Here is a 72,089-nt window from a genome sequence, read left to right on the forward strand (position 1 = left end):
GTTCTTGCAAGGTAGATTTTTATTGGCAAGATGAAGTACTGTAAAGAATATCTCAAGGAGGAGATTAAGGATTAACAGGACTAGTCTTGAGGTTTTAGCTCCATAAGCATAGGTTGTCTGGGTAACTACCAAGATTCATTATGATGTGGAACTATCTTAGGTAGAAACTGGTCAAAGAGAAGTAATAATGTTTGGAAGAGTAGGGATAAGAAAAAGAGGAATGGATGAAGAGACAGAGGGACGGAAGTTTTGCTTTTGGTTATTGTTATGGAGACATTTTTCCAGTAAGATAAGGCATCATGCATTCCCAGGAAACAACATGGAAGGAGAGGTTGGTACCTGACAGATCCAAATCCAGTCAGCCTTAAAATGCTTACTGAAACAACATATTGACTGCAGTCATATATACATAATAATAATAATAAAAGACATACTACAACATTGTCTCTGTCTTCTTTTCCCCACATTTATTTTCTCGTGGGTCAACCAAATCAGCGACATGGAATGATTTTTTTTCTTCTCTTCTTCTTCTTTTTAATGAGCGTGTACGTGTCAAATATCACAAGTGGAAAACACCGTCCTGCAACTCTGAATGGAGGTCACACTGCAACCAGGGAGATGCTGTCATGTCATTTCAGTCTTCGCTAATGACGATCGATCACTCATTTCGTTTGCGATCCATGGCATGCGCAGCGAGGGAAGCGATGGCGGAGAGAAAGGGGAGATCAAGACAAGTACAGGCAACTGAGCGAAGCCATGGACTGCCTGCAGCACATATGCACCGAAGGCTGCACCGACGTCGGGCCGCACAACAGCCGTCCCCCGGCCTACCCATGCACCAGTTTTAGTACGTGCGAAGGGCTTCAGCTCCTCATCCGCCACTTCGCTGCCTGCGGCCGGAAGCTGTCTCCGAAGGGCTGCACGCACTGCAAGAGAATGTGGCAGCTCCTCCGCCTCCACTCCTCCCTCTGCGATCAGCCTGACTCCTGCAGGGTTCCTCTCTGCGAGTAAGCCATGCATGCATGCCCCTCTATCCAGCTAAATACCTTCTTGTTTCCTCAAGTTGCTTACCTGTGTTGTGTTATTACCACAGGCAGTTCAAGAAGAAGGTGCAGGAGGAGAAGGTGGACAGGACATGGAGACTTCTAGTGAAGAAGGTTGCTACTGCTAGGGTGATGTCTTCTTTGGCCAACAGGAAGGTACCAGAAATAGTGCAGAAATCAAGGATGAGATATAGAGGAACAAGATAGATTTATGCTGGCCACGTACAATTTTCGCTTTTTGTTTTGGTTGAGATGTACGTTACATATATACAAAGAGTAATATGATTCTTTTATCACCACCTTGTTTTCTTTAATGACAATGTACCTTCTTAATTTTAATCTCTCTCTCTCTCTCTCTCTCTCTCAAGGTTGCATCATATATTAAGCGACATTATCAATTGTAAAGGATGGAATCATGTTAAATATTAGCTAATATATTTTTTAAAAAATATTATATAATTTTTTTATAATACTAGGCTTTAAATAATAGTATATGTTAGTGAATAAAAGTACCGTAACTGATGAGTCAGCATGGTTAGACCCACGTGCCGATGTCGGGAACTTCTGGTAGAACATGAGGGTTGAAACGGCAGGACTGGGCTAATCCTCTCTAGCGGCTGAGGGGTGGCTCTCCAAGGTCCACCGATCCCGAGCTCTGTTTGAGGGAAGAAGCGCTCTCTCGTCGCTTGGATAGATGGCGATCTTCCTCACCACGCGGGCTCCTCCAGGAGACGGGACTAGCATCAGTCGGGGTCTGAGCCACTGGACTGCCCTCCTCTGCATGTTGGGAGACGACTTCGGGGTGAAGGCACTTGCGGCTCGATGATGATCTCCTCCCTGCAAAACGGTCTTCGTCGGGTGGATCCCGACTTTGGCCCCTCCGACGATCAAGCTTGATGGGTGTGGATTCCTCTCCCTTTTTGGAATCGGCCGGAGATATATATATATACCTATGTGCGATAGTCGGTCGCGCCCTGGTTCCCCTTGGCCGTTGACCCTCGCGGGGGTGGGATATCCCCTCTAACGAGATGACGTCTCTTGGGGGGGGTGCCTCTGCGACGTCAGATGGCCCCGTCACAAAGCAGACGACACCGCCCCAGGCTCTCGCGGTGGTCAAGTCACATAGTTGTACAGTTGGAACTTGACGTGGCGTGCACCCCATGGTTGCGGTACTGTGCACCTCATGGTTCTGGTAGCATATGGCGTTGCATTTATGATTGCTAGTTTGTGATGTTCGCGGTTGAGTCATCTAGGGCCAAAATATGCCCTATCAGTATATATTAGTGATAATTGTAGTTTAAGCTAACAATATTATACGCAGTTGATAGGTAGCTGAAGGAGACTGTACATAACGTTATAAATGCAAGTTTTGAGATTTTAGAAGAATATATATGATAAACTTAAGTTTAGAGAGATAAATATGATAAGATAATTTCTTGAGAAAAGAAAATCTTTTTTTAGGTTGTCCCTTTTGCATATTTTGCAAAGAACACCCTTATTATTTGTAATCCATGAATATCTTCTTCCAAAAGAAATATTCATAAGTTTTTTCATCTCGTATTTGAGAAGGGAATGTCAAGGGCTCATAGTCAAGGTGCACGAATTTGTGTCCTCTTTCTAGCGCCAATCTAATAAGGGACCATTTGGTTGGTCAGCCATTGGTGTGGCCCGTAGGCTCTAAAAAGCACCTTTGAGGGTAAGGGAGACCTGGTTGACTTATGAGCCCTTGGTTCCCATACTCCTCAATCAATGTGGGACAAAATGACCTTATCAGTACTCCCTCATAGGGGAGCCAAAGGATCATAGCGAAGGTGCACGGCTCGGGAGCAAGTTTGCTCAGTCGAGGTGCAGGTCTTGAGCCCTCCATCTAGCACAAATTTGATAATGGACCATTTGGTCGATCGGCCATTGGTGCATAGGCTCACAAGGAATTATCTGTTTTGGGCGATAGACGTACCCACACGATTTTACCTTTTTAGAGCATGTGAGCTCTAAAAGGCACCTCTAAGGGTAAGGGAGACCTGATGGTGGCATCCCGAGCCATGTAGTCTCCGTTGATATGGCCGACTACTAGCTAAGAGTCAGTAAAAACTTGGACGTCTTTGACTTGTAGTTCGAGGGCCAACTTGAGACCCGACAAGAGCGCTTCGTATTCGGCTTCGTTGTTGTGGCTTTGAACTCGAAGCAGAGTGCATGCCTGAATGTCCGACCATCGGGGTTTTCAAGGACGAGACCAGCCCTGCCTCCCTTTGCGTTCGTCGAGCCGTCAATGTGCAAGTTCCACCCTTGCTCTGTATGCTCACTATCGCTGTTGCCCGGGGGGGTCAATTCTGAGATGAAGTTGGCTACGACTTGAGCCTTGATGGCTATTCTCGAGACATATTGCACGTCGAATTCCTCGAGCTCGACCAACCACTTGAGCATTCGTCCAGACACGTCAAACTTGGACAATATCTCCGGCCCGCCGAGGATGTAGCTCAGGTAGTAGATTGATTGTTGTACTCCGGAATTGTCTCGGGTTAGGACAGAACTGATGGCATGCTCAGAAGCTGCCAGGTAGAGGCTGAGTGATTCTCTCGGAGAGACCGTAGCAAGTCGGGGGTAGGCGCGCCAGGTGCTCCTTTAGTCGGCAAAAGGCCTCTTGACATTCTGAGGTCCATTCGAAGATATTTGGGTTTTTCAGAATTTGGAAGAAGGGGAGGCACTTATCCCCTGACCGAGACAGGAACCAAGCCTCCCCGTTAAACGTTGGACCTCCTTTACTGACCGGGGGGGGGTTTCCATGTTAATGATAGCTTGAACCTTTTTCGAGTTGGCGTCAATTCCCCTTTGGTGGATTTTGAATCCGAGGAACTTTCCCGAGCTGACTCCGAAGACACATTTGGTGGGGTTTAGGCGCATGCCGCATTTTTGCAACATCCTGAGCATCTTGGTGAGATCCGTTAGGTGGGTCCTGGTGGATTTGCTTTTGACGATCATGTCGTCGATATATACTTCCATATTCCTACCGATCTGGTGGGTGAATATCTTGTTTATCATCCTTTGGTAAGTTGCCTCTGCGTTCTTCAACCCGAATGGCATGACCTTGTAGAAGTACACTCCTCGGTTTGTGATGAATGTCGTATGTTCCTAGTCTACGGGGGTCATCTTGATTTGGTTGTACACCGAGAATGCATCTAGGAACGTGAGGAGCTCGTGCCCAGAAGTTGAGTCAACTAGTTGGTCGATCCTCGGTAGTGGGTAGCAGTCATTCGGGCACGCCCGATTTAGGTCGGTGTAGTTAACGCACATCCTCCAACTTTCATTTTGGCTTTTTAACGAGGACTACATTCGATAGCCACCGTGGGTATTTTGCTTCCACGATGAATCCCACTGTTAGGGGTCACTCTATTTCATCGTCAATAGCCTTTTGATGGTCAAACGCTAGCTTTCAAGGTCATTGCTCCACGGGCCGCACTTGGGGACTGATATTCAAGTGGTGTTGTGCGACCGTCCGGTTGATCCGGGGCATGTCCATTGGCGACCAAGCGAAGACGTCGACGTTTTCAACTACTAGGTTGACGAGCTTTTCTCTTTCCTCCTCTAGTAATCCCGACCCGACCCTGATGACCCTATCGGGTCGGTCGTGGTGCAATGGGATTTCCCGGGTGTGTTCGGTTGGTTTGAGTCGCTGCTGTTGGGAAATCATGGGAGCGACATCACATGCGCAGCGGAAGAACAAGAAAACAAAATCCCCGATTCCCAAAGAGATGTTCGTCGTCGTATGAAGATTGGTGCGCAAAATCCGTGAAACTTAAAACTGCGTACAGAGTAGGTTGTGTTACCTAGGGAGATCGTATATCCCTGTTTCCTTGCAGATCCTTAGGAGAGGGTGAAGGAGGTCAAGCGTCCTCCTCTCTAGCGGTGATCCACACAGCAGGGTTGCGACGACGCTCCTCAAGACTCCAGGCCTGCTCTGAGGTGAAGAGGAAGAGGAGAATAGGAAAGGCAAGCAAAGGCTCTAGCCTATGAGGCTCTGAATCCCTCCTATTTATAGAGGTCTCCTGTCAAACCCTAATGGGTCCTCCCCTAGTAGGTATTGGATCTGCATCCAATAAGACAAAGGGCTCCGTCGGATATCTCATATCTGAACCTCTACTCATCGCAATGCCTACCATATGTGTGTGACCCTCTAGGCCCAATATCGAGCTGGCCATGAGTCATACCTGTCAGAACTCCTTCTAACTCAGTGAATTATTATCTCTGTAATAATTCACTCGACTCATCGACTACGGACGTACTAGGCCACAGGGGAATCCAATCCATTGGACCTGTCTGTCCTCAGTTACCATGTATCTATAGTCTCTCATCCATCTAATATCCCAGAGACCGTATATCGAGCATGGTGCTGTCAGACCCATACGGTTTCTACTCGAGTCTCGCTCTAATCGGATTCTCCCGGAGAACTCTTTCTCTCTCAACCCGAATGACCCTAGCTAGGGATTTTTCCGAGCAAGAACACATGGGATATTCCTCTCATGACGCCGAGAGTGGATGATCCTCTATCGACACTCAATAGCCCTCGTAAGGTCGACTACCACTCCCAATGACCAGCTGTACTAGATCTGGGACAGCCAAACCTATAAGTCTGGTATCAAAGAGTGGAGCACTCATACAGGACATCCTTGGTGTCTCAAGTCTAAGGACCAGATACACCACTAGGACTACGGAATCGTTGTCTGACAATAAGGCATTATCAACCATCCAGCATTCCGTAAGCGGATCAATCAGTGAACTCATTCTCCAATGAGCACCTGTACTGTATCCCTAGTGTCCCTACACGAGCAACTATGAGACCAGCTGCATCCATCATATGGACGAGTATACAGCACACCAGTCTATCCGGTTATCACGATGTCCCTCTCGAGTAACCTATGACCGGGATTATTTAGGATATGTGTTTAAAGGTGAATCGATCTCATTATCGTGATCTCATCACGATCCGATTCCCATTGCATAAATCCAAGGACATCACAATATATATATGCACATATGCAATAGTTATAAAGTGATATACACCAAAATATAATAAGCAAAAAGATTCTGTATCAAGTCACACGTGCCATCACTCACGTGATTGGCTTGCTGGGCACCTATGACTAGCAATCTCCCACTTGACCTAAAGCCAATCACCTATGTGTCTGATCCCCATCAGACCCCTGTGACGCTCAAAGACAAAATGAGACAACGGCTTTGTCAGTGGATCTGCAATGTTATCTTCGGATGGAACTCTTTCCACTGCTACATATCCTCGGGTTACGATCTCTCTGATAAGTTGGAACCTCCTCAGAACACTTCTGATGAGACCCGGGTTCCCTTATTCGAGTAATCGCCCCATAGTTGTCGCAATATAAGGAGATCGGCTCCTCGCTACCCGGCACGACTCCCAAATCTGTGATGAACTTCTTCACCCAGACTCCCTCCTTTGCTACATCTAATGCAGCAATGTACTCCGCCTCTGTGGTCGAGTCAGCAGTGGTATCTTGCTTGGAACTCTTCCAGCACACTGCTCCTCCATTCAAGGTGTACATATACACTGAATTCGACTTGCTATCATCGACATCAGACTGAAAACTTGAGTCAGTGTAGCCTTCAACCTTAAGGCTATTACCTCCATATATTAGTAAAAGATCCTTAGTCCTTCTCAAGTACATAAGGATACACTTTACTGCTTTCCAGTGCTCCAAGCCTGGATCCGCCTGATACCTGCTCGTGACACTCAGAGCATGCGCTATATCAGGCCCAGTACATAGCATGGCATACATGATAGACCCTATTGCTGAGGCATAAGGTATCATATCCATGTTCACCCTTTCTTGGAATTTTTCATGCCAAAACTTTTGACAATGGTTTCTATGTACCTGGACCGGGACAAGCCAAGCATCCTCTTGGATCTATCTCTATAGATTCTAATCCCCAAGATATAGGATGCTTCCCCTAAGTCCTTCATGGAGAAGTGTCTAGATAACCAAGCCTTTACCGTGGATAGCATTCCTACGTCATTCCCAATGATCAGGATGTCATCCACATATAACACCAAAAAGGTGATAGCGCTCCCACTTACCTTTCTGTATACACAAGGCTCATCTTCATTCTTAACGAAGTCATAAGATCTGATTGCCTCATCAAATCTTATGTTCCAACTTCGGGAAGCTTGCTTTAGTCCATAAATGGATCTAAGCAACCTACACACCTTATCTGGGTAGTTCTTGGACACGAATCCCTCAGGTTGCATCATATACACCTCCTCCTCGAGGTTCCCATTGAGGAATACGGTTTTCACATCCATCTGCCAGATCTCATAATCATAGTGTGCTGCAATAGCCAATAGAATTCTGATGGATTTTAGCATTGCTATGGGTGAGAAGGTTTCGTTGTAGTCAACACCTTGCCTTTGACGATACCCCTTGGCCACTAGCCTTGCTTTATAGGTCTCTACCTTTCCATCTACTCCGATCTTTTTCTTAAAGATTCACTTGCAATCAATGGGTACAATACCTTCGGGCGCATCAACTAGGTTCCAAACCTTATTAGAGTACATAGAATCCATCTCAGAATTCATGGCTTCTTGCCACTTCCCGGAGTCTATACTCATAATAGCCTCCTCGTAGGTCTGAGGATCAATATCATCAACATCCTCTCCTCTACTATGTCCCACATATCTCTCAAGAGGATGTGATATCAGACCTGCGTAAAGTTGAAACTTGTGTATTAGGTACCTGAACAGACTCGGGCTATAGAGTGGTGCTTGAGCTTGGTTCTCCAACTTCGCTCAACTCTATCATTCTCCCACGGTCTCCGCCAAGAATGTGTTCCTTCTCAAGGAACACTACTCTCTTAGCTACAAAGACCTTTTGGTCCTCGAGATGATAGAAATAATACTCACAAGTTTCCTTGGGGTGTCCCACAAATTTGCATCGCTCTGTCCTTGATTCTAACTTATCGGGGTTGTGTCTTTTAATGTGGGCAGGGCAGCCCCAAATCTTAACAACCTTAAGATCAGGCTTCTTCCCTTTCCATATCTCATATGGTGTAGACACTACCGACTTAGTTGGAACTCTGTTCAGAAGGTAAGCTGCGGTCTCTAGGGCATATCCCTAGAATAAGATGGGTAGGTCAGCGAAACTCATCATGGACCGTACCATATCTAATAGCGTACGATTCCTCCTTCCAAAGACACCATTGAGCTGAGGTGTATAAGGAGGTGTCCATTGGGATAATATCCCATGGTCCTTGAGGAACTGAGTAAACTCTGTACTTAAGTACTCACCTCCTCGATCTGATCGAAGAGTTTTGATACTTTTTCCAGTCTGGTTCTCCACCTCATTCTTATACTCTCTGAATTTCTCAAAGGCCTCGGACTTGTACTTCATTAAGTACACATATCCATACCTTGAGAAATCATCAGTAAATGTAATGAAGTAGGAGTAACCTCCAATGGCATGAGTTGACATGGGTCCACATACATCACTATGTATGAGTTCCAAAAACTCAGTGGTTCTCTCTCCAGTTCCACTAAATGGAGAGTTGGTCAGTTTTCCACGAATGCAAGGCTCACAAGTTGCATATGACACATAGTCGAATGGATCTAGATATCCATCATTTAGCAACTTTTGAATCCTTCTTTCATGGATGTGACCTAGCCTACAATACCACAGGTATGCACTGTTCACCTCATCTCGTTTCCTCTTAGACACATTTACATTCATGATATGTGGAGTAGTGTCTAACATAAATAAACCATTATGCAATGTTCCTTTCGTGATGATCTTATCATCTAATAACATGCATCTAATGCAATAAAAGCTCCACTAGGTAGATGTAGGGCGACCTCGCCAACAGCTACTACAGCAACTTTTGCTCCATTACCCATCTTGAGGTCCATCTCACCTCTCTTTAGTCTCCTAGGCCTTGCTAGAACCTGCAACGAATTGCATATATGATAAGCACTACCGACATCCAATACCCATGTGTTATCATAAGAGTCTGATAAATGGAGACTGATCATGAATGTACTTGAAGCTTCATCAAGCTTTTGTTTCGCCCTTTCTGCAAGGTACTCTTTGCAGTTCCTCTTCCAGTGCCCATCTTTACCACAGTGGAAGCATTGGCCTTTGTCCTTTACTGGGTCTTTCTTAGCAACCTTTACTTTACCTGGTCTGCCCTTGCCCTTTCCCTTCTTAAGGGACCTTTCTGCTTTCCTTTTCTTTCTGGTCTCACCAGTGTAGAGAACTGGCTTCTCTTTCTTAATAGTACTCTCTGCCTCCCTCAACATATTGAGGAGCTCTGGGAGAGTCACCTCAAGCTTGTTCATATTAAAATTCATTATTAACTGTGAAAAGGAATCTGGTAGGGACTGAAGCACAATGTCCACACACAAGTTATCCTCTAGGACCATTCCTAGACCTGTGAGTTTCTCTATCCACTCAATCATCTTTAGGACATGGTTCTGAACCGGTGTCCCCTCAGTCATCCTAGCGTGGAAGAGGCTCTTAAATATCTCATATCGTTAAGTCCTTTCCTGTTCCTCAAACAATTTGCGGACAAGTAGGAGAATGGATCTGGCATCCATCTTTTCATGTTGTCTCTGTAACTCAGGAGTCATAGAGCCCAACATATAGCACTGAGCAAGAGTGGAGTCATCAATGTACTTCACATAGCGAGCGATCTCATCCTCGCTTGCCCCTTCTTCGAGCGTAGGCATCACTGTATCAAGGACGTACACGATTTTCTTCGCTATGAGAACAATTCTCAAGTTACGGAGCCAATCCGTATAATTTGGACCAGTGAGGCGGTTGACATCAAGTATGTCACATAAGGGATTTGAAAGCGACATTTTCTGAAAATAAAGATGCAGCAAAAATGAATAACATGCAGATTTTGCAAGAAATAAACTATCAAGATATGGACTTCTATCTTAATATGCTCCCACTATTTTACTAACGAGTCACGCGACACCCTCAGCACGTGAAACGGAAGTCTCCGGCAGACTTCTAGTGGGGATCAGGATCCAATCAGCGTCTTAGTGTAACCTCGAGGGACTCGACCAATTACACTAAGCCTAAAAGGTAGGCAACTCTTGCCGATCACAACTCCTTGTGATTCCCGTCCTGTTCGACCTCCGAATCACCATGGCCTCGAGGGACTCGACCAACCATGATGCTCGGTTAAGTCAACACCTTCGTTACAAGATGAGTCTGATTTGATGATATACCCTCGAGGGACTCGACCAAGTATACCATGCCCTCAGGTCACCGGTGACATCTCTATGTCGTAAGCAAGATAGCGAATCGCGATATAGGTGAGTCTCGAGGGACTCGACCAACTCAACCTACACCGGGAATCGGTTCCTACTCATAACGATGGAAGGCCACGTGGGTCAATCTAATTGCCTCACGTTTACCGACTTAATATTATCGAGAGATGTTTCTATGATTTTGTCTCCTAATATGACATGTCACACATATACATATTTAATATATATCTACATCGCATGCAAATATATATACATATCTAGTATGTGTATAAGCAATCACACCAGATGATCATGGACCACAACCTAATGTGATTAGGCCCGAGCCAGTAGGCCTAATCACTCACATCAAGATCTATGTGTGCAACGATGCATCTCCATGCCCTGTGATCGTCCATCTCGTTTTCGTCGGTTCCGTCGACATCTTGATGCATCTCCATGCATCACGATCGTCCGTCTCGTGGGTCCCGCTATCGCATCCACGCTCCCGCTGCGCCTCCTCATGTGATTACAACTTAATCATAGGCATGCAGGCCTGACAATAAACGAGAAATATAATGGAGGCTCGCAGACCTTAATAATAATAATCACAAGTACACACATCACACGGTCCATGATCATCCGTCCACACATCATACATCACATGTATAAATAATCATAATGTAGGATTACTAGATAATAATAAAAATAATAATCAACTAAACCTTTTAATTAATTAATATTTTCTGAAATCAGGGACATGTAGGGAATTTCTTTATTTATAGGGGTATTTTCGTAATTTGGACAAAAGACAGAAACTGGAATTTCTCAAATTCCAAGGGGCAAAACTGTCTTTTGCCCAGAAAACCCTAATGCCCTTTCCCCCTTTCGCTGCTGCGACGGCCTGTGCGGCGGGGCGAGGGCACTGCCCCCTTCGGGCGGCGATGCCGCTGCGTGTGGGCGCCCCCTTCGGGCGCCGCTGCCTCCGTAGGGGGTGCTGTCCCGCCGGGCGGCCGCCCCTGTGGGGGGGGGGGGGGGGGGGGGGGGTTTCGCCCGCGGGAGCAGCGGCGGCAGGCGCTGCTTCCTTGCGGCGGCTCGCGCCGCTGCCCTGCGGCGGCAGGCGCCGCTGTCCTGCGGTGCCTCTGCACGTGGGCTGCCAGCCCCGCCGGCAGCAAGCCTGCTGCAAGCAGGCCGCCGGCCGGCTGCTACAAACGCAGCCCCTGTGCTGCCCGCCTTCGGTTGCGCTTCACGCACGCAGATCGAGGGCAGCAACTGTTGCTGCCCTTTCTCGCTTTTGCGTCAACGATTTTGACTTCAAAATTCTTCCTAAACACAACACACGCGGCTCTGATACCACTGTTGGGAAATCATGGGAGCGACATCACATGCGCAGCGGAAGAACAAGAAAACAAAATCCCCGATTCCCAAAGAGATGTTCATCGTCGTACGAAGATTGGTGTGCAAAATCCGCGAAACTTAAAACTGCGTACAGAGTAGGTTGTGTTACCTAGGGAGATCGTATATCCCTGTTTCCTTGCAGATCCTTAGGAGAGGGTGAAGGAGGTCAAGCGTCCTCCTCTCTAGCGGTGATCCACACAGCAGGGTTGCGACGACGCTCCTCAAGACTCCAGGCCTGCTCTGAGGTGGAGAGGAAGAGGAGAATAGGAAATGCAAGCAAAGGCTCTAGCCTATGAGGCTCTGAATCCCTCCTATTTATAGAGGTCCCCTATCAAACCCTAATGGGTTCTCCCCTAGTGGGTATTGGATCTGCATCCAATAAGACAAAGGGCTCCGTCGGATATCTCATATCCGAATATCTACTCATCGCAATGCCTACCATATGTGTGTGACCCTCTAGGCCCAATATCGAGCTGGCCATGAGTCATACCTGTCAGAACTCCTTCTAACTCAGTGAATTATTATCTCTGTAATAATTCACTCGACTCATCGACTACGGACGTACTAGGCCACTACGCCGTAGTCCCCGGACGATACAGGGGAATCCAATCCATTGGACCTGTCTGTCCTCAGTTACCATGTATCTATAGTCTCTCATCCATCTAATATCCCAGAGACCGTATATCGAGCATGGTGCTATCAGACCCATACGATTTCTACTCGAGTCTCGCTCTAATCGGATTCTCCCGGAGAACTCTTTCTCTCTCAACCCGAATGACCCTGGCCAGGGATTTGTCTGAGCAAGAACACATGGGATATTCCTCTCATGACGCCGAGAGTGGATGATCCTCTATCGACACTCAATAGCCCTCGTAAGGTCGACTACCACTCCCAATGACCAGCTGTACTAGATCTGGGACAACCAAACCTATAAGTCTGGTATCAAAGAGTGGAGCACTCATACAGGACATCCTTGGTGTCTCAAGTCTAAGGACCAGATACACCACTAGGACTACGGAATCGCTGTCTGACAATAAGGCATCATCAACCATCCAGCATTCCGTAAGCGGATCAATCAGTGAACTCATTCTCCAATGAGCACCTGTACTGTATCCCTAGTATCCCTACACGAGCAACTATGAGACCAGCTGCATCCATCATATGGACGGGTATACAGCACACCAGTCCATCCGGTTATCACGATGTCCCTCTCGAGTAACCTATGACCGGGATTATTTAGGATATGTGTTTAAAGGTGAATCGATCTCATTATCGTGATCTCATCACGATCCGATTCCCATTGCACAAATCCAAGGACATCACAATATATATATACACATATGCAATAGTTATAAAGTGATATACGCCAAAATATAATAAGCAAAAAGATTCTGTATCAAGTCACACGTGTCATCACTCACGTGATTGGCTTGCTGGGCACCTATGACTAGCAGCTGCATGGGCTTAGCATCGTTACAAGGATCAACGATAAGATGTTCTTGTCTTGGCCTTTTTGGGAATGCGACGACCGCCAGGTATCATTGTCAGGACTCCCGAGGGTCGCTCCTTGCTTCCCCGACTCCTTCTCGTGTCGGGAATTTTATCGCTCGGTGATATGTGGAGATGACAACTCTGAATTTGTTGAGGGTTGGGTAGCCTAGGATAACGTTGTACGCCAAGGGGAGTTCCACCACTATAAAGGTTACCATGACTGTCTTGACCTGTGGGCCTTCGCCCAGGGTGACTGGTAAGGTGGTAATATCGAGGGCGAGACGGAATCCCATGTAAATCCGATGAGTGCCGATTGACTTGGGGCGAGGTCTTCCTTGGTTAGGCCGAGTTTTTGGAAGGCATCGAAGCATAGGATATCGGCAGAGCTCCCGGTATCCACGATAATCCTTTTAACCCGAGCGTTAGCGATCCTGGCCGAGATGACCAACGCATCGTCATGCACCAGGTATTCGGTTTCTCCCGTTGGGAAGGTGATCTCGGGGGCCTAGGGCTGCCTCGGGCGCTTCTCTATAGTCACTGGGCATAAGCTTTCCGTCCTGTCATGCTATCTCCCCCAGCCGTCGGACCGCTGTTGATCACGTCAATCTGTTTTTCGACCAGCCTGGAGGGGCAGGGAGACGTTTCGCGTGGCCTTCCAATGTAGTACCCCAGGTGCCCCTGGCATATGAGTTATTCGATTTGGTTCTTGAGGTCGCGACATTCCTTGGTGTCATGGCCATGATCACGATGGAACCGACAATACTTCAAACGGTTCCTGAGCTCGCGGGGTGCCTTCATCGGGTTCAGGGCTTTTAGGAGTCCTCTCTCCCTGATATGTAGGAATATCTCGGTCCTGGAGGCGTTCAAAGGCAGGAGCTGTTAGGTCTCCTTCTTGGCGGCGCCGAGAGCTACCCTCAGGTTGGTTCAGGTCGTGGCCTTTTGTTCTCCTCCCGTTTTCCCGCCACCAATGCCTCGACAGCTACATATTGGTTGGCCCATTGAGCATTTTGGGAATGGTTGTAGGGGGTCGTTCGACCAGCGACTAGAAGAACCTGGAGGGTCAGAGTCCCATTAGAAAAGCCTGCATTATCAAGGAAGGGTGAGCGTCAGGCAGCCCCCGGATTTCAGTAGCAAAATGTGTTACAAAATGAGCAAGTGACTCGTCGTCCTTTTGGTTGAGACCGAGGAGGAAGGCCGCGGATGGCCTCGGTTGCACACTGGCTATGATGTTGAGCTTGAACTCTTTGGCAAGTCGGGCTTAGGATTGCCGACGTGGGGGCATCGAAGGCTTCGTGCGTCGTGCACAAGTATCGGCCTCAGGCTTAGGGACCATTTGGTCGGCGACCATTAGTGCGGCCCGTAGGCTCATGAAGAATTGTCCGCTTTGGGCGATGGGCGTACCCACATAATTTTGCCCTTTCGGAGCATGTGAGCTCTAAAAGGTGCCTCTGAGAGTAAGGGAGACCTAGCGGACTTATGAGCCCTTGGTTCCCATACTCCTCAACCAATGTAGGACTAAATGGCCTTATCAGTGCTCCCTCTCATAGGGGAGCCAAGGGATCATAGCCAAGGTGCACGGCTCGGGAGCAAGTTTGCTCGATCGAGGTGCAGGCCTTGGGCCCTCCTTCTGGTGCCAATCTGATAAGGGACCATTTGGTCGGCCGGCCATTGGTGCGGCTCGTAGGCTCGTAAGGAATTATCCGCTTTGGGTGATGGGCATACCCACACGGTTTTATCCTTTCGGAGCATGTGAGCTCTAAAAGGCATCTCTATCGATATCCTCCACTACAAAAGAGACGGACGCTGCCAGCCGACATAACGGCCTATTGGGATCTCTACCGATATCCTCCACTACAAAAGAGATGGGATGCTGCCAGCCGACATAATGACCTCCTGACGACTCCGTCGCACACAGGCATGGTATTGCGAGATGAACGACTAGCTTTATCGGAGGTCATTCACCTAGCCGCTCCTACATTGTTTAAACCCCACGGAAGCCCAGACTGTGTTAGCTGAGGTTCACGAAGGAATCTGCGGTGAGCATATTGGTGGTCGGAACCTAGCCTTTAAAATCCTCCGACAAGGATACTACTAGCCGACCATGCGTCAGGATGCTATGGCCTATGTACAGCGGTGCGTGCAGTATAAAAAGCATGCGCGGGCACATCATCAGCCCGTGGTTCCCCTGACCTCCCTAGACAGCGCTTGGCTCTTCGCGCAATGGGGAATGGACCTCCTCGGCCCCTTCCCACCGGCCTTGGGACAGAGAAAATTCCTTATCGTCAGAGTGGATTACTTTACCAAGTGGTTGGAGGCCAAGCCGCCAGCATCCATCACCAAGAAGCAAGCAGAAGGATTCGTATGGAGAAACATCATTACTCGTTTCAACATCCCTAAAGCCATCATCACCGACAACGACACTCAATTCAACAATGAAAGATTCAAAAGATTTTGCTTGGACTATGGAATACAGCTGAGGTTCAGCTCGGCGGTCCACCCACAGACCAACAGCTTGGCCGAGGTAACTAACCGGGCAATAGTGGATGGCCTAAAGAAGAGGGTTACAGGAGATCGAGGCACCTGGGTTGACGAGCTTCCGAGCATACTATGGCCCTCCCGAACAACACCAAAGGCCACCACGGGAGAGTCACCTTTTAGCTTGTCATTTGACGTCGAGGCAGTGCTTCCACCCGAGATGGTCTTCCCTACCCCTTGGGTCGAGAACTTCGATGGTACCACTTCAGAAAGTGAAGCCAGCTTGGATCTCGTCGAGGAACGGAGAGCCGACACGCATCTTCGCGCCCTCTCTTATAAAAGTGTCATTGCAAGACTCTACAACCGAAGAGTGCACCCTCGGCTGATCAGACTTGGTGACTTGGTCTTGCGAAAGGCCGAGGTCAGTGACCCCACGCACTCCCAAGGCAATTTAGCTCAAAGCTGAGAAGGTCCCTACCGAGTAACTACGGTAATCCGAGACGACACTTATCGCTTGATGACACAAGAAGGGCGGTCGGTACTTAGGATGTGGCACATATCGAATCTAAAGAAGTTTTACGTCTGAAAGGATTGTCGTGCAAGAGCCCTGCCAATGGTCAAAGAAGAAAAGACGCGCGAGAATAGCAAGTAAAATTTTCATTGATAAAAAGGACCTTTGACATCAGCCAGTCGGTTGCAGAATACAAAATGAAATAGCTGCGAGTGACCACCAAAAAAAAAAAAAAAAGAAGGGAGACGTCGCTCAGGCCCCAGGGGAATCCACGGAGTCATCAAAAGGAACCACCACAGGCATCTTGACGTCTTCATCCTCAGGGTGACACGAGAAAGGATCAACGTCGAAGTAGAGGTTGGGAAACTGAGCCCGAAACCGTGACACCGCGACATAGTATCCGTACTCATATGACACCTGCCCCGATCGTTGCAGCCCGAGCTGAAACCCGAGGGACTCCTTGTACTCTTCGATCGCCTTTTGGTCTTTGCAGGAGCCACTTAGGTTTCCTCCGCCAAAGCCTCCTCGGCCTTCATCGCCCACAAACGGACCTCTTCCAGGGTCCGGGGCAAGCCCAACAGCTCGGTCTCCATCGAGCAGACCCGACCACGGGACTCCTTCGGCTGTTCTCGGAGACTTGCTTGTTGCTGCCCGGTGCCCTCAAGCTCCGACCTTAGCCATGCAACCTTGCCCTCCAGGTCGACGGCCCACTGCTCGGCGGACGCCATCGCCTCCGGCCCTGCCCTGGCCTTCAACTCCTCGACCTGGCCACGGAGCTCGGCATTCCTGTCCCCCAGGTTGCTGATTATCTGACCAGCATCCTGAACGTGGTCCATTAGTACCGTGAAGTAGTGCAGGTTCTGCACAGAGAAATGACCAGGCGTCAGCAAAGGAGGCCGAGCAAGGGCCGAAGCAACAAAAAAAAAAAAATGTTGTCATACCCAGACTAGAGACTTGGCAGCCTTCTCGATCAGCATTTCGGAAGGTGAACCATATAATTGCCTGGCGATGTCTGGAATGAGAGCACCTCGGGCATAAGTCGCGGATGCCGCGCCATCCGTCCAGACTCGATTGCAGAGGGTGAGACCCTGCCACCGTGCCACCAGAGGGTTGGACGCCTCGCCCTTGGGCAGCCCACCCATGGAGAGAGCTTGGAAGGGCTCATCCTTGAAGCAAGCTCGGGTGCAGCAAAGATCACGCACCAGGGTCGGACGCGCCCCTTTGCTCGACTCCGACTTCCCGGCTCGCTCCTTGCCCTACGAGCTCCCAGCGGCCTCCTTCGGCGCAGGATCCTGGGGCCGCCCCCTGGGCTACTGCGAGCATGGCCAATGGCTTCCCGAGCCGTGACAGATGCAGACATCTTTGGCGTGGTGGTCTTCGGCCTCTTGCGCAGGCGACTGGGCTCCGAACCCCCCGATAGGCTCGGATCTCTTACGGGTTGTGTAGCGGGAGGATCAGATTGGGGAGCTGCAGAAGCACGAGGCATCCCCTGCAATTTCTTGCGGTCCATCGTATCTGCCCAAAATAGGGGGATTAGTAACGTACGACGATGCTGAGGCGACTAGTAGAAGGTGACGAGGGTAATAATTGCGATAAGACTCGCGTGACATCAGCTGCTCCAGGTAACGCATCACAGCTCTGTTGACCTGATGAGACACTTGGTCAACGTGGATTGGAACGTCTACCAAGGCGCATTAACGCCCTGTTCAGGTTCGATCTCTCACGCCACGCCAACGGCAACATCAGACGCTACCAGAAGTACGGTCCTGCTCCCTGCGGACCAACACATCAGGCAACGATAATTCTCACTATAAAAACCCTCGCACCAGGGGAGACAGGGAGGAGAAAAAGAGAAACCCCCGCAACTACCCTCTAACTTGATCGTCGGAGGGGTTGGGTCGAGCTCCCCGACCCGACCTTGGTGCAGGTGCGAGGTCGGAGGTCGTCCACCAAAGGCATAGGCGGGAGTTCTCTCTCGGCGGAAACGACGACCTTCTCCCAATCGGAATACCGTGATCGGCCACCTCAGCAGTCGGGAGGAGCGTCCCAATAAGATCCCCATCATCCGGACCCGAACCAAGCCGCGTCGGTCCCGAGGCCACGGCTTAAAGTTGTTTACACCAACAGAAGGGGATTGGCCCGAGCCGTACCTCGGAGCACCGGACTAAGGCCGACCTAGACCAACCACTCCTCAGTCATGTCCCTAATTGCTCACTAGGTGGCGAGAATCCCCTTCAGCCGCTCTAGCTACTCACGTTCATCATTAGACAACCCAGGACAACGGTTGTTGATTACGCGAGCCGACCATCTGAGGCTAAACCCCCACCCCTGATTGCAACTAACAAAGAAAAAGTGGCTCTTCCACCCTTTGTTGTTAGAAGGCACCCCGCTCACCCTAAAGCCCCTGCGAGAGGCCAAAACATAGTCACCCAGTCCCTTTGACAAGCGGAAGCAGGATAGAAAAGAGAGCAGGTCGGGGTGATAGTCGCCCCCCGACACTCCCCAAGGAAGGCCACCATGTACCTCCAAGAGTTGGGAGCCATCTGCGATGGCGAGATATGCTACCAGGAGAGGCAGGCCTCGATCACCGGGTGCAAAGGGAACCTAAGCCCAGCCTCGAGGGCATCAAGGATCAATCCGAACTCCCTTAGAAACAAGTCGTAGACCCTTTGCTCGGGCCGAGGAGCATGCAGCTCATGCTCACTCGAGATACTGTAGCGATCCCTAACGCGACCCAGCCACTCCGCGATCACAACTGAGTCGGAATCATGCTGGGACTTCATGACCTCTAGAGCTTGAACCGCTCTCTCACTCACAGGGGACGTCCCCGATGAGGGACCACTACTTGAAGTCAACATTACTGCCTCAGACATCAACCTAACAGAGGAAGAGGAAGAAGAGGAGGAAGAGGAAGAGGAAGAGGAGGTGGACATCTCGACCGACCTGAGGTGTCTATCGACCAAGGAAAAGATGAGGAGCGAGAACCCGGGGCACAAGAATGAACTCAGCCAAAAGTAAGAGAAACAAGCAAACAGATAAGAAGAGAGGGAGGGGAATTTATAGGGTGAAGTCCCACCAACCGAGGCAAACCTTCGCCTCCCCCAGAAGGTCAGTAGTCGCTTCCCTCGCCTTAAAAGACTGGAGTCGTGCAACTTCCGAGATAAGCAACAATATTCCCTCGCCTCCCCCGGCGGGAAATTTCCCGCCAAACTATCACGGACTTAGCTGGTTTTTCCTAAGTCGTGTAGCACCCTTTTGTGTCCGTCCGCAAAGTTCAGCCTCCCCGAAGCCTCCCATGGTCCCTTAGAACCCACAAAAGAGAGAACGGGATAGAGAAATGCCTCACTCAGGATCCACAAGCAAACATTCCAGGAAACACTTCATAGACAATGCAAATTACAAACAGACTTTACAAGCTCTGAATAGTTGCACAACAAAGGGTCAAAATGGTCCACTATAGATCGAAAATCTCTCACAAGTGTCCACATGACATAACCTTTATTTATAAGCCTAAAGCTGCCATCAAACCTAACTAAAATGGGACTATTAAGCCTTCGGCCATCCCTCTACATGCTGTGCAAAGCATGAACATACCAAAAGACATGAACATACATAAGCATTACATCAAACATCATGTTTCGAAGTTTGTCTGTGACATTCTCCCCCACTTATTCCTTTGACGTCCTCGTCGAAGCCTTTGTGAACACTGCAACTCCTCGCCTTTGCTAAGTCTTCAATCTTTTGCTCCAGCTGCAATGTGCCTCTTGGCTCCCAGCTGCTCTCCGCTGTTGTTTTTTGAGTAGTCAAACCTTTGATCCGCCATGCTACTTCAACTCACCAATGACTTTGACTCTGGTGTGGAGTTGGCTGAGTTGTGTTGATCCTTGTTGATTCCTGCGGATCCTCCAGATGAAGGAAAAGACCATCCTTACTATGCGCCAGTCTCTCAGATGCCTCATACTGCTTGAACTGGGTGGATGCTTGTTAGAGCTTTAACGAGCATCGCCTCGTAAACTTTCAAAGTTTTTGGTCCTTCCTCCACAAAATTTGCTCATCAACTCTTCTTTTACTTAGTTGTCACTTCCAAGTATATTCGTATCACTTCCGCTTTCGATTGGCATTCGTTGGGAAATGAAGCGGATACTCTACTCTCAGTAGCACTGATCACCAATGGTGAGGATTTGACAACTATTGTCTTCTAATATCTTCGAAGGGTCTTTGAACCTGTGCAGAGCTCCTCTACTGGATAGAAAAGAGAATTAGGGTACTCAGTTTCGTCCATTCTCTTAAGGGTTGAGAAGACAAAGGTTACTTGACTTCGCCCGCCTCCTCAAGGTTGTACTCTATGCATCAAGCTGGTTACTGGCCTTCGCCTGCTCTTTGCTTACACTTCTGAAACACTTGAAGTGTTTGCACTCCTTGCGTCGAGTTAGTTACTGTGATTCACCTTCTCAATGCCATCGAACTTCTGGAATGCAAGAAGTTTTCACTCCAACTTAGAGTAATTCTCTAATAGATTTGGTCGCCTTTGGGATTGTACCATCTTCTCCATCAACCCTGCTGCCTACTCCACTAAGTAGCAAAGGTACAACACTACGTACTGCTTGCTTCGTTCCTTGGTCGTGCACTCTTGCATGACCCGAAGTCCTTCACTTTCTGCTATCTTGATGAGAAGCTCGTTGACACCGGTCTTACGAAGTTCCTTGGCCTCTGCCCTTCAACCTTGTCTCGGTACTCGGAGTTTGCCTCTGCATGCTCCACCTCCTCGGCCCCTTTCACGACCAAGCGCTCTCCCTCCATGAGAGCAAGGGATCAATGACTTTTACAGAAGTCCCGCCTCTACGGTACCATGGTGCTGCCATGCCCATGGCCCTACTATCCGTCGCCTCGCATCTGCATCCCTTTTCTTCATGATCAGTAGATATGTCTCTATGGCACTCCTTCGAGTCCACCTCCATTCTAACTGATGCTTGATTTTGGGTAGCTAAGTCCCTTTGGACTCGTCGTCACTTCCTCGCCTCTTTCGATCCCCTGCTTCAACACCTCTGTGTTCTCCAAGCAGCTCCTTTTGGTCGATGGAAAGACAGACTGCAACTCCCATGCATGGCCTTTGCCATCACGTTGTAGGGTTTGCACCGATTTTGTTCTCCTTAGCTTCCTTGGTAGCATCATTTGCTTACTCGACCTTATCCTCTGACTTGCCGAGCTCCCTTAAGCGAATATGGGCTCTGGAGCAGTCCAACTCTCCAGTTGCTTTGATCATACCTCTACATGATCAAGTCCCTCCCTTGGGACTCATTGATACTTGCATTCGAACATTTCCCTTGGTGGAACACAGCCCCTATATGCTGATGACCAAGGCTTTCATCCGATGCAAAATTCGATACACGCACGGAAGACCCGCCTCTACGATACTATAGCCTTTACTCCTTGAATCCATAGCCCTTCTTGCCATCATGTTGTTCACCGAAGTGGAGCTTCTAGTAGCTCCCGATCATACCTCCGTATGATCTAGTCCCTCACGGGACTCATTCATGTGTATCGCATTCCCACGAACTGTTCCACCATGATTTGCTGCACCATGTTGCCTCCTGGTGATATCTCTATTGCATTCTAATCCTTGTGGGATGAACTCGAATTGTGATCCCTCTATATGTGGCCTCTGCCAATACATCGCAGGGTCTCTTCCACCTTCGATTTTGTTCGCTCCTTTGGCAATCGACCTTCATCCGCACACTCTTGGGTCACACCTAGATGAAGCACTACTCTAGGATAGTCTGTCGCCTAGTAGCTCCCGAAGCCCCCTGACTTCGCTGCAATTAGTGCACCATTGTTTGGATCCTAGGCCTCTGCCCCTACCAACACAATTTTCGCTGCACACCGCTTCCTTCATGGCAACTTGAATGACAACACTGTGGTATATTCTTCGAGAGTACTCGCCTCCGCATCCTCTTGCCCCTTGCCAAGGCCTTCTAAACCCAACTTTGCCTCCGCAAATTGAGTCACCTTAGTTCCTCCATCAAATGCTTTTCCGAGATAAGGTGCATGTGCCTAGAAGCTCCCTTCGTCATTGGCACTATGCAAGATGAGTTTGCTCAGTCAGAATGAAGGACCCATGGAACAACATGATCCTGCTCTTGTCTCTGCAAGAGTTCATGTCCTTGACCTCTGTCCAAGGAAAGCACTGTGCCTCCGCTCCATGTTCCATCTTCTATGCTGGCTCCCTTCATACGACTTGTACTTCGCCAAGTTACACCCAAGTTGCTCCGCTCCTCGTTTTTGCATTGAGTTGATGGTGGCCCTCGCGCCCACCATTCCACGGGTCAACCCTCCCTTGAATCCGATCTCCATATCGACTCTAAGTGTGCCTTCATTTTTGTTGCTTTAGGTCGCTCCCCCACTTGATCTCACAATGCATCCGCCAATGTATTCTCTTGAGCGAGATCATGCGATGACTCCTCACCGCTTGCTCAGTCCATTGAGCTTCGTGGAGTTGTTGTTTGTTGAGGTACTCCTCCTCAACATGTGAGGTCCGTCCCACACGATTCTCCCTCTGGAGAGTTGGGACTTATCCCTCCTGGATAACTATCCCGTTGGAGCAATATCTCTCTTCGTTTCGGAGACCACCATCCCCTTGGACTACTCCGATTTGCTGAACAAACTGTGCATTATTCTGCCTCCTGCAAACGCACTTGCTAGATTGCGACTCCACGTCAATACAGCCCCCGCTGCACCACTCAAGGCCTAGCAACATGCTGAACTCGTTGCACACTTCAACCTCATACGGACGTATCCTTCACATGCCGAAAAGAAAGTTTCAATGCTCCATGGCACCGAGTTTCGGTCGCCTTGGGATGGCCGCGAACATTCCATTGTCCGCATACAAGCCCATGTATGAGTACCGAATTCTTTGAGTTATCAATTCCTCTCATCTCTATGAGCTTTGCACAACTCTTTCGGTCGCTGAGCAACTCATTCCACCTTGCATGGTCTCATCCTTTACTAAGCGTCTCGCTTGCCTTGAGCACCATCAAGTATAGTTGTCAACGTTGAGCCGTAGCTCAAACTCAACCATCACAACCTTTGTGCACTCTACATTCCTCCAAGCTTGCCTGTTCTCGTGGTGCCTCTTGTGTAAAGGGTTGGCTATTCCTCTGAATGCCAATCTCAGATGCCCGCTCCTCTGAGCAACTCCTTTTCCCTACATCTCCATGCATGTTTTCCCCCAAATGGTCGCACGTGTGCTGACTGCCCTCAATGCAGCCCCGTTAGGTCCCCCACGTTTGCATGCTAAGTGTTTCTATGAGTGCTTGTCCCGCTCCGATACCATCTCACGGACTTAGCTAGTTTTGCCTAAGTCGTGCGGCACCCTTGCATGTTTGTCCGCAAAGGTCACCCTCCCTGAAGCCTCCCATGGTCCCTTAGAACCCACAAAAGAGAGAACAAGATAGAGAAAACGCCTCACTCGGGATCCACAAGCAAACATTCCAAGAAACACTTCATAGACAATGCAAATTATAAACAGACTTTACAATCTCTGAACAGTTGCTCATCAAAGGGTCAAAATGGTCCACTACAGATCAAAAATCTCTCACAAGTGTCCACATGACACAACCTTTATTTACAAGCCTAAAGCCGCCACCAAACCCAACTAAAATAGGACTATTAAGCCTTCGGTCATCCCTCTACATGCTGTGCAAAACATGAACATACCAAAAGATATGAACATACATAAGCATTACATCAAACATCCTGTTTCAAAGTTTGTCCGTGACAAAATGCAGGAAACTTCCCGCCAAAATGCAGAAACTTCCCGCTAAATGCAAAGACTACTCGTCAAGGTAGGAGCCATCGAAGGACAATGATTTCCCGCACAAATTGACGTGGCAAGTCACGCCACTCGGCTGCATCAATCATACAGCGCCCGAGTCACGCCACTCAGCCGCATCAGTAATATAGTTCCCGAGTCATGCAACTTAGCCGCATCAATCATGCTACGCTCGAGTTGTGCCACTCGACCGCATCAGTCATGCTACGTTCGAGTCGTGCCACTCGACCGCATCAGTCATATAGTGATTGAGTCACGTCGCTCGGCCGCATCAGTCATGTTGCGCCCGAGTCACGCCGCTCGGTCGCATCAGTCATGTTGCGCTTGAGTCGTGCCACTCGGCTGCATCAGTCATGCTGTGCCTGAATCGTGCCACTCGGCCACATCAGTCTTATAGTGCCCGAGTCACGCCACTTGGCCGCATCAGTCATGCTACGCCCGAATCATGTCACTTGGCCGCATCAATCATATAGTGCCCGAGTCACGCCGCTCGGCCGCATCAGTCATACAATCCCCGAGTCCTGCCGGCCGCATTAGTCCTATAGTGTCTGAGTCACGCCACTCGGCCGCATCAGTCATTGTAACATCCCCTATCTTTAAAAATTTAGTAAATGCTTGTTGGTAAATATGAGGATTATTTAATAATTTTTTATATTAAATGATATTATATTAGAAGTTTATGGCTAGGGACCTAAATGTGAATATTAAAATTTTGATATGATTTATGAAAGATTCAGATTTAAGTTAAAGAAAAGAAAATAGTGGACATGTGTACTAGCTAACCTAATGGTGCCACCTATGTTTATTCTATGGATGATGGAATATATGGAAATGACTTGAACATTTTTTCAATGACACATCTTAGGAACCTACCATTATTCATGACCACATCAGCACCTAGGACAACACGCCTCAGTCAACACAAATCCTGCAAAGGTCGGGCAGCGCTGACTAAGCATAGCATCGTCCCTAAGAGGTCGGGATGGCACCGAGTGAGTACCGCGCCGACTCGCAAAGGCCGGGTTGGCACAGCGCCGTCCCACAAAGGTCGGGACGGCATCGACCGTGCATAGTGCCGTCCCGCAAAAGCCAGGACGACGCCAATCGAGTACAATGCCGCCCAACAAAAGGCCGAGATGGCACCGACCGTGCACAACGTCATCCCGCAAAAGTCAGGACGACGTCGATCGAATACAGCGCCGCCCAATAAGAGGTCGGGATGGTGCCCGCCAAATACCACGCCGTCCCGCAAAGGCCAGGACGGCGTCGGTCGCTCCCAACGCAATTCCGAAATGCTGGAATGGCACCCGCAGAGTGCTCCCCGACCCGCAAAGACCGGGATGATGCTAAACCGAGTACAACATCGACGGTAATAAACAACCCAAGTACGATCGATCCCCTTGAGGGGAAGATAAAAACCCCTAGAGGGATCAGACAACAGAGGTTCATCTCTGGTCATCATAGAGACGCCTTTTAGAGCTCACATGCTCCGAAAGGGTAAAACCATACGGGTATGCCCATCGCCCAAAGCGAATAATTCCTCACGAGCCTATGAGCTCAATGACCGACTGACCAAATGATCCCTTATCAAATGTCAAGATATATTAGAAAGAAATACAATGGTGAATAATATAAATTGTCTTGGTATGTGTTCCAACATCACAGCTGTTTTTTCCCGACAATTGGAGCAATTAATTTCCAAATAAATATATAAGAGCTATTTTTTCAACAATTCAAAATATTGATCTCGAGAAAATGCAGAAAATTTAGGGGGAAAAAGTTCATACAGAAGTGAAAACCTCGAATGAATACAAATTTAATTATTACTGATGCGGTCTGCACCTATTTAAGCCGCAGCCCCGGAGACGGTGCGGCTCGGTTCAGGGGTACGGATGTCAAGGATCACAGGTGGCGCTTCTGGACTTCTCTTGGGGTGGCGCTCGTGTTGGTCCGGGCGGGGCGTTGCCTGGAGAGATGACTAGTCGCCGCGCCGAGGTAGAGTGGTCGCCGTGTACCTGCACAAAGGTCGGACCGTATCCTCAGCCCGACCCCTCCGACGGTCCAATTAGTGGGTGTAGAGGGGATTTCTCCCACCAGGACCTGTCCTCCGGCGCTTTGGGCCTTTGGACGTTTTATAGTTTTGGTCTGATATTACCTGATGTTCCTGACTGTCAGAGCAGGGTCGTGCCTCTGACTGGATTTGACATCGCCATTAGGGTCGCGTGGCGGACCATCCTATCGCAGGGCATGGGCGGCCTCGGTCGTCGCCCTCTGTGTTTGGGTGAACGTGCAGGGTATGTGCGACGGAGCTGTTGACTGAGAGCGGGTGACGTTGGCGTCGTGGGGTCGGCGTTAATGCCCGCTCGCTCGGGCAGAGCGTGGGCCACGCTCGGGTGGCGTCATGGCACGTTGCATCGCCATTACTCCCTGAGGGAAGTCACTTCGGTTGACCACCCACGGGATGGCTTGCGTCAGTGCTCGTATCCCATTGACTCTGCAGTGACTCCCCTATCACTTCCCCCCCTCCCCCCCCCCCCCTCCCTCCCCCTTTGCGAAGGGGTGTTGCATCGGTTTATCAGAGTTCCGTGGATGATGGACGTCCTTGTGTAACGTATGGGCAGCCGAATCGCAAGTCGAGGAACAAACGGGAGCGACTCGCACTATGACTGGATTGCCGAGCCGCGAGTCGGGAGGTGAACTGGAGTGACTCGTGATATGACTGGATTGCCGAGCCGCGAGTCGGGAGGTGAACTGGAGTGACTCGTGATATGACCGGATTGCCGAGCTACGAGTCGGGAGATGAACTGGAGTGACTCGTGATATGACTGGATTGCCGAGCCGCGAGTCGGGAGGTGAACTGGAGTGACTCATGATATGACTGGATTGCCGAGCGGCGAGTCGGGAGATGAACTGGAGTGACTCGTGATATGACTGGATTGCCGAGCGGCGAGTCGGGAGATGAACTGGAGTGACTTGTGATATGACTGGATTGCCGAGCCGCGGGTGGCCTCATGTTGGTGTCGCGCTTAGGACGCGGGTCTCCATTGTACCTGGGAGACACTCTGCTTTGTCGTTTTCCGAGGGCAGGAGCGCGGACGTCTTAAGTTGCGGCAGTGGGTGTGCGGCGCCGCGCGCCACGTGGTGCTCCGAGGGGGGCGGCGTGACTCTTGGGGATCAGGCGCTCCTGGGCGGGATCCCCGAAATCAGTCAATCTGGGGTTGTGAGGCGCGCTGCTGGCTTCAAGGGCTACGATTTGCTTTCCCTTCCTCGGGAAGCTCGACCGTCGCCCTCGGCTTATTATACATAAACTCTCCCCAGAGGGGTTTCCCTCGCTATCGCTTGATTGCCGTCGTTCTGTCTAGCCGTCGCTGCTCCTTGTTCGCTTTGTTCCTCGACTCAGGCCTTTTCCCGTCGTCTTGAGGTTAGGATGTCTTCGTCTTCCTCCTCCTCTTCTTCATCTTCTACCTCTTCTTCTGAGGGCCCCGGGGTTAGGCGTTTGTCTCCGGGGGACGTACCCCTGGAAGTGGGGGGGTGTTCTGCCCTGCTTGCGAGCCTCAAGCAGTGGCATGACATAGAGTCAGTGGTGACAGAGGAACTTTTGGGGGAGCTTCGGGTTCGCTACTGCATCCCGGAGAGTTATGTCCTGTCAGCCCCTCGTCCGGATCAACGGCCGTATGATCAGTTCCCCCTGGGGTTCGGACTGACAGTGGGTGCTCTTGAGGCGGGGTTGCGGTTCCCACTCCATCCTGTGATCGAGGACTGCCTCCACACCTGGGGCATATCGCCGTCTCAGATGGCGCCAAATTCCTGGCGTTATTTGGTCGTCTTCGTCGGGGAGTGTTGTATGGCCGGGATAGAATCGTCTAGGGCTCTATTTCTGGCTTGCTTTCGGTTGTGTAGGGGTCGGGGTGGGTATTACCTGGTCGCTCGTAGTGGGTTCAAGATCAATGGCGCCCCCTCCAATAATAAAGGCTGGAAGAGTCGCTTCTTCTTCGTCAGTTGCGGTCGGGGGTGGGGTTTCAGCACCGGATGGACTTCCCGCACGGTCGACAATGTCCTGCCGCTGCTTTCAGGCAGGGAGTCGGCGGATGTGGATCGTTTGAGGGGCATCCTGTCCTCCTCTCGGGCGATTAAAAAGATGACCGAGGAGTGGCTGGCCGACGTAGGGTTGAGCCCGGTTACTGGGGGTATGGTTGTCTTCATGTCGTACGCCCTTTCGTCTCAAGCTATCTGACCAATCGGGTCTCCTTTTGCAGGGATGGTGAACTTTCAGTCTGTGAAGAAGGCGCCGCACTCCCGACCTGCTGCGGCTCAACCTCAGGGCGGCGCTGGCTCCGGGGATGTCCTGAAGAGGGGTACATCCGAGGGTGCGCTGTCTTCACTGAATGCGAGTCGACCGTCGAAGAAGCTGAAGACTGCGGTCAGGAAGGTGTCCGCGCGTTCGGCCGCTCGTGCGCGTGGCTCAGCAGGGTTGACGGGGACCGCTCCATCGGGAGGGGCTTCGGGAAGCGCCAAAGGCAAGGAGGTGGTTGAGGCAGCTGGTGGTGACCCAGCCCAAGGGGCATCGGTGCGCCCGAAGTCGATGCGGGACCTGTGCCGTGTTAGCCGGTTGGGAGATGAGGAGTATCAGACCCCGATCATGACCAGCCTCCCCATCGGTGCAGCGGGAGCCTCCTGTGTCCCTTGGTGGCCCAACCTTAAGGTAGACAGTCGTGTCTGGGCCGATGGGTCGACGGCCCAAGAGTTTATCCGGGGGTCGCTCCACCCGCTGTTGGCTAAAGAACTTTATGGTTCCACCTCGGAGGTGTTGGCAGATCGGGCGGCGAAATCCTTGGTTTGGGTACGTGGTAACCTTGCTTCTTTCGCTTGCTCGCTACCTTAGGTGGGTGTTGACATTGACCTGGGTGTAGGGCCAACACTACGTCATGGCGCTGATCGACCGAGTCCTTGATGCCGGGCGGGTGATCGAACGACAATCGAGCACCTATGCCGCGCTTCGTCTCGAGAATCAAGAGCTGAGGCAGTCGTTCGGCCCGGAAGTTGTGGCAGTGGCTGAACAGCGTGCCACGGCTTTGGACGAGGAGGTGAAGCGCCTAAAGGGCGAGTTGGAGGAGAGCCGGGCTCGCGCCCGAACGCTGGACGATGAACTTCAAACACTCTCCAATGACGTGGGGTCCGCCCGGTCTGCTGCTTGGGCGGCCGAGGAAGCTTTGAAAGAGGCACAAAGGGCGCTGCCTGAGCGGATAGAGAAGGCGGTCGCCGCGTACAAGGCGTCGGAAGGGTTCGAGCGCGGCCTGGTGAGGTCGGGGCGGGCGACATATGAGTTTGGGTATTGGGTGGCCTGTGCTCGCGCCCGCTCGAGTCATCCGAAGTGGGAGTTGGAGTCGGACCCCTTCGTCGACCATCCAGCGGATGAGACGGTGGATATGCCGGCGAGCGTTCCGTTTGATGACGGGCCCGAGACACCTCCTCCATGTTGACCTGTATTTTACCTTTTTGCTTTTGGTCGGGTCGGCCCTTGGTCTTTGTATCGCCTACCCATTGTATGTACAGGTCTTTTATATTGGAGATGTTTCATTTTGACAATTGTCGCGTGAGTCTCTCGTGATACATGTCCTTGTTTGAGTTTTCTTTACGGGTAGAACTTCTTCAGATTTGCTGCATTCCAGGTCCTCGGTAGGTGGTTTCCCCCCATAGTCTCGAGTCGGTAGGTCCCCTCTCGGACCATATCGTAGACTCTGTATGGGCCTTCCCAGTTGGGTGCGAGCTTGCCTCTCGCCCGGGTCGGGTCGGTGATCTCTGCCTTGCGGAGGACGAGGTCCTTGATCTTGATTGGACGGGGACGGACTCTCTGATTGTACATTCGCGCCACGGCCTTTTTATAGGCTAGGGCACGCAGGTGGGCCTCGGCCCTCCTTTCCTCGAGGAGGTCTAAGTGCGCTCTCAGGCCTTCCTCAGAGTCATCTTGTTTGTAACCCGTGGTGCGAAAGGTTGGGAACACCATTTCGGGCGAGAGGACCGCCTCGGTCCCGAATGCAAGGCTGAATGGGGATTCGCCTGAGGTCGTCTTCGGGGTTGTCCGCATCGGCTATAGAACGCTCGGCAGCTCGTCTACCCATGTTCCGTATGCGTCCGAGATTCTCCTCCTAAGGCCCTCTAGAATTGCCTGATTCATTACCTCGGTTTGTCTGTTGGTCTGGGGGTGCGCTACCGAGCTGAATTTCAATTGTATTCCATACGATGAGCAGTAAGCTTTGAACTTGGCATTGTTGAATTGGGCCCCATTGTCGGTGATGATGGCCCTCGGGATCCCGAACCGAGTGATGATGTTCTTCCACGTAAAGTTTTGAACTTGCTTCTCGGTGATAGAGGCCAAGGATTCGGCTTCAACCCATTTTGTGAAATAATCAACTCCGACAATGAGGAAACGTCGTTGCGCTGAAGCCAGAGGAAAAGGGCCGAGGAGGTCGAGTCCCCACTGGGCGAAGGGCCAAGCAATTTCCATCGGGGTGAGAGGGACCGCCGGTTGGTGTTGCAGCCGGGTGTGCTTTTGGCACTGTTGGCATTGTTGCACGTATGATGCGGCGTCTCGGCGCATCGTTGGCCAGTAGTATCCCTGTCGGAGGGTCTTGAAGGCCAAGGTTCGACCTCCGATGTGTTCCCCGCAAATTCCCTCGTGAAGCTCGGCGAGGACAGTGTTGGCCTCGGGTGGCGTGAGGCAAAGTAAGAGGGGCTGTGAGAAACCTTTGCGGTACAGCTTTCCGCCGACTAAGCTATACCAGGCTTGCGCTCGCCTTAGTCGTCTTGCTGCCGTCGGGTTGTCGGGCTCCGTCCCATCTTTCTTGAAGCAGAGTATCTCCTCCATCCAGTTGGGCGGGGTTGGAGTCTCGACGACGCCGCAGGATGGTATGGTTGGCGCCGCTACGGACTCGGTCACGGAGGTTTCTTCTAAGGCCCGTGCGGAGGCTGCTTTCGCCAGGGCGTCGGCCGACGCGTTCTGGGCCCAGGGTACTTGAGTGATTAAGAACCGGTTGAAGAGACGGGCGAGCCGTTGCGTTTCTGCCAGGTATGACGCCATTGTGGGGTCTCGGGCCTCGTAGCTCCCATTCACGTGTCCTGTCACCAGCTGAGAGTCGTTGAATACCTCGAGGTTGTCTACCTGCATCTCCCGGGCGAGGCGTAGGCCATGTAGTAGTGCCTCGTACTCGGCTTCGTTGTTAGTGGCTTGGAATTTCAACCGGATGGACCTCTTGTAGGTTTCCCCGGTAGGGCTTCTGAGGACAAGTTCGACTCCGGCTGCGCCGGTGATGGCCGAGCCGTCGACGTGCAGGGTCCACGTGCGGTCGATATCCTTCCGTCCATCTGCACAATCCTCGGGTGTTAGTTCAGAGATGAAGTCAGCCAGTACCTGGGCTTTAATGGCGCTCCGAGGAGAGTACTGGATGTCGAACTCGCCGAGCTCGACCGACCACCGTAACATTCGACTTGACACATCGAACTTGGATAGGATTTGTTGCAGCGGCTGGTCGGTGACGACTTTGATTATGTGGGACTGGAAGTATGGGCGCAGCATTCGCACTGTCTTTACCAACGCCAGAACCAGTCGTTCGATTGGGGGGTACCGCGCCTCGGCTCCGGCGAGGACGTGGCTGATGTAATAGATAGGCTGCTGCTTCGGTGGTGCTTCTCGGACCAGTACCGAGCTGACTGCTTGCATTGACGCCGCTAGGTAAAGGCCCAGGGTTTCTCCCGGCTCAGGGGAAGCGAGTCGGGGCAGGCAAGTAAGGTACGCCTTTAGGTCCTCAAAAGCTCTTTCGCACTCGAGGGTCCAGGCGAAGTTGTTGGCTCGTTGCAGGGCCTGGAAGAAGGGCAGGCATCTGTCGCCCGACCTGGATATGAATCTACTGAGCGCCGCCAGCTTCCCCGTGAGGCGCTGCACCTCCTTGACGGAGCGGGGTGAGTGCATCCGGGTTATGGCCTGTACCTTTTCCGGGTTGGCGTCTATTCCCCTCTGGTGGATGACGAAGCCGAGGAATCTTCCCGAGCTAACCCCGAAGACACACTTCGCGGTGTTCAAACGAATATTGAATTGCTTGAGGGTCTGAAAGGTTTCTGCTAAGTCGGCTAGGTGCGTCTCCGCGGTTCTGCTTTTTACAATCATGTCGTCCATATATATTTCCATGTTCCTATCGATTTGGCGTTTGAACAGCTTGTCGACCATCCTCTGATAGGTTGCCCTGGCGTTCTTTAGGCCGAATGGCATCACCTTGTAGCAATATATTCCTCTGTCGGTGATGAAGGCGGTATTCTCCTGGTCTTTTGTTGCCATGTGGATTTGGTTGTAGCCCGAGTATGCGTCCAAGAATGTAAGGAGTTCATAACCCGAGGTGGCGTCGACTAACTGATCTATCCTTGGAAGCGGGTAGTAGTCTTTGGGGCACGCCCGGTTGAGATTGGTGTAGTCAACGCACATCCGTCAGCTTCCATTAGGCTTTTTAACAAGGACTACATTCGACAGCCACTGGGGGTACTTTACTTCGGAAATGAATCCGGCCTCTGTCAGTTGGTCGACTTCTTCGCTGATCGCCCTCTGCCGGTCGGGGGCGAACTTCCGTGGCTTCTGCTTTGCAGGCTTGACCTCGGGATTGATGTTGAGCCGGTGTTCGGCTACCGACCGGTCGATCCCTAGCATTTCCTTGGGCGACCATGCGAATACGTCGGCGTTTTTCCTCAGGAACTCGATGAGCTGGAGCTGGTTTCCTTTGGGTTGTGCCGCGCCGATTTTCGCAGTCTGATCGGGTCGGTCTTCCTTTAATGGCACCTCGGTAAGCTGTTCTGGGGGTTCGGGGTGCGTTGGTGCTGAAGCCTCTTCTCGGGGATCTGGAATGTGGGGGCGTTTTCTCTTCGGGAGGGAGACCGCGGTGAGGTAGCACCTTCTTGACTCCCCCGGGTTGCTTCGTGACTCCCCGACCCCTGCCGAGGTGGGAAATTTGATGGCTCGGTGGTAGGTTGAGACCACTGCTTTCAGCTTGTTGAGCGTTGGGTGGCCGAGGATGACGTTGTAAGCTGAGGGCAGGTTGACCACCATGAACGTAGTCATTATTGTCTTGGTCCTTGGTTCCTCCCCAATGGTGACAGGGAGTGCGGTGGTGCCGAGCGGGGAGATTGAGTCTCCGGTGAATCCCGTTAGTGCCGTGCTCATGGGGATGAGGTCCTCAGTGGGAAGGCCGAGCTTCTCGAAGGCGTCGAGGTACAGGATGTCGGTGGAGCTCCCGGTGTCGACCATTACCCTCCTTACCCGAGCGTTGGCAATCTGGATGGAGATTACCAAAGCGTCGTCATGATGGGAACGCTCGCCTTCCCCGGCCCCAAAAGAGATTTCGGGCTCTAGCGCGGGTCGGGGGCGTTTCTCGATCGAGCTCCGGGCATAGGATTTCCTTGCGCTTGCGCTGCTGCCGCCCGCTGCCGGTCCTCCAATGATGACATTGATCTGCCTTTCGACGGGCATCCGGGGACGCAGGGTTGCTTCTGGGGGTTCCTTGAGATAACGACCGAGGTACCCCCTTCTGATCAACTCCTCAATCTGGTTTTGGAGGTCGTGGCAATCCTCCGTGTCATGGCCATGGTCTCGGTGGAACCTGCAGTATTTCGACCGATCTTTGTAAGTAGCTTTCATGGGATTGGGAGGTCGCAAGAGACCCTTCTCCCTGATCTGGAGAAAGATCTCGGTGCGAGGTGTGTTGAGTGGGAGGGGTGGAGGCCTCGGGAGCCTCTACTCGGGGTGGTCGGGCCTCCGACGGGATTGGGGGTTGGCCGATGAGGTGGCGGCTTGAGGTTGCTCGATCCGCGGTTTCTTTCCGACCGTGCGTCTTCCTGCTGCCAATGCTTCGCCGGCGGCGTATTGGCTGGCACGGTGGAGCATCTCAGGGATAGTGGCCGGTGGCTTCTCAATTAGTGACCAGAAGAACCTCGAGGGCTTCAGCCCCGTCAGGAATGCCTGCATGATTAAAGAAGGGTGAATTTCTGAGTACCCGCGGATCTCCGTGGCAAAGCGTGTTACAAACTACGCGAGCGTCTCCTCCTCGTGCTGCGAGAGCGCGAGCAGGGCGGCTATGGAAGGTCGAGGTCGCGCACTAGTAAGGAAGTTTTGTTCGAACTCCCTGGCAAACTGGTCAAAAGATGTGATTGAGGCTTGGCGCAGCCGGCTGAACCACGCACGTGCTGGTCCTCTGAAGGTGGTCGGGAATGCACGGCACATTAGCGCGTCGGACGTGCTATAGAGGGCCATCTGAGTCCTGAACGCGGCGACGTGTTCGACTGGGTCGGAGCTGCCATCATATGTTTCTAAGGCCGGCACCCGAAAGTTGAGGGGGACCGGTTTTTTTTGTGTTTCCTGGATAAAAGGGGATCCGCCCGAGGGGCCCTCGCCGGACTCGCCACGCGACTTCTGGAGTTCGCGTCGGAACTTGTCCATGCGGCGGTTGACTCGGGAGAGTTGTGCCTTAACGAAGCTGTCAGCTGAGTCGGATGATACGGTGTCGGTTTCGGAGTGAGGTCGCGCGGCTCGGGAGGGTGCGGGAGAACCGCGCGCGGGCGAACTCTCGTGGTGAACGGCCTCGTCTCGGGTTTCGCCGGCTGCATGCTGTCCCGTGTCCAGCCTTTGCTGCGTTGGGTCGGCGGAGGCGTCCGTCAGTCGCCTGATCTCCGGGATGAGCGGGACAATGGTCTGCATTATCTCCGCCATTCCCTGTACTTGCTTGGCGAGGGCGAAAAACGCCTCGGGCGGTACGGCCGGGGGGCCGACCGCGGGTAATGGGGGCGGCATCCTTGAGTCGTTGAACAAGCGCCAATAACGATCCGGCGTCGACGTCGGCATTTCTCTATCTTCGTGGGCAACGGACTCGATGGGGTCAGCGTGAGGATCGCTCGACATTCGGGCCCTCCTTCTAGCGCCAAACTGATGCGGTCTGCACCTATTTAAGCCGCAGCCCCGGAGACGGTGCGGCTCGGTTCAGGGGTCCGGATGTCGGGGATCACAGGTGGCGCTTCTGGACTTCTCTTGGGGTGGCGCTCGTGTTGGTCCGGGCGGGGCATTGCCTGGAGAGATGACTAGTCGCCGCGCCGAGGTAGAGTGGTCGCCGTGTACCTGCACAAAGGTCGGACCGTAGCCTCGGCCCGACCCCTCCGACGGTCCAATTAGTGGGTGTAGAGGGGATTTCTCCCACCAGGACCTGTCCTCCGGCGCTTTGGGCCTTTGGACGTTTTATAGTTTTGGTCTGATATTACCTGATGTTCCTGACTGTCAGAGCAGGGTCGTGCCTCTGACTGGATTTGACATCGCCATTAGGGTCGCGTGGCGGACCATCCTATCGCAGGGCATGGGCGGCCTTGGTCGTCGCCCTCTGCGTTTGGGTGAACGTGCAGGGTATGTGCGACGAAGCTGTTGACTGAGAGCGGGTGACGTTGGCGTCGTGGGGTCGACGTTAATGCCCGCTCGCTCGGGCAGAGCGTGGGCCACGCGCGGGTGGCGTCATGGTACGTTGCGTCGCCATTACTCCCTGAGGGAAGTCACTTCGGTTGACCACCCACGGGATGGCTTGCGTCAGTGCTCGTATCCCGTTGACTCTGCAGTGACTCCCCTATCAATTACTATTCAACATCTCAGAGCAACAAGCATGGCCGGAACAATTACACTTGCCAACACAAGTCCGAAAGAAGATCGATCAATTATTTACGTGGACTAGTAGTTTTATCTTTTGCATCCAACAGTTTTAAATAACACCAAAAGAAATAATTCCAATTAAAATGATATGTTACATGAGAATTCACATGTCCCCAATTTTCCTCAGAAGAACAAAAAAAAAAAAACTATTAACTTAATTCGAGCAGAATTAAGTTATGATTAGAAACGTGGCCCATCCGGTTCCCAAAATCAAGTCAACGCCTCGTAACATTATTCTACCATTGAATCCGAAAATAAATGTGGCAATTTGATCGAGATTTGTTAGCTGTCACTACTGCCCGTTTCGATCGACAGGAAGAGGGAAGAGACAAAAAGAGACGCAAGGGAGGGATAGAGAGACAGAGTCAACAACCAAGAAAGCTGTGGAATCGACCCGAAGGCGTCGGCGTCGGTGGGGGCGGTGATGTCTTCATCTGCGATTCCGCAGCAAACCAATCAGTAGTTCCGGAGGCAGCTACGCCTGCAGGAGGAAGAAGGCAAGCAAGCGGCAGCGCCGTACGTCACGCCCCTCCCAGATCTCGGGATCCGCTTCGTTGTGTGGGTGCCACGACAAGCTTGCTTCGGATCCAAGTTGTCGTCATCCTGCTCCAAGGCAAGCTTGCTTCGGATCCAAGTCGCCGCTGCCATGGCACCACTGCCATGACCCCTGCTCGGATCTCGCCAGCGGATCCCTGCTCCCGGTTCCCCGATGGACGCTGCTTCTCGGCCCGCGGTGGTCATCGACAACGGCACCGGGTACGCGTTTGACGTGCTGGTGTTAGATTTCTTTCCGGTGCTTTGTGATTCCACGGTTGTGATTTTGTGAACTCAAGAGTTGAAAACGTTGAAAGCTATAATCAATTATGTCAAATGTAGATGCATCATTGGGTTAGAGTAAAGATAAAGAATCTGCAAAGTGATTTCTTTCGTCTCTGATAAATCGATTGCAATAGAAGCACAAAGCTACAACAAGACATACCAATGTTCTTCACGATGACAATATGAATCATGTGCTCATGGTTCTTTTTTTTCCTTCAATTATACAGAAAAGCTGCGAAATTGATTTGAAGGTTTGTTGGGAAGTTCAGCTTAGAGTCAGAAGTTTTGTGTCAAACGTAGATGCATTTTAGGGCTAGAAAGAGATGTAGAGTTCGCTATGTGATCACTTTCTTCCCTGATGAATCAATTGCAGTAGAAGAAGCTACATAAGACATTTCCTTATTATTGTTATGCTAGAGTGGGATGTTAAATTGACTCCTAGAGTTTGGCCTGAAACCCTATCAGCAGCAATATTGAAGCCTAAAGTTGAAACTACTTAATCCAGCAACCTAAGAATTTAGTCAGAATCTCAAGCTAAATATCAGACCTGTTTGACTAATAGACCAGTGAATATGTAGCTTTCTATTTTTTACCTGTGACCCTGACTGTTAACTAGCTGCAAGCATGGTGAATATGTTATCATGAGATTAGCACCTTATAGGGATTGACATTATGTATGTTTAAAGGTCTGCTAACTTGATTCTTCAATGTCTTGATGGATAAGGTATTCTGTGACACAGCACTGCTCTTCTAAGGACTTTGGTATCATATTGATAAGTTGTTTGCGATTAGTAAGGGTTTGTGCATTTAACACAAGGCCAACAAAATCATATGCTTTAGATGCTCATATGTTTTGAGCAAAGTTAAGAGTACAACAGAGACTCAGAACACTGCAACAGAAACTATCTTCTTACTGCCTTCTAATGGTTCGATGAGCCGGCTAACACTGTAGAAATAGGAGACAAATTCATATTCAAGTTGATCAGACTAAATAAAATATCATCTTTCTTTAAGCCTTAATGATTTGAACATACTTGTGTCCCAGAGCGGACTTTTGGCTCTCATTATCTCTTTGAACAATGAAAAACCAACTCTAAAAGCTTTGAAATTCTAGCTTTCAAGGTGTTTCTTTCTTTCTATCCTTCTATTGTTTAGCTGGGTTGCAGGTGGCTTGACCTAATACCGAACTAAACCATATGGTAAACGGTGTTCTTGTGCGTCAGTGTAAACCCACTATGATTGATGTGTGTGATATTCTAAAATGTGAACAGACAAACTAAAATTTTGCTGATTAAAATCTCACTAGATGGATCTTCACATGAAATATTTATGACTCTGAGGGGATTGCCATCTTCATGCTCATCTACTCAGACTTACTGTTAGTAGTTATATTTTTATGAGGTGAGCTACCTATTATTGTTATTTTACTTTCTTCACTGGCCCAAATGTTTTATGCTTAGGTATACCAAGATGGGATATGCTGGCAATGTTGAACCTTGCTTCATCATACCTACTGTAGTTGCTGTCAATGAGTCTTTTTCAAATCAATCAAGGAGCTCTGCTAAGGGAAATTGGCTAGCACAGCATAATGCAAGTGTAATGGCCGATCTTGATTTTTTAATTGGGGAAGAAGCTTTAATGCGTTCTCGGTTTAGTACGGCATACAATCTTAGTTACCCAATTCGGAATGGTCAGGTAAACACATCATTAAGAAGTAGCATTCATGTTTATGTACTCCCATAGTTGCCTTGGGTTTATAATGCCCTTTTACAGGTGGAGAATTGGGATGCAATGGAAAGATTTTGGCAACAATGTATCTTCAATTACTTGCGCTGTGACCCAGAAGATCATTATTTTCTTCTAACTGAGAGCCCACTTACTGCCCCTGAGAACCGTGAATATACTGGAGAAATCATGTTTGAGACGTTTAATGTTCCTGGATTGTATATAGCTGTTCAACCTGTCCTTGCCCTTGCTGCTGGATACACTACTTCAAAGGTTATATCTAATCTACATGTCATGCTTGATTGTTGAAAATTATATATATTATCTTATTAATGCTCTTGAAGTGCTCATTGTACAAGGTACCATTCAAATTCAGTTTCTCATCTCCAATTTAGGAACTAATGATATCAAAATTTGCTAATATGTATATAGTTTTCTGGTTATCAATAACTTCATGAAGCAAGTTTTCATGTTGCAGTTCTCAGTGCACATCGTATAAGTAGTTTTCTGAAATCAGGGCATGGTACATAGACATGAGGAACATGCACTTGTTTATGCTTGAATGTGCTATTCAGGTTCATTGGACGTGTGTCCACAGGCACAGAGTACATCATACTCTGCAGTTCACACCCGTTTCCTTTTCTTTTATTAGCCTGCGTTTGGTCAACGAAATATAAGTGCTAGTTAGCATGGACTATTGGCACTTGTCATATAGATGTTCTAACTCCTAAGAACAGTTGCTTGCCTTTTGAGCCGATATTGTGTTAATAAGATATATGCAGAGTTGCATGGTTGCATACACTTAATTCTCTGAAAATCCCGAACATTAAGAGCCTCATGCATTGTGTTGCACTTTGTTACTGTTCATGGTATATTTGTGCATTTTGTTAGTTCAAAACATGTCTGGTTAGTGATATGGTGGTTCGTTTATTTATTTTCTAAATTTTGCAAATTCTTGCCTTAAAGATGAACTTGTCCACTGTAAAAACTATTATTCTTCCATTTTCAAGAACCTTCTCAATTGTTTAGGCATACACAAATGCTGCTTTATTAGTTGGATGAATTAAAATTTGACTATAAATCTTCCTTTGTTGTCATGTGTTTCGTGTCCGCCTAACTTTCAAAGAAATTAGTAGTGAAGATAGGGAACATTGTAGCACCACTAATGAGTGTTGTTGTGACACGGGAATGCCTAATTTGCTACAATCTGCTCATATGGACCTTGCTGATGCTATGGTATATTTTTCAGTCCACAATGTTGCCTCATAATTTTCAACTCAACCCAATCAATTATGACAGCTCATAAGTATATTCTCTACACAAAGTTAAAGCTGTTTCAAAATATTTTTCTTCATGGCTAAGGAACGCATTAAAGAAGTTAGTTACCAGTTGTAAGACACTTAAATCTTGTAATTCCCTATGCATGAAGGGTTATTTCATGCACTAGTATTTATTTTGGTGTTCTAGGGTTAGAAAGGTTTTAGAAACAGATGATATTGGCATAAGCTCTCTTAGAGTGCTCTCTTAAACTCTGTATCTCTTGGATGCGTTATTGAGTGGTGAGTCTTTTGCTTTTAGTCTATATTCTTGTTTATTATCCTTGAGGTGGTGATTTTTTCGTATCCTTTTGTGATTTTAAACTTGGTGGTGAGCTATTTTTCGTTTTTATCAAAGTTTTTTCATGAGTTCGCTCCTTTTCTATCCGAAAAACTGATTCCAACAAATATAATTGTACTATCGATTTTTCTTCGTGAGTTCGTTAATTTTCTATCCGAAAAACTCATTCCAGCAAGTACAACTGTACTGTCGATTTTTTCTTTCAAAATCCATTCTGCATTTTACCCCCCCCGGTATCAGTTTGGTGTTCGAGCTGAAGGCTAGAGATCATGACAAAGCAGAATAGAAAAGATATAGTTGACGAAGGTAGTTGTCATAAAGATGAGATTGAGTCATTAAGGCTGCAGCTATGAAGATTGTTGCGTAGTCTACAAGAAAAAAAAGAAATAATTGAAGAACTTCGAAGTAGAAACAACCAGCATGAAAGTGATGTTCAAGAGTTTACTTCTGATGACGATACACCTCCTCTTCTAAGGGAGTTGAGAAGATTTCGGACAAGACATAGAGTTCAAGACGAGTGGCAGAATAAATATAACCCAAGATTGGAGATTCCAGAGTTTGAAGGTAAAATAAATGTTGATGACTTTATCGATTGGCTTAATACAGTAGAAAGAATTTTCGATTTTCACGAACCACTAGAACAAAAGAAGGTAAAATGTAACACCCCTGATTAGTCCCACATTGGAAGTGAGTAAGATTAAGATTGACTTATAAGGGTCTGATGAGTGTACTATTATAAACTTCAACTTATGCATTTTGGTTAGTGGTTTAGACCAAACGAAGTTAATATACCAATTAGCCCATCAGGCTCGGGTCATGACATTTGGTATTAGAGCCGATCTAGTATTTGGGTATGGTGAGGGGGCTTGACATAAAACTTGTGTCACTTAAAATCAGATGGAATGCATTTTTTTGGTGGGAAAATCTGAAAAAACAAAGAGAATATGAGGGGAAGAGTAAAATTGTGACATGGGAGAAAATGAAAAGAGAGCTAAAGTTGTTCAACCGCAGCCATATTGATCTTTAAATGATGTGAACAAGTTGGTATTAAAAGTTGAAAAGCAACAGAAGTTTGAAAAGAGTTCTTAGTACGATTCAAAAGAAGGCTATATAAAAGGAGGAAGTTCCAAGCCTACTGTCCAAAGCAAGGTGATATCGAAGGTGCAAGACAAGGGTGAAGGACCTGCTGGCAGTAAACAAACACATAATTCTTCTATGCCAAGTGGCCGAAAATGCTTCAAATGTCATGGTTTTGGACATATTGCTTCAGATTGTCCAAATAGGAGGATTGTAACTTTGGTTGAAGATCATAGTGATAGAGGAGAAGATGAAGCCGACGACGAACCAAAATACGATGATGATGAGAAAGAGATTACTTATGCTGATCATGGTTTGTCTATGGTGTTGCAACGTAGCTTACAAGTGTCCTATGTGGCCGAGGATGAAAGTTGGGTTAGAAAGAACATGTTTCACACTAAATGCACTTCTTTTGGCAAGGTGTGCTTGGTGATTATTGATAGTGGCAGCTTTGGAGATAGTGCAGAAGCTAAAGTTGGATACAATCCCTCATCCACGTCCTTATCAATTATGTTGGCTGCAAAAAGGAAATGATATCAAGGTAACTGAAAGATGTTTAGTTTCATTTTCTAATGGCAAGTATTATAAAGACGAAATATAGTGTGATGTTGCTCCTATGGACGCTTGTCATTTGCTGTTGGGAAGACCATGGCATTATGATAGAAGGGTGTTGTATGATGACTATAAACATACTTATTTTTTTAAGGTGAACGAAAAGAAGTTTATTTTGGCTCCTTTACAACATTCTGGAATCAGTGCACCAAAAAAAGGAGGTTAGTGCTTTTATGTCTTATGGTGAATTCAAGGGTGAATTAGACAAGGGTGGTTATGTTATGGCTCTAGTAGTAGTAGAGGCGAATGAACAACACAAGGAGGCACCAGTAATCATGAAACTAATCCTGGAAGAGTTTCAAGATGTTGTACTGGAAGAGATTCCACATAATCTTCCACCTTTGAGTGACATCCAACATCACATTGATCTTATTCCGGGGGTGATTCTACCTAATAAGGCAGCATATAGAATGAGTCCCAAGGAGCATGAAGAACTTCAAAGGCAAGTGGATGAGTTGGTGAAAAAGGGGTTAATTCGCGAGAGCATGAGTCATTGTGCGGTTCCAGCTTTGTTGGTGCCTAAGAAAGATGGTTCTTGGAGAATGTGTGTGGACAGCTGCACCATCAACAAAATCACAATGGATTATTGTTTTCCCATTCTAAGGTTAGATGATTTACTTTATCAATTGTGTGGTGCTTATATTTTCTCTAAAATTGATTTGAGGAATGACTATCACCAAATAAGAATGAGGCCCGGAGATGAGTGGAAAACAACATTTAAAACTAGAGAAGGCTTATATGAATGGTTGGTTATGTCATTTAGACTATCTAATGCTCCTAGCACTTTCATGAGATTCATGAATCACATACTTAAACCATGTATTGGAACTTTTGTTGTGGTTTACTTTGATGATATATTGGTGTACAGCAAGACCGAAGAGGAGCATATGATTCATCTTAAAGAGATTTTTTTATTTTGAGATAGCAAAAGCTTTATGCTAGTATGAAAAAGTATGATTTTTTTACTCATAGTGTAGTGTTTTTGGGATATGTTGTTTCGAAAAATGGAATCATGATGGATCAAAGCAAAATGGTTTTCTTTTTCGAGCTAATGCCTTGTGTGTTCCATCTTGTTCTTTGAGACAAGTAATTCTAGCTGAAGCTCATGGTGATGTTTTGGAAGGACATTTCGATAGGGATAAGACTCTAGCTCTTGTGTAATCAAATTTCTATTGGCCTAAGATGTTCAGAGATATGGAGAGACATGTAAAACAATACCGAGTGTGTCATTTGGCAAAAATAAGAAGTCAAAATTCTAGTTTGTACACTCCATTGCCAGTACCAAATGCTCCATGGGAGGAAGTGAGTCTTGATTTTGTTTTGGGACTGCCAAGAACTTAAAGGAACAAGGATTCTATCGTGGTTGTTGTTGATAAATTTTCAAAAATGTCTCACTTTGTTCCCTACAATAAATCAAATGATGCATCTCTTATTGCTGATTTGTATTTTAAGGAGATTGTTAATGTATGGTATTCCAAGAACTATGGTGTCTGATCGAGACTCTAAATTTCTTAGTCATTTTTGGAGAAATCTTTAAAGGAAGCTGGATACTTCTTTGAATTTCAACAGCTCGCATCATCCATAAACCGATGGGCAAACTGAAGTAATGAACAAAAGCTTGGGAAACTTAGAAGCTATGTTGTCTAGAACATTAAGCAATGAGGTTTCATTCTTCCACAAATTGAGTTTGCCTACAATCGTTCCATGTATCATAGCATTGGCAAGAGTCATTTTGAGATTGTTTATGATGCTAATCCTACTGGTCCTTTAGACTTGGTCTCTCATTCGACAACTAAGCAATTTAGTGGAGATGCTGATGAAAGAGCTAAGCAGATAAAGAAGCTACATGAGGATGTTAAAAGCAACCATTAAGAAGCAAAATGAGAGGTACATACAAGCTGCCAATAAACACAGAAAACATGTGGAGTTTGATGCAGGTGATTTGGTTTGGATTCATCTAAGGAAGGAGAGGTTTCCACCAAACAAATTTAGAAAATTGAAACCGAAGGCTGATGGTCCATTCAAGGTGCTTAAGAGAATTGGCAGAAATGCTTTTGAGATTGAGCTACATGAAGATTACGGTGTGTCCCCAACATTTAATGTGGCTGATTTAAGTCTTTTTCAACCAAGGGAGATTAACATCGGAGTGTCTAATTTGCTATAATTTGCTTATATGGACTTTGCTGATGCTATAGTATATTTTTCAGCTTATAATGTTGCCTCATAGTTTTCAACTCAGCCCACTCAATTATGATAGCTCATAAGCATATTCCCTACATAAAGTTAAAGCTGTTTCAAGATGCTTTTCTTTATAGCTAAGGAACGCATTAAAGGAGTTAGTTACTAGTTGTAAGACACTTAAATCTCGTAATTTCTTATGCATGAAGGGTTGTTTCATGCACTAGTATTTATTTTAGTGTTCTAGGGTTAAAAAGGTTTTAGAAACTGATGATATTGGCAGAAGCTCTCTTGGAGTGCTCTCTTAAACTCCGTATCTCTTGGATGCATCCTTGAGTAGTGAGTCTTTTGCTTTTAGTTCTGTATCCTTGTTTATTATCCTTGGGGTGGTGATTTTTTTGTATCCCTTTGTGATTTTAAACTTGGTGGTGAGCTATTTTTTGTTTTTATCAAAGTTTTTTCATGAGTGCGCTCCTTTTTTATCCGGAAAACTCATTCCAACAAATACAATTGTACTGTCGACTTTTTTTCGTGAGTTCGTTCATTTTCTATCCGAAAAACTCATTTTAGTAAGTACAATTGTATTGTCGGTTTTTTCTTTCGAAATCCATTCTGCATTTTACCCCGTCCCCCGGTTTCATGTTATGAGGGATATGATTGAATGTTTACAGTTGGATAAGATTACTGCAACTATGGGTGCCATGCTGGGAGAAACACCAACAAAGATCGAAGAAGAAGACTATACATATTAAATCTAGCATATCAATTAGCCTGCTTCTTGAGCATTACAATAAAAGGATATTTTATATATTACTGGTTTAGAAGCATGAAGTTTCTTCTGGAACTCAACCGTTCATCTTTCTAAATGAACCAATTATTAACTCAACCAAGATATAGGTGATTACTCTAGCATCTTTCTTTGTAGATTCTTAATGAAGCTTATGACAAATGTAGCTGGTCATCTGTATCTGGACCATTTTTCATCATCTTATCCTTTTTCTAACTTTCGTTTTGACTAGTGATGGATCTAGTAAGTTTGTTTGTGGTATGATGCCAGTTTTTCTCACAGAACTCACTTGTCTTGTAGCAAATTTTGGGTTGACCAATACAGCATTACTCTTATTTGTTTTAAGTTGACCTGCGATTTTTCAGTGTGAAATGACAGGGGTTGTTGTTGATGTTGGAGATGGTGCTACTCATGTAGTTCCAGTTGCTGATGGTTATGTGATAGGAAGTAGCATCAAATCAATTCCTATTGCAGGCAAGGATGTTACTCAATTTATTCAGCAGCTTATGAAGGTAGAAGGCTCCCAGTTAAAACTTTTCTTTCCCTTTATATTACATCGATTTTGGTTGTTCAAACAAATGAAACCTACTTCCAGTCATCACATGCAACTAATTCCATCAAAATCTTTTTATCATCCTTCAAATATCGAAGAAAATATTTGATTTGATTTATTCTCATCCTAGTCATATATTGAAATCAAGTGAAACACTCTCATTCTCGTCAATTCATATGTATTGAGAAAAAAATGTTGAAGTTACATGCCCTAATTTGTTTACTACCTGGCTGTAATATGGCAATGCTTGGTTTACATTGCCATTCCTTTTATTTTAAGCTAGATAGAAAATATTTACAGAGTTACTTCCTTGGTTGACATTACATCCATTCTATTTTAAGCTAGATAGAAAATTTTGACAGAGTTACTTCTACACAAAATAGCCAATTATGTCAAAATGATTTTAATCTGAATGCTCACTACCTAGTCTAGGTGAAAATGGTTTACAATAGAAAGAGGAAAATAAGCTTATTGAGAAACAGTTTCGAGAAGTACCTCAATCTTAATGTTAAGAGTCAGTATCGTTTTGGTGACCACACCACAGAAGGCATAAAATACGATACAATTATGAGCATCAGGGAAGTGAACAGTATAAACTGCAATATCTCTTAAAAAATTAGAACTCTGGTACATGAATCAATCCCATATGCTGACTTTAGAATAAGTGACTGAGGTATGTCCAGTGAAGTTAAATGATATCTGGAGGTGAAATAATAGAACAATGATAGGTAATACAAATGGAGTAACAATGATTAATTGTTCTAATCTTAACAATATCCATTCTGTTGTTCTTGATGATACTATAATCATGTTTGGTTGGTTAACTTACCTTGGAATTGGGTTTATATTTCTTTCAAAATGCCATGATCTCACACCAACATTTATTTATCTAATTTATTGTTGAAATAAACATCACAGAAAAGTAAAATTGTTTTGTCAGCATATTCTTGTTTCTTCCCGATGTTGCTTTGTCAAAGATGCTCTTGCTGGTCTTCAAATCTTATCACACCCTCCTCTTCTAAAGCAGGCTTCTTTTATGCAATGTTATACCCCATGACAACTTAGATGCCAAATTCTTCTGATGGTTTTCGGGGTATTCTGTGCTTTATAGTTTTTTTTGTTCATATTTACTAATCTCTCTGCTGTGAGGCTTAATCAATTTCTTTCATTGGCAAGTTTCACATTCAACTGACTTTGTCGATTTTAATCCAAATTTTCTTGTTAATAGCCTTGGGAAATGCTTAATAAGATTGTGAAGTGAAATGCATGTGTGAAGATGATGTCAAAAACAATGCCTAAGCATTATTTTCTTGAGTTATCTTCAGCCATTAATTACCGGAGAGGAGATGAGAGAATGAGGGGTGCCTACTGACCTTGTAAGCTTATGAGACATTTCACGGCTCTTATTCCCTGGTTATCTTCCTTCTCAAGGCTTGAAAATGTATCTATTATGAGCACAGGAACTAGTTTATCATTTAATGTGAATTGTTATAGGAAGGAGAGTGGATGAGAATCTTAAAGGGATGATAAAATTAAAAGTTTTTTTAATATGCAGCATCCTCTCAAATATAAAAAAGGAAGTAGGTTGATCATTGCTTTTTCCCTGATTCATTTTCATTTTCTCTGTAAATATTATACGAAGTTATATGCCAGTTTGTAGCTGGTCTGCACCAGTCTGGCCAACGACCAGTACAAGTTTGGTACCTGAAATTATAATCCTTGTTACTAAAATTTTTGCCAAGCATTTAATCTAGTTCAAGATGCTCTGTCATTTTAGGCAGCTAAAACCCTTAATGTATCTTATTCCAGCAATTTGGTTAGTTTATAGTCTAGAGCTTTTTCTCCTCTATACATAAAAAATGTTAGCATTCACGCTCTGGTTCTGTTGATTAGGCATCTGAATTTATATTCTTTTTTACATATCAATGCATGATATGTCAATGTTTCCTTTTTAGCAAGCTATTTTTAGAATGAACTATCTTGGTTGTAATTAATTTTTTAGGATCTGATAATCATGTCGTTTCTTGTTTCAGTGAATTGCATTGGTTTTTAATCTTCTATTATATATTTGTTATAAATATTTCTACCATTCACACAGGAAAGAGGAGAACATGTACCACCTGAAGACTCTTTGGAAGTAGCAAGAAAGGTCAAAGAAATGTATTGCTACACATGCTCAGACATTGTAAAGGTAATTAATGTTGTGACATGTTTCTGTGGAAACATAGATAACATATTTCTATCGTCTCATTTCTCTTCCTGGATGGTGCATGATTTTAACTTTTCTGTATATGGTTTTAGTTACTGCACCAGCATTGGTTCAAGGTATTACATTAAATTTCACCAAATAATTTTTGTGTCTTAATGTTATTACCGAAATTTAACTTGTGACATATGTATATAGCTCTTGGAGATCAGTATGTTAGTGTCATTATAATGATGTCTGGAAACATGTATATTGGTGGCAGAGCTTAAAGCATGACAGGTGTTAAGCCTTCAAATTGACATCAAACGAAACCGTGAAACCTATCGTCACAACTGCCAGCGAACCACTGATCATTCTTATACTTGAAGTTTTTAGTTTTGTACTTTTCCACTTAAAATTAAACATTGCAAGCAGTTACATCTTGAGCTTGTTTCCAACTATAATTGCAAATCCTGTTCCATCTATGTTATATATGATAACAGAGCTGAAATTCATTTATTGGTCTTGTATAATAACTAGATTACCCCCAGTGGCAAATGGCTGATACTGTCTTACATTCATATGTGTAGGATTCTTTGGTTATATGCAACTGATAAAGATGTTCTATACTTCTTAAAGCCAAATTGCAGGTTCAGGATTTTTCAATGTACCCTGCATCAATATTCATGGCATTGTGTGGTATTATTTAGTGGTAACAATATTAACATTATATATGGTGCTGCAGCAGGCCGTTTGAGGATTGTAACAGAAAGATAAGGAAATGGAAAGAAAAAAAATTGAGATGAAGGTTTTTCATGTGGCAACCCTAGATGAACCCATTGGGTATTAGTTCTTGCGAATAGGTCAATTCACCTAATATCTTGGATAGAAGGGCTCAAAATGTTTGATCCCAAATTACTAATAGCGAAGCCTGTCAAGCATTATCAAACAATCCAACCATGTGAGACTATTTGGGTCATTACAAACACAAGTGACTAACAACAACTAGGGTTATTATGTCTTCATTTTAATATAAGATAGGATACTGCAGTCAAAATTCTGTAGTGTGTACTTTGCATAAAATGACGATGAAAGTTCTTTGATAAATATTTGGTCCCATAACATGGCACCTATTCTGTAAGCTATCTTGTTGCATACATCTGAAAACCATACTGCATTTGTTGGGAAATAACGAAAATTTGCTGACATGTGCTAAATTTTCGTGATATATATATTAGACGTATTTTTTCATGAAACTGTTGCATACCTTATTTCTTAGCCTTTGTATATCTGTGTCTCAGTCATAGTTTTTGAGTTGCTGTCTCCTTAACTTTTGACTAAATGATCTATAAACTAAGTCCGAACATCTTGTTTAACTTTATGGTTTTACTAATAATTGGATTATAAAATATTTATATCAGGTAGATATTTGTCATCTATGTCCAAGTATTCTGTCAGTTTTATATAATTTTAATATTAGAAAAAATTTGTGAGTTTTTTAATCATTTAAGACGAAATATACTCATGAAGCATGACAAAATAATTGTTGCTGTGTGAAAAATCTCAACTGGTATGGTAGAGCCTGAAACGATTGCTTTGAGTAGTAAGGATTTTGTATAAAGAAAAACATCATCAAAACAGTTGCTACATGGAGATTCCTATTCAATAGTAACATACATGTTGCGGAAAAACTACATAATAATCTTTAGTGATAAGAATTATTATTATTATTAGCTTTTTACTTGTTATTAGCTGATAATTATGTTGTATTTTCTCAGGAGTTCAATAAACATGACAGGTTGCCTGGCAAGTACACTAAGCAATGGGCTGGAGTTAAACCAAAGACTGGGGCATCATATACCTGTGACATTGGATATGAGCGCTTTCTTGGTCCTGAGGTACGCATTTCAATTTAACTATTTTAATTAGTCCAAGATTGTACTTCTTTTATGAAGTAATTTCTGTCACATACAAGTGTCAATCTTTTTAAGAATGCAAGGTACCATTTTATTTTTTTGAAAATAAATAAATCAGTATGGTTCATCTTGCAAACACATTTGTTTTTAGGCTGGTGTAGGTTAGTCTTCTGTGTGTGTGTGTGTACTTTAGAAAGGAAACATGATGAAATTCAAGGAGAAAAGATCACTAATGGCTATTGTTCAATATATATCTTTATAAGACTAGTTGTGTCAGATTGTTGCATGCAATTTATAGTTTACAAAATGATTGTGTGCCTGCATGTGTCTGCACTGTTTGTGTATTAATGAATAGCTATCTTACTTGTATGATAGCCTTTTACATCCTATTATTCTTCCTCTTTTGTTGGAATCAGAAAGAGTTTTGAGCAAGTACTCTTGACCAAAAATAGAATATGAGACTAGGGGGATGCATTTTAGCAGCTTCTCAAACACCAGAATCAGGGACAAATGATAGTGGACATTTACACTTAAGTATGATGAATAAGAAAATAATTAGGAACTTTGAAATTTGATCAGCATCAGTTTGGCAATCATGACTAAGCACCTTCTCAAACACCAGAATCATTTTTGCAACAAATGATAGTGGAGTACCATTTACCATGTTTTCTTGACAGCTTAGCTACCATATGATTGTAATATAGCATCTGTTTTGGCTTCCGTTGGAAGTTATTATGTCCAAGAATTGGAGGCTATGCCATTGATATTGATCAAATCTCTCTTCATCAAATTATTCTCTATTTCCATAAATTATATGATAGAACCCTTGCAGATTCTAAATTTTGGGTTGATCTCTTTAGGGGATCGGCCTCCTTGGAACTCTATAGGGGTTCCTCCCTCCAAGTTGCTGCTCAAAGGCTGCAGAAAAGATTCATCTATTGCTTATCAAAAGAGATGGAATACATGGCTATTTATAGGGCTTCTAAACCCTAACTCCTAATAGGACTCCTACTTAAGACTCTTATTTCTAACCAACTCCTAATAGGACTCTTACTCAAGACTCCTATTCCCTTACAACTCCTAATTCTTCTCTAAGAAAAACCTCCTACATGAATGCCCCTCTCAATTAGGACTCTCCTAGCTAGAGTCCTAACATAATGTCCCTCTCAATTAGGACTCTCCTAGCTAGAGTCCTAACAGTTTTACATGAATGTCCCTCTCAATTAGGACTCTCCAAGCTAGAGTCCTAACATTATACCCTATCACCGTTTCTACCATGATTGCCTGCTACTTGTTTTCGTCAGCCTTTCCATTGGCAAATTGCAGGTATGAGATTGTTGATGTGCAAATTCCAAATTGATGACATATTCTTTCAAATGATGATTTAATGAGAAAATCTTCACCACTACAAATTGACCATAAAAAATTATGCTTATTAGCTATTTTCCTTTTATTACCCTGTTCTGAATATTTATGACACGCTGTTTAGCAGAAACATGGATCTTACATGATATCTATATAAGAGTTAGGAGAACACTGTTAAAGCATTATGGTTTTCAGATCTGCTCTCAGGTTGAAGAAATTGGCAGCATAGAAAATCATTCAAATTTCAGTCGAGGAATTCCAAATGGGAAAAGAAATTGTGTTTTCAGCATAGCTTATGCTTTTAAGCTTATTAGCGATGACATTATGTCATAATGCTTGACACTTAGTTCTTGCAGTATAACCGGATGTCGGGTCCTTAGCACAAGCTCATAACAGAGTCCTAGTAATTGGACCTACCTTAAAATTTCTCTCATGAAGTCAGATTGCTTTGTGTTATAGTGTTTATTCTGGTAATTATTGCTTGGTAGGGTATTCTTTGACTTCTGTTATGGTGAGGCTTTCCAAAGTTAGGACAGTTTCAGATTTATCACACTTTTGTAGAACAATAGACAACTAGAAAAAAATCTGAAGCTTTGATAAAACGTCACAACATACTGTACATCAGTTATATTACTCTCCCTTCCATTCTGCAGTGGGAAATCAGTAACTATGGGTATAAATATCTATAAGAAGTCAGTATCTTTTTGTGGGGTTGATGTATGCTGCCATAAAATGTTTGGTTGCTCTGATTTGTTCCTGGTTAGTTATGATACAGGAGCACCTTAAATACTTGCAATCACTGTATCCAATAACATTATTTAGCTTGGATAGATGTACAATTCTTCATTTGGCTTCTACTTTAAAAATATAAAAATGATTCTGATTATTGTTATTTCTCCAGCACTGCTAGTTTTCTTTTGTTAATCGATAAGCCAGCTCATGGATGACCATGTGCACAATGAATGTTTTACAGTTAGATGCTGACGCTAATTTATGGTCATTTAGATCATGATTGATTATTGAGTAATTATGTCTTTTTTTCCATTTTTAATGGATTTCCACTTGTTTTCACATTTTTTATATTAATTTGTGGAAAAATTAGTAAATTTCTTGATGAGAATGCTAAGAACGCAATCTTGCCAGTTTGTTACAAGCTTATCATTCTTGTTTAACAGATAGATACTTTTTCAAGTTATTATTATTGTTTATTCTTTTTATCGTTTTAGTACTGTTTATCCTACAGCATTGTTGTCCAATGTTTTCCTTTATTTTGCAGATCTTTTTCCATCCTGAGATTTATGGTAGTGATTTTATTACTCCTTTACCTGTTGTTATTGACAAATGCATTCAGTCATCACCAATTGACACCAGGAGAGCTTTGTATAAGGTTGGATTGATCTTATTGCTGCTAAAAACTTAAAATTTCACTTCCCATAATTCAAAGTTTATTATTTGCCTCAGAATATAGTACTATCTGGAGGATCAACTATGTTTAAGGACTTCCACAGGAGATTGCAACGAGATTTAAAGAAGATTGTGGATGCAAGGATTGTGGCATCTGCTGCTCGACTTGATGGAGATGTAAAAGTAAGTTCTCTTTAGATTCTCATTCAAATACATATGCTCGGCACTTACTGCTTTATCTTTCTGGCTTCAGTCACAACCTATTCAAGTTAATGTCGTCAGTCATCCTATCCAGCGATTTGCAGTTTGGTTTGGAGGTTCTATACTGGCCTCTACTCCTGAATTTTATAGGGTACTACTCTATCCATTTTATAAATTTATATTTTTTTAAAATTCCAGCTAGCTAAAATAAGTTAAAAGTATTTTTCTCTTATTTAATATGACATACTCTTTTTTGTTGCACTTGTCAAATATATCAAAAGATCGCTGTTCAAATGTTGCTTTTGTGTCATTTGTTGGTATACGTGGGACAAATCAATCAATTCTAGCATAAGTCATGAAAAATTTTGAAGTTTATAATGTTCCTGCATGGTAACTATTTTTAATAGATGCCTAGTATGTCATTTGTTATAACTATTTTTAACTATTAGTGACTTAATAGGCACTAATCATCAACAGAACCTTACGAGCCACTCGACTAGAAGTTTTATTACTCAATGATAGAACATTAAAAAATCAGACAATTACCATGCCTGGTATTTTTCTTATTTATCTTATTTGCTTATATATATATATGTATATATATATATACATATATATATACATATATATATATACATACATATATATATATACATACATACATATATATACATATACATACATATATATATATATACATACATATATATATATACATACATATATATATATATACATACATATATATATATATACATACATATATATATATATACATACATATATATATATAAAATTTTGTAAGATTTTATATGAAAGCTTGTTTGGTTGTGCAGGCTTGCCACACAAAAGCAGAGTATGATGAGTATGGAGCAAGCATATGTAGAACCAATCCTGTCTTCAAAGGCATGCATTGAAATGCAAAGACAAAGTGCCGACACAATCAAAGCTGATTCTCCTCATGCAAAGTTCTACAGCAGCATTGATACAATGATGAAGGGAACCCTTTGTTTGCTACATACATGGTATGTTGTATGAATAGTCAACCTAATTCCGATGTTGTCAATTCATTACATAGTCATTTGTACAAGTTTCCCCAGACTAAATGCATCAAAAAGTGACAAGAAATCTGTTTGTTCTACATATTTGAACAAGTCTGAGTTGAATGACCTTGTAGCTAAAGCTAAATTAAGTCAGCATGCCATTTTTTGTGTATAAATTTGCAAGGAACTGTAAGCAACAATGTTGACTGTCTATATTGTTGTAAACCGGTCTTTGTCTCGGCATGTACTGCTGTTACTTTAACTGCAATTTAGTGTCATAAAAGCATGTATTCCACAAGACAAAACTAGTCTTTGAGATGTTCTTAGAGATAAAAATCTGAGACATTCTCATACGAGAGCAAAATCTTGGGTGGATGTATCAGTGAAAGTGTAGCGTAGTGGTCTTTTTGCCATTGTGTTTTCTTCAATAGAATTAAGCCACAAACCAAGAATTGGTTGCACGAGCATGCTGAAGGTGTGTACAGGCTTATTATTTGCAATTCTCCACTAGTCCACCTTGGAATAAGTGTTTTTTTTCTTTCGTCAATCTTCTCTCTACATCCATTCAACTTGGTGAGATTTGACATAATTTGTCAACCAATTAGTAAGTAATTTGATTATCTTGCTGAAGTGCATAAATTCCACAAAATTGTGAATTTTCCTATTAAGAACATCAAGGAAGGACTTTGAATCCGACTTCATATGAATTATCGACGACCCCTTTCTTTAAAGCAAATTCACATCTTGTATGTATATCAAGGGTGAGCTTGCTGATTAGGTTTTGTGTAAATGTGCATTTAAGGATTCCATGTGAATCAACTAAATCAGTAACATCTATTTGATAAGAACAAAAAAAAGGTGTACTCCGAGACTCCCAGGTCAATGTCCACAGCCTTGAGACTGTTTTCTCGACTCGATTAAAGATTAAGATTATATGAAATAATCATATGTATGTTGGTTCTTCTTTCAGACACCACCTGTAAACTGGGTAGGAACAAATAGACAAGAAACAAAAAACAATTTTTCTGCCATAAAATGACCATTTATAAAGGAAGAAATTCCTGTATAAATGGTAAGCTGCATCAGGCCTTATTTGTCAGGAAAAAGGAAAAGATATTCTCACATGTGAAGCTGATTGCAATATTAAGAGGAAAAGAAAATAATTTTGGGAATTAATCTTTCTCACGTGTGAAGCTGATTGCAATTTATTGACCTCATGGAGCCCTGCCAAAGGTGGGAAGTGACAGATATTCCAAACTGCCTCGATGACATCTTCTGCAGCTAAACCATTGTTGTGAACCGACTTCAGAGTATGCCTTCTCACATATAGACAAGTAAAAGAAATGAGATGAAATATTGCAATTAGTATCCACATATATACAACAAAAATGCAGGTGCATAAATCATCATCATAAAGCAGTGTTGTTTAACTCATGAAGCTCGTGGTACTACTTTTTGTCATGTATGAGAAACAACATCATAATGAAGAAGGCAAAGACAAAAAAGATAGAAAGTTGGTTTGTGCCTTTGTACAGCAGCAGCAAACTTTGTATCACTTTCTCAATTGCCGACTACTCTCACATCCCTAGAAAAGCCTGTCCTTTCTATCAAAATCATAATGACAAACCTACATCATACTGTTCCATGATATTGCCATCGATTCACCAAACCAAGGAGATTTTAACAGCCGACATGGACTCACCGTTGACCATTAGACAAAAAATGAATTTCTATATGACAATCACAATATATAACATGGCTCCTTTTTTTTTTTTTTTTAAGAATGATCAATTTGATTTTTCCTGACTTGTTGCGAAAATTTTCTTAAAAAATCTTGCCATCCAGATGTAAATATATCAGAGATGGAGAAGCAGTTGGATCAAGTTGAACAGAGGTCATGCCAAATATCTGTCGTCGTTAAAAATGTTCTCAAATCCAGAAACAGTTTATCAGCAGATTTTAGAGTCAGTATTATTTGTCTCCACTCATGTGACATTTCTCAAGTCCATCCAGATTAATATTCCAAATATATCAGCAATATAATTCCATAGAAATTATTGCATCATCTGTCAAAGTGTCAGCCTATATGGAATTTTACATGTCCTTCAATTGCTACGAAGACTAAAATTCAAAGGTGCACGGATTTTAGTTTCTGTGTACACTACCCCAACTTTCGAGCATGGTCCTTTCTCAAACTTCAGTGTAGTGTCATACAATAAGTGGCGGTTGCCTACTCCTTCAGCACCAGATACCCTTGGATTTGACATCCCCATCGATCACTAGTAGCAAATGATCAGCGAAAGCTTTCCAAATTCTAATTTTCCCTCCTGAAATGCAAATAAAAGAGAGGCCAGAGGTGGCACAACTGCTGTGCAACTTGTTAGCACTCTCATATCAGTTTTTCGGTTGGTTTTCACACATTATAATATCCTTCGTTCCAAGATCTATACATACTCTCAGCAAAAAAAAACAAAAAAAGAGGACAAAAGAGGTGCAAACTGCACAGACTAATAACTTGTAACAAAAAGAAGACTCAGCCGATTCTGTGTCAACAAGGATGAAGAATGATATCACAAGTAGGTCCTCACCCCTCACAGGTCTTGGACACCTAAATCAAAAGCTTTCAAACCATCATAGACTATTAACGAATGTCCTAAGCCTAAAGTGTCACAAAATTTTGCTAACCATGTGCAATACCTCTATGACTATAATTCATTACTCGAAAAGCCACTCCACCACAAGACTCAATCTTGCAAGTGAGTAGATAATGGTGAACTTGGCTCGTACTATTCAAGACTAGCAGCTAGAACTTGAAAACCAAATTGCCCAAGCAAGATAGTGAAGTTTTATCCATATATAAAAAGTAGAAAGAAAAAGCACGGACGGACTACATGTCAAAATCCCAGTTTGATTGTCGAGGAACGGCACCGTCGAGCAACAATGCAGAAACATGTTTACATCATGAAGCAATATATCAAGTTGTTCAATAACACGAGAAAGTAGGAAACCAAAGCGATCGGAAAAGAATACCCCACCGCCACTGGAGCAGCTACCGGCGCAAGTTTGGCCTTTGCAGGTAATCGCTGCGAGCAGGCACTTATCCCTCGGAACCTTCGCCCTCAGGACGATCCTGGACGTCACCAGTCAGACTAAATCGTGTCAACCACGTGGTTACGGCTCAAGGTTTGCGAAACATTTGGGCGCTAGAAGGAGGGCCAATGTTACAGGAACGTTTTGCGGCCGACAAAGAAGCTCGCATCACCGAAAAACCACTAGCGATCTACAACGCCCACGAGCCCAGAGAGCAGCCACAGGCTGATAAGGTATATTCTGGATCAAGGACACGTCACAACCGATGCCACACCGCACTATAGCCGGGTCAGCAAGGGGAGCACCCCCACATGTTAAGTCAGAATTCGTACCGATGCTAGGTCAGCAAGGGGAGCACCCCCACATGCTAAGTCAGAATTCGTACCGAGGCACTGTTTGACATGTCCCATCCCGGAAGCTCGGGGCGGTGCCATTTGACGCCATCCCGCGCGTCTCGGGACAGTGGTCGCACAGTACCGTTTCATCCCCCGAGGATCAACCGCCACGTCGAACCTATATGCGACCGACCCTCGTACAATAATATAAAAGCCTCTGGCCGACAACCAGCCAGAGGGAGAGCATAAGAAAAAAAAGAGAAGAGAAACACAACTACTGACTTGCTCGTCGGAGGGTCCAAAGTCGGGAATCACCCGACGAAGGCTATTTTTACAAGCAAGCGACCACCCTCGAGCCACGAGCATCTCGACCTGGGAATCGCCATTCGCTAAACAAAGGCGAGCTACCAACCAGCCCGGGAACAGAGAGGCACTGCTCAATGCAGACGGTGCCCGGACCGAGAAACACTGATCAACACCCCGTCGCGAGGGCCCGACCTACCTTGGCGTCCAACTCAGCCAATAGAAGACTCCCGACATCGACTTGTGGACCGAGTCGTGTCGACTCACCAGCCACGACACATTTGTTCACCAACATTTTTGGTGCTCAAAGGAGGGCCATGTCGCAGGAGCATCTCGTAGGAGCTCTCCCCGAAAGAGAACCACCGACTGGTCACCCCTCCGTCGGGCCCGGAGATCAGTCCCTCCTCGTCCATAGAGATGGGGGGATCCCGACCTCGACGCCAGATCGCTACTGGCGCTTGTTCAACGACTCGGGGTGGTCACCCCTTGGACTTACTGCAGGACCCTCGGCCGTGTTGCACGAGGCGTTCCTCAACCTGACCAAGCAAGTACAAGCAATGGCGAGGATGATGCAGACGCTCGTCCCACTCATTCCCTAGATCATGCGGCTAGCAGCTCCCCCGACTAACCCAACCCAACAAAGGTCGAGCAGGGAGTAGGTCGGGATAGGAGAAGACTGAGACCAAATGACGGACCCGAGAGGTCCGCCCGAGCAGAGCATACCCGCACCCTACCGAATCACACCACCCTGCTCCGAGCCTAACACCATATCGTCTGACTCGGTGGATGACTTGTTCAGGATCCAGTTGTCCCGGGTCAACCAATGCCTGGACGAGTTCCAGCGTGAGTTCCAGAAATCGCGGAGCGAGTCGAATGAAGGCGGCTCGGGCGGATCCCCTTTTACTCAGGAAATACAAGACAAGCCTATACCCCTCAACTTCAAGCTGCCAGCATTGGAGACGTACGATGGCGGCTCCGACCCCGTAGAGCATGTTGCCGCATTTCGGGCTCAAATGGCCCTCTATGGCACCTCCGATGCACTGATGTGTCAGGCATTTCCGACCACCTTCAGGGGACCAACACGAGCGTGGTTCAGCCGGCTGCGCCAGTCCTCAATCGCATCCTTCGACCAGCTCGCCAAGGAGTTCGAGCATAATTTCCTCACTAGCGTACGACCCAGGCTTTCCATGGCCACCTTGCTCGTGTTATCTCAGCACGAAGATGAGTCACTCTCTTAGTTTGTGGCACGTTTCGCCACTGAGATCCGGGGATTCCCAAATGCTCACCCCTCTTTAATCATGCAGGCATTTCTGATGGGCTTGAAGCCTTCAAGGTTCTTCTGGTCGCTGATCGAGAAGCCGCCAGTAACCATCCTCGAGATTCTCCAACGCGCCAACCTGTACATTGCTGTCGAAGCTTTGGTGGTGGGAAAGCGCATGGATGGCAAGAGGCCAAGGGCGAAACAATCCCAGGGAACGACCTCAGCAGCCCCGGTGCAACCCTGCCGGAGGCCCAACCGACAAGAGTTACTGCTCCCGAGGCCCCCTCCTCTCCCTCTGAACATGTCTCATATCGAGATCTTTCTCCAAATCAGGGAGAAAGGTCTCTTGCGATAGCCCAACCCCATGAAAACTACTCACAAAGATCGGTCCAAATATTGCAGGTTCCACTGGGACTATGGCCATGACACGGAAGACTGCCACGACCTCTAGAATCAAATCGAGGAACTGATCCGGAGAGGTCACCTTGGGCGCTATCTCAAGAAACCCCGAGAAGCGACTCCACGCCCTAGGGGACCCATCGAAAGACAAATCGACATCATCTCTGGAGGACCAGCAACCAACGACAGCAGCTCATCGGTGAGGAAGGCCTACGCTCGAAGCGCGGCCGAGAAACGTCCCCAGCCCGAGCTCGAGCCTGAAATCACTTTCGGAGCCAAAGAAGTCGAGTGCTCCCATCATGATAATGCTTTGGTGATCTCCATTCGGATCGCCAACGCTCGGGTCAAAAGGGTGATGGTCGACATCGGGAGTTCCGTCGACGCCCTGTACCTCGATGTCTTCAAGAAGCTCAGTTTGACCAAGGAGGACCTCGCCCTCATGGCATCGGCACTTACTAGATTCACGGGGGATTCCATTTCCTCACTCAGGACCGCCATCCTCCCTATCACCATCGGGGAAGATCTGAGAGCAAAGATAATAATGACTACCTTCATGGTAGTCGATCTACCCTTGGCCTACAATGTCATCCTCAACCGACCGATGCTCAACAAGTTAAAGGTGGTGGTATCCACCTACCACAGGGCCATCAAGTTTCCGACTTCGGCGGGGATTGGAGAATCTCGAAATGATCCAAGAGAGTCAAGGCGATGGTATCTTACGGCGGTTACTCTCCCGGGGAAGTCATGCCTCCGTCAAGTCCCTAACCCCCACGAGGGGACCATAGTGCCGATGGAGCTGGAGCCCCCCGAGCAACTCACCGAGGTACCCCTGAAAAGGAACCGACCCGATCTGACTGTGAAAATTGGGATGACGTTCCCCGAAGTGGATTAGCTCCACCTCATCAATTTTCTGAGGAAAAATGCCAATGTGTTCGCATGGTCCCCCGAGGAGATGCCCGGGATTGACCCGGAGGTAACCCAGCACTGTCTCAACATCGACCCCGAGGCTCGGCCGATGAGGCAAAGACCAAGGAAGTTCGTGCCCAACCGACAGAAGACAATCAACGACGAGGTCGACCGCCTTAAAGAAGCGGGATTCATTACCGAGGTGAAATACCCTTAGTGGCAATCGAATGTAGTTCTCATTAAGAAATCCAATGGAAGCGATGATTACACCGATCTCAACCGGGCATGCCCCAAGGACTACTATCTACTTCCCAGGATAGACCAACTAGTCGATGCCACCGCGGGCTATGAACTCCTTACGTTCATGGATGCATTCTTGGGCTACAACCAAATTCGGATGGTGACTCAAGATCAAGAGAGCACTTCCTTCATCACCAACAGAGGGGTGTATTGCTACAAAGTGATGCCCTTCGGTCTGAAGAACGCTGGGGCAACTTATCAAAGGATGGTCGACAAGCTGTTCAAGCACCAGCTTGGGAGGAATATGGAAGTATACGTTGATGACATGATTGTAAAGAGTAAGGCTGCAAGCATGCACTTGACCAACCTAGCAAAAACATTTCAAACACGCTCAGACGGTTCAACATGCATCTGAATCCCGTGAAGTGCATCTTCGGGGTCAGCTCGGGGAGGTTCCTCGGCTTTGTCATTCACTAGAGGAGGATAGATGCCAACCCGAAAAAGGTTCAGGTCCATAACTGAGATGCATTCCCCCTGCTCGATCAAGGAGGTGCAGCGACTCACCAGGAAGTTGGCAGCACTCAATAGGTTCGTGCCACGCTCGAGCGACAAGTGCCTCCCTTTCTTCCGGGCTCTGTGACAGGCCAACAACTTTACATGGACCTCGGAATACGAAGAAGCCTTCGAAAAGTTAAAGGCGTGCCTTGCCTGCTTGCCCCGACTCGCCTCACCTGAGCCAGGAAAAACCCTTGGCCTCTACTTGGCGACCTCGATACAAGCAGTCAGCTCGATGTTAGTTTAGGAAATGCCACCAATGCAACAACCCATATACCACGTTAGCCATGTCCTCGTCAGGTCCGAGGCACGGTACTCCCCGATCGGGAAGCTAACCCTCGCTCTAATGAAGACGACCCGAAAGCTGCGGCCCTATTTCCAAGCTCACACAATCAAAGTGATCACCGACCAGCCATTGTAACAAATCCTTTCCAACTTCGATGCATCGGGTCGGATGCTGCGGTGGTCGGTCGAGCTCAGCGAATTCGACATTCAATACTCCCCCAGGACCGCTATCAAAGCTCAGGTACTAGCTAACTTTATTTCTAAGCTAACTCCTGAAGACCATGCTATTGGGCAGGAGAACAACAAGAGCACATGGATGGCTCGTCCACTACCGAAGCAGCCGGGGTCGGGCTTATCCTCAAAGGTCCATCCGGAGAAACCTATGAGAGGTCGCTCCGATTACAATTCCGGGCCACCAACAACGAGGCCGAGTACGAGGCACTACTTCACGACCTACGCCTTGCTCTAAAGATGCATGTGGACAACCTTGAAGTCTTCAGCGACTCCCAGCTAGTGACGGGACACGTCAATGGAAGCTACGAAGCTCGGGACCCAACGATGGCGTTATACCTGATAGAGGCGAAGCGGCTCGCCCATCGCTTCAACCGCCTCTCGATCGCTAGAATATCCCGGGCGCATAACACGTGGGCCGATGCGCTGGCCAAATCGGCCTTCGCTTGCAACCCGGCATTGACGCCGACAACTAAGTCTGTAACGGCACCAACGGTGATGACTCATGAGGTCACCGAAACGGAGGTGCCGCCAAGCTGGATAGAAGAAATCCTCCACTTCAAGAAGGACGGAACGAAGCCTGATGACCAAGCGGCTACGAGATGGTTGAGACGAACCCAAGCCTGGTACTACATCATCAACGAAAAGCTATACTGAAGGGCCTTCTCTCAACCTCTCTTGTGCTGCCTCGTGTCATTAGAAGATGAAACGGTCCTCACCGAGCTCCACGAGGGTATATGTGGGGAGCATATTGGGGGATGAACCTTGTGCTAGTCATAGGTGCCCAGCAAGCCAATCACGTGAGTGATGGCACGTGTGACTTGATACAGAATCTTTTTGCTTATTATATTATGGCGTATATCACTTTATAACTATTGCATAAATGCATATATATTGTGATGTCCTTGGATTTGTGCAATGGGAATCGGATCGTGATGAGATCACGATAATGAGATCGATTCACCTTTAAATACATATCCTAAATAATCCCGGTCATAGGTTACTCGAGAGGGACATCGTGATAACCGGATAGACTGGTGTGCTGTATACCCGTCCATATGATGGATGCAGCTGGTCTCATAGCTGCTCGTGTAGGGACACTAGGGATACAGTACAGGTGCTCATTGGAGAATGAGTTCACTGATTGATCCGCTTACGGAATGCTGGATGGTTGATGATGCCTTATTGTCAGACAGCGATTCCATAGTCCTAGTGGTGTATCTGGTCCTTAGACTTGAGACACCAAGGATGTCCTGTATGAGTGCTCCACTCTTTGATACCAGACTTATAGGTTTGACTGTTCTCAGATCTAGTACAGCTGGTCATTGGGAGTGGTAGTCGACCTTACGAGGGCTATTGAGTGTCGACAGAGGATCATCCACTCTCGGCGTCATGAGAGGAATATCCTATGTGTTCTTGCTCAGACAAATCCCTGGCCAGGGTCATTCGGGTTGAGAGAGAAAGAGTTCTCCGGGAGAATCCGATTAGAGCGAGACTCGAGTAGAAACCGTATGGGTCTGACAGCACCATGCTCGATATACGGTCTCTGGGATATTAGATGGATGAGGGACTATAGGTACATGGTAACTGAGGACAGACAGGTCCAATGGATTGGATTCCCCTGTATCGTCTGGGGACTACGGCGTAGTGGCCTAGTACTTCCGTAGTCGATGAGTCGAGTGAATTATTACAGAGATAATAATTCACTAAGTTAGAAGGAGTTCTGACAGGTATGACTCACGGCCAGCTCGATATTGGGCCTAGAGGGTCACACACATATGGTAGGCATTGCGATGAGTAGAGGTTCGGATATGAGATATCCGACGGAGCCCTTGTCTTATTGGATGCAGATCCAATACCCACTAGGGAAAGGACCCATTAGGGTTTTGACACGGGATCTCTATAAATAGGAGGGATTCACAGCCTCATAGGCTAGAGTCTTTGCTTGCCCTTCCTATTCTCCTCTCCCTCTCCACCTCAGAGTAGGCCTGGAGTTTTGAGGAGCGTCGTCGCAACCCTGCTGTGTGGATCACCGCTAGAGAGGAGGACGCTTGACCTCCTTCACCCTCTCCTAAGGATCTGCAAGGAAACAGGGATATACGATCTCCCTAGGTAACACAATCTCTATACGCAGTTTTGTGTTTTTGCGGATTTTTGCGCACCAATCTTCGCACGACGACGAACATCTTTTTGGGAATCGGGGATTTTTGTTTTCTTGTTCTTCCGCTGCGCATATGATGTCGCCCCCCATGATTTCCTAACAGTGGTATCAGAGCCAGGTTGTTCGTGCGAATGATTGGTTTTGAACTGCGTGTATTGTGTTTAGGAAGAAAATTGACGTCAAAATCGTTGACGCAAAAGCGAGGAAGGGCAGCAACAGTTGCTACCCTCGATCTGCATGCCTGCAGCCACCTGCAGCGGCAGCCGCAGTCGCAGCCAGGCAGCACAGCGCCGGCGCATGCGCAAGCGCTGTGCCTGCAGCAGCCGGCCGGCGGCCTGCTTGAAGCAGGCTTCGGCCGGCGGGGCTGGCAGCGTGGGCTGAGGCACCGCAGGGCAGAGCCGCGGGCAGAGGCGCCGCGGGGCAGCAGCGCGGGCTAAGGCACCGCAGGGCAGCGGCGCCTGTGGCCGCTGCTCCCACGGGCAAAAACCCCGCAGGGGCGGCCGCCAGCGAGGCAGCACCGCCTGCGGGCGCTGCCTCGCCGGCAGAACTGCCCGCGGAGGTGGCGACGCCCGCAGGCGAGGGCAGCGCCCCGCCCCTCGCCGCACAGGCCGCCGCCGGCAGGGTGGCGGCGGCGGCAGCAGCGAAAAGGGGAAAGGGCATTAGGGTTTTCTGGGAAAAAGACAGTTTTGCCCCTCGGAATTTGAGAAATTCCAGTTTCTGTCTTTTGTCCAAATTACGAAAATACCCTTAGGAATTGAGAAATTCCCTACATGTCCCTGATTTCAGAAAAATATTAATTAATTAAAAGGTTTAGTTGATTATTATTTTTTATTATTATCTAGTAGTCCTACATGATGATGATTATTTATACATGTGATGTATGATGTGTGGACGAATGATCATGGACCGTGTGATGTGTGTACTTGTGATTATTATTATTGAGGTCTGCGAACCTCCATTATATTTCTCGTTTATTGTCGGGCCTGCGTGCCTATGATTAAGTTGTAATCACATGAGGAGGCGCAGCGGGAGCGTGGATGCGACAGCGGGACCCACGAGACGGACGATCGTGATGCATGGAGATGCATCAAGATGTCGACGAAACCGACGAGGACGAGATGGACGATCACAGGGCATGGAGATGCACTGTTGCACACATAGATCTTGATGTGAGTGATTAGGCCTACTGGCTCGGGCCTAATCATATTAGGTTGTGGTCCATGATCATCTGATGTGATTGATTATACACATACTAGATATGTATATATATTTGCATGCGATGTGGATATATATTAAATATGTATATGTGTGACATGTCATATTAGGAGACCAAATTATAGAAACATCTCTCGATAATATTAAGTCGGTAAACGTGAGGCAATTAGATTGACCCACGTGGCCTTCCATCGTTATGAGTAGGAACCGAATCCCGGTGTAGGTTGAGTTGGTCGAGTCCCTCGAGACTCACCTATATCGCGATTCGCTATCTTGCTTACGACATAGAGATGTCACCGGTGACCTGAGGACATGGTATGCTTGGTCGAGTCCCTCGAGGGTATATCATCAAATCAGACTCATCTTGTAACGAAGGTGTTGACTTAACCGAGCATCATGGTTGGTCGAGTCCCTCGAGGCCATGGTGATTCGGAGGCCGAACAGGACGGGAATCACAAGGAGTTGTGATCGGCAAGAGTTGTCTACCTTTTAGGCTTAGTGTGATTGGTCGAGTCCCTCGAGGTTACACTAAGACGCTGATTGGATCCTGATCCCCACTAGAAGTCTGCCGGAGACTTCCGTTTCACGTGCTGAGGGTGTCGCGTGACTCGTTAGTAAAATAGTGGGAGCATATTAAGATAGAAGTCCATATCTTGATAGTTTATTTCTTGCAAAATCTGCATGTTATTCATTTTGCTACATCTTTATTTTCAGAAAATGTCGCTTTCAAATCCCTTACGTGGCATACTTGATGTCAACCGCCTCACTGGTCCAAATTATACGGATTGGCTCCGTAACTTGAGAATTGTTCTCACAGCGGAGAAAATCGTGTACGTCCTTGATACAGTGATACCTACGCCCGAAGAAGGGGCAAACGAGGATGAGATCGCTCGCTACGTGAAGTACATTGATGACTCCACTCTTGCTCAGTGCTATATGTTGGGCTCTATGACTCCAGAGTTACAAAGACAACATGAAAAGATGGATGCCAGATCCATTCTCCTACATGTCCGTAAATTGTTTGAGGAACAGGGAAGGACTCAACGATATGAGATATCCAAGAGCCTTTTCCGCGCTAGGATGACTGAGGGGACACCGGTTCAGAACCATGTCCTAAAGATGATTGAGTGGATAGAGAAACTCACAGGTCTAGGAATGGTCCTAGAGGATAACTTGTGTGTGGACATTGTGCTTCAGTCCCTACCAGATTCCTTTTCACAGTTCATAATGAATTTTAATATGAACAAGCTTGAGGTGACTCTCCCAGAGCTCCTCAATATGTTGAGGGAGGCAGAGAGTACTATTAAGAAAGAGAAGCCAGTTCTCTACACTGGTGAGACCAGAAAGAAAAGGAAAGCAGAAAGGTCCCTTAAGAAGGGAAAGGGCAAGGGCAAACAAGGTAAAGCAAAGGTTGCTAAGAAAGACCCAACAAAGGACAAAGGCCAGTGCTTCCACTGTGGTAAAGATGGGCACTGGAAGAGAAACTGCAAAGAGTACCTTGCAGAAAGGGCGAAACAAAAGCTTGATGAAGCTTCAGGTACATTCATGATCAGTCTCCATTTGTCAGACTCTTATGATAACACATGGGTATTAGATACCGGTAGTGCTTATCATATATGCAATTCGTTGCAGGTTCTAGCAAGGCCTAGGAGACTAGAGAGAGGCGAGATGGACCTAAAGATGGGTAATGGAGCAAAAGTTGCTGTATTAGCTGTTGGCGAGGTCGCTCTACATCTGCCTAGTGGAGCTTTTATTGCATTAGATGCATGTTATTTTGTTCCTTCTATTATCAAAAACATTATTTCCATTTCATGTTTAACAGTTAGTGGATATAAATTTGTTTTTGAGAACAATGGTTGTTCGATATTATTAGATGATAAGATCATCACGAAAGGAACATTGCATAATGGTTTATTTATGTTAGACACCACTCCACATATCATGAATGTAAATGTGTCTAAGAGGAAACGAGATGAGGTGAACAATGCATCCCTGTGGCATTGTAGGCTAGGTCACATCCATGGAAGAAGGATTCAAAAGTTGCTAAATGATGGATATCTAGATCCATTCGACTATGTGTCATATGCAACTTGTGAGCCTTGCATTCGTGGAAAACTGACCAACTCTCCATTTAGTGGAACTGGAGAGAGAGCCACTGAGTTGTTGGAACTCATACATAGTGATGTATGTGGACCCATGTCAACTCATGCCATTGGAGGTTACTCCTACTTCATTACATTTACTGATGATTTCTCAAGGTATGGATATGTGTACTTAATGAAGTACAAGTCCGAGGCCTTTGAGAAATTCAGAGAGTATAAGAATGAGGTGGAGAACCAGACTGGAAAGAGTATCAAAACTCTTCGATCAGATCGAGGAGGTGAGTACTTAAGTACAGAGTTTACTCACTTCCTCAAGGACCATGGGATATTATCCCAATGGACACCTCCTTATACACCTCAGCTCAATGGTGTCTCTGAAAGGAGAAATCGTACATTATTAGATATGGTACGGTCCATGATGAGTTTCGCTGACCTACCCATCTCATTCTGGGGATATGCCCTAGAAACCGCAGCTTACCTTCTGAACAGAGTTCCAACTAAGTCGGTAGTGTCTACACCATATGAGATATGGAAAGGGAAGAAGCCTGATCTTAAGGTTGTTAAGATTTGGGGCTGTTCTGCCCATGTTAAAAGACACAACCCCGATAAGTTAGAATCAAGGACAGAGCGATGCAAATTTGTGGGATACCCCAAGGAAACTTGTGGGTATTATTTCTATCATCTCGAGGACCAAAAGGTCTTTGTAGCTAAGAGAGCAGTGTTCCTTGAGAAGGAACACATTCTTGGCGGAGATAGTGGGAGAATGATAGAGTTGAGCGAAGTTAGGGAACCAAGCTCAAGCACCACTCTACAGCCCGAGTCTGTTCAGGTACCTAATACACAAGTATCAACTTTACGCAGGTCTGATAGAGTATCCCATCCTCCTGAGAGATATGTGGGACATATTAGAGCAGAGGATGTAGAGGATATTGATCCTCAGACCTACGAGGAGGCTATTATGAGTATAGACTCCGGGAAGTGGAAAGAAGCCATGAATTCTGAGATGGATTCTATGTACTCCAATAAGGTTTGGAACCTAGTTGATGCACCCGAAGGTATTGTACCCATCGGTTGCAAGTGGATCTTTAAGAAAAAGATCGGAGTAGATGGAAAGGTAGAGACCTATAAAGCAAGGCTAGTGGCTAAGGGGTATCGTCAAAGGCAAGGTGTTGACTACGACGAAACTTTCTCACCCGTAGCAATGCTAAAATCCATCAGAATTCTATTGGCTATTGCAGCACACTATGATTATGAGATCTGGCAGATGGATGTGAAAACCGCATTCCTCAACGGGAACCTGGAGGAGGAAATGTATATGATGCAACCTGAGGGATTCGTGTCCAAGAACTGCCCAGATAAGGTGTGTAGGTTGCTTAGATCCATTTATGGACTAAAGCAAGCTTCCCGAAGTTGGAACATAAGATTTGATGAGGCAATCAGATCTTATGACTTCGTTAAGAACGAAGATGAGCCTTGTGTATACAGAAAGGTAAGAGGGAGCGCTATTAGTTTTTTGGTGTTATATGTGGATGACATCCTCATCATTGGGAATGACATAGGAATGCTATCCACAGTAAAGGCTTGGTTATCTAGACACTTCTCCATGAAGGACTTAGGAGAAGCATCTTATATCTTGGGGATTAGAATCTATAGAGATAGATCCAAAAGGATGCTTGGCTTGTCCCAGTCCAGGTACATAGAAACTATTGTCAAAAGGTTTGGCATGGAAAATTCCAAGAGAGGTCTCATACCGATGAGACATGGGATATCGCTTTCTACGAGTATGTCCCCAAAGACTCTAGAAGAAAGGGTGAACATGGATATGATACCTTATGCCTCAGCAATAGGGTCTATCATGTATGCCATGCTATGTACTAGGCCTGATATAGCGCATGCTCTGAGTGTCACGAGCAGGTATCAGGCGGATCCAGGCTTGGAGCACTGGAAAGCAGTAAAGTGTATCCTTAAGTACTTGAGAAGGACTAAGGATCTTTTACTAGTATATGGAGGTAATAGCCTTAAGGTTGAAGGCTTAACTGACTCAAGTTTTCAGTCTGATGTCGATGATAGCAAGTCGAATTCAGGGTATATGAACACCTTGAATGGAGGAGCAGTGTGCTGGAAGAGTTCCAAGCAAGATACCACTGCTGACTCGACCACAGAGGCGGAGTACATTGCTGCATCAGATGCAGCAAAGGAGGGAGTCTGGTTGAAAAAGTTCATCACAGATTTGGGAGTCGTGCCGGATAGTGAGGAGCCTATCTCCCTATATTGCGACAACAACGGGGCAATTGCTCAAGCGAAGGAACCTAGGTCTCATCAGAAATCTAAGCATGTTCTGAGGAGGTTCCACCTTATCAGAGAGATCGTGACCCGAGGAGATGTAGCAGTGGAAAGAGTTCCATCCGAAGATAACATTGCAGATCCACTGACAAAGCCGTTGTCTCAGATTGTCTTTGAGCGTCACAGGGGTCTGATGGGGATCAGACACATAGGTGATTGGCTTTAGGTCAAGTGGGAGATTGCTAGTCATAGGTGCCCAGCAAGCCAATCACGTGAGTGATGGCACGTGTGACTTGATACAGAATCTTTTTGCTTATTATATTATGGCGTATATCACTTTATAACTATTGCATAAATGCATATATATTGTGATGTCCTTGGATTTGTGCAATGGGAATCGGATCGTGATGAGATCACGATAATGAGATCGATTCACCTTTAAATACATATCCTAAATAATCCCGGTCATAGGTTACTCGAGAGGGACATCGTGATAACCGGATAGACTGGTGTGCTGTATACCCGTCCATATGATGGATGCAGCTGGTCTCATAGCTGCTCGTGTAGGGACACTAGGGATACAGTACAGGTGCTCATTGGAGAATGAGTTCACTGATTGATCCGCTTACGGAATGCTGGATGGTTGATGATGCCTTATTGTCAGACAGCGATTCCATAGTCCTAGTGGTGTATCTGGTCCTTAGACTTGAGACACCAAGGATGTCCTGTATGAGTGCTCCACTCTTTGATACCAGACTTATAGGTTTGACTGTTCTCAGATCTAGTACAGCTGGTCATTGGGAGTGGTAGTCGACCTTACGAGGGCTATTGAGTGTCGACAGAGGATCATCCACTCTCGGCGTCATGAGAGGAATATCCTATGTGTTCTTGCTCAGACAAATCCCTGGCCAGGGTCATTCGGGTTGAGAGAGAAAGAGTTCTCCGGGAGAATCCGATTAGAGCGAGACTCGAGTAGAAACCGTATGGGTCTGACAGCACCATGCTCGATATACGGTCTCTGGGATATTAGATGGATGAGGGACTATAGGTACATGGTAACTGAGGACAGACAGGTCCAATGGATTGGATTCCCCTGTATCGTCTGGGGACTACGGCGTAGTGGCCTAGTACTTCCGTAGTCGATGAGTCGAGTGAATTATTACAGAGATAATAATTCACTAAGTTAGAAGGAGTTCTGACAGGTATGACTCACGGCCAGCTCGATATTGGGCCTAGAGGGTCACACACATATGGTAGGCATTGCGATGAGTAGAGGTTCGGATATGAGATATCCGACGGAGCCCTTGTCTTATTGGATGCAGATCCAATACCCACTAGGGAAAGGACCCATTAGGGTTTTGACACGGGATCTCTATAAATAGGAGGGATTCACAGCCTCATAGGCTAGAGTCTTTGCTTGCCCTTCCTATTCTCCTCTCCCTCTCCACCTCAGAGTAGGCCTGGAGTTTTGAGGAGCGTCGTCGCAACCCTGCTGTGTGGATCACCGCTAGAGAGGAGGACGCTTGACCTCCTTCACCCTCTCCTAAGGATCTGCAAGGAAACAGGGATATACGATCTCCCTAGGTAACACAATCTCTATACGCAGTTTTGTGTTTTTGCGGATTTTTGCGCACCAATCTTCGCACGACGACGAACATCTTTTTGGGAATCGGGGATTTTTGTTTTCTTGTTCTTCCGCTGCGCATATGATGTCGCCCCCCATGATTTCCTAACACCTTGGCCTTCAAGACTCTCAGACAAGGGTACTATTGGCCAACCATGCGTCGGGATGCCATATCATACGTGTAGTAGTGCCAACAATGTCAAAGGCACGCCCGACTGCAACATCAGCTAGCAGTCCCTCTTACCTCGATGGATGCGGTCTCGCCCTTCGCCCAATGGGGACTCAATCTCCTTGGACCCTTTCCTCCAGCATCGGGACAACGATGCTTTCTTATAGTCGGGGTCAACTACTGTTAGAGCTAGCCCCAAGAAATTTACCAAAGGGTAATTTGGCAACCCAATAAAGATAATAAAACAAAAATAATAAAAGAGATAAGAACACCATATTTACATGGTTCGATCAATTGACCTACATCCACGGACGAAGGAGGAGCAAAACTCTACTATAAAAGAAACAATTATAAATGCCTTAGGAAAATATTCTTAGGTCATAAAACACCTGAAACTACTAAACAAGAAAAGTCCAAAGCAAACAATTAGGTTTTTCTTGTGGTGTATCAAATTTCAAATCTCAGGCCCTTATTTATAGCTGCAATAGGAGATAACAAGCTTGATTTTCCTGATGTGGGACTATGTGGGACTTGCCAAACTAACAAATCTCAACCTTGGCATATCCCAACATTAACAATTAACAAAACTTGCTTTACCTTCTTCACAAAAACCCCAACGGGCAATCACCAACGATAAACACCAACCAAGTCCAAGCACTGCTTGAACTTATAAACTAGAAGAGGCTTCGTAAGCATATCAACTGGATTATCCTTCGTATGAATTTTCTGAACAAGGACCTTTCCCTTAGCAATGATATCCCAAATAAAATGAAACTTCACATCGATGTGTTTTATCCTCTCATGATACATTTGGTCTTTAGTCAAATGAATAGCACTTTGAATATCACAGTAAATTGTAGTAACACCTTGATGTAGACATAATTCTTCGAACAAACCTCTTAACCATAAAACTTCTTTAATTGCCTCTATCACTACTATATATTCTGCCTCTATAGTAGATAAAGCCACGACAGGTTGTAAGGAAGCTTTCCAATTAATTACACAACCGCTAACATAAAAAACATAGTCTATCAAAGATCTTCATTTATCAAGATCCGCAGCATAATCAGAGTCGACGAAACCAACCAAAGTGCCAGGATTTTTTCCAAACTCCAAACAAACATTTGAAGTCCCTTGCAAGTATATGAGAATCCACTTCACAGCCTGCCAATGTGTTTTACCCGGTCGAGACATATATCTGCCAACCACACTAATTGCTTGTGAAATATCTAGACGAGTACAAACCATTGCATATATAATACTGTCGATGGTATTGGAATATGGAACTTGCACCATATATTCTTCCACTTCAACTGACTATGGTGATTGAGTAGTAGATAATCAAAAATGGCTAGTAAGAGGAGTACTCACTGGCTTAGCATTTTTCATGCCAAACCTCTCCAAGACTTTCTCGATGTAATTTTTTTGGGTCAGAAATAATTTTCTAACTCCTCGTTCTCTTTTGATATCCATGCTAAGAATTTTCTTAGCTACTCTCAAATCTTTCATTTCAAATTCACTACTCAGCTGTATTTTTAAAGTGTGAATTTATGATAAATTTTTAGCTGCAATAAATACAAAAAAGAGCTATCAGTTAACTTCCAGAAGTAGACACAACTATCATACATGCTCCTCATGTAACCATGACCCAACATAAAAGAATCAAATCTCTTATACCACTATCTTGGAGACTGCTTCAATCTGTACAA

General features: G+C 46.1%; 3 protein-coding genes across 3 annotated transcripts in view; 2 read left to right on the forward strand and 1 right to left on the reverse strand.

The window, feature by feature from the left end:
* LOC135582167 (BTB/POZ and TAZ domain-containing protein 2-like) overlaps positions 1-1,376 on the forward strand; it is a 2,462-nt gene extending 1,086 nt beyond the window's left edge. The window contains exons 4-5 of the mRNA XM_065187972.1: positions 694-1,007; positions 1,094-1,376. Coding sequence (XP_065044044.1) covers positions 694-1,007; positions 1,094-1,250 — 471 coding nt within the window. The 3' untranslated portion in view covers positions 1,251-1,376. The remainder of the gene's footprint in view (positions 1-693; positions 1,008-1,093) is intronic.
* A 14,941-nt stretch (positions 1,377-16,317) lies between these two features.
* Positions 16,318-17,682, reverse strand: LOC108951938 (uncharacterized). Its single transcript, XM_018821493.2, has 2 exons — positions 17,131-17,682; positions 16,318-17,049 (listed from the first exon to the last, which is right to left on the reverse strand). The coding sequence occupies exons 1-2, from the start codon at positions 17,329-17,331 to the stop codon at positions 16,690-16,692; spliced, it is 561 nt and encodes a 186-aa protein (XP_018677038.2). The 5' UTR covers positions 17,332-17,682; the 3' UTR covers positions 16,318-16,689.
* Positions 17,683-36,024: 18,342 nt separating this feature from the next.
* On the forward strand, positions 36,025-53,464 carry LOC103988669 (actin-related protein 3). Its single transcript, XM_009407273.3, has 10 exons — positions 36,025-36,495; positions 38,019-38,253; positions 38,332-38,556; positions 44,920-45,066; positions 47,206-47,298; positions 49,071-49,190; positions 51,850-51,960; positions 52,035-52,160; positions 52,231-52,329; positions 53,015-53,464. The coding sequence occupies exons 1-10, from the start codon at positions 36,449-36,451 to the stop codon at positions 53,093-53,095; spliced, it is 1,284 nt and encodes a 427-aa protein (XP_009405548.2). The 5' UTR covers positions 36,025-36,448; the 3' UTR covers positions 53,096-53,464.
* Positions 53,465-72,089: the final 18,625 nt, after the last annotated feature.

The sequence above is a fragment of the Musa acuminata genome, chromosome BXJ1-6 (assembly GCF_036884655.1).
Source record: "Musa acuminata AAA Group cultivar baxijiao chromosome BXJ1-6, Cavendish_Baxijiao_AAA, whole genome shotgun sequence".
In the NCBI taxonomy this organism is placed as follows: domain Eukaryota; kingdom Viridiplantae; phylum Streptophyta; class Magnoliopsida; order Zingiberales; family Musaceae; genus Musa; species Musa acuminata.

Coding starts and splice junctions, on each gene's coding strand:
- LOC108951938 (XM_018821493.2), bottom strand. CDS start 17,331: ATGGGTGGGCTGCCCAAGGGCGAGGCGTCCAACCCTCTGGTGGCACGG. Junction 17,050..17,130: donor CTGCCAAGTCTCTAGTCTGG/GTATGACAACAT, acceptor TTCTCTGTGCAG/AACCTGCACTACTTCACGGT.
- LOC103988669 (XM_009407273.3), top strand. CDS start 36,449: ATGGACGCTGCTTCTCGGCCCGCGGTGGTCATCGACAACGGCACCGG. Junction 38,254..38,331: donor ACCCAATTCGGAATGGTCAG/GTAAACACATCA, acceptor GCCCTTTTACAG/GTGGAGAATTGGGATGCAAT. Junction 52,161..52,230: donor GACTTGATGGAGATGTAAAA/GTAAGTTCTCTT, acceptor TTCTGGCTTCAG/TCACAACCTATTCAAGTTAA.